At 42.8% G+C, this 72089-nt stretch overlaps 1 protein-coding gene across 1 annotated transcript; it reads left to right on the top strand.

The window, feature by feature from the left end:
- The first annotated feature begins 21537 nt into the window (after positions 1–21537).
- On the top strand, positions 21538–24786 carry LOC123094662 (probable protein S-acyltransferase 6). Its single transcript, XM_044516618.1, has 4 exons — positions 21538–21769; positions 21856–22038; positions 22134–22436; positions 23741–24786. Exons 1-4 carry the CDS (start codon positions 21653–21655, stop codon positions 24461–24463), a joined length of 1326 nt encoding a protein of 441 aa, XP_044372553.1. The 5' UTR covers positions 21538–21652; the 3' UTR covers positions 24464–24786.
- Positions 24787–72089: the final 47303 nt, after the last annotated feature.

The following is a 72089-nucleotide window of genomic DNA, read 5'->3' as shown; positions in this document are numbered from 1 at the left end:
TATAAGTTTTATGTGTACCAAGTTTTGAATTAAGAGGACTGAGTTCTTTGGGCATAATTTAGTTATTGTGGTGAACAGAAGGCCATGTAAAAAGTAAATGGGAAATGGAACAGGTAGGACATATACACGAGATCGTATGCTGCAGAGTTTAGACATGCTTCTTTGTTTCGGAATATGGAATAGAAGAACATATACATCACATAGAACACATATAAAGCTTTAGCATGTAATTTTTCTGTTCGATGTACTGTCATTTTGTCAATGGCATTTTGAAGTCCATATTGACTGTTCAATCAAATATGTAGCTAGGACTTCTGAGTTTTTATTAACCTGGTGGAGTTGAAGTTTAGAGTATTTATTGATAGGACTTTAGATGGAGTTGAAGCAACAAAAGCACTCTAGTGCATGACAGTAGTTATTAACAAAGCATGCTTCCATGTATCATCTCTCACCCGACTCATGGTCTAGGGTTCCATGTGGTCAATCATGGTCCGGCTCTGTTAGTGTCACGCAGTCGACCTCTAAAACTCCCCTTAATCCATTTTTCTTTGTTTTCTTTATTTCCATCTTTGGAGGGAGACTTCCTTCTTGACCTTGTTGACTTGATTTCTGATTGGTATTCTGATCTTTGAGCTTGATTTGAAGAGACCACGACAAAAGATTGACTGTAGTTAGTTCTATGTTCTGACAAATAAGTGTAGTTAGTCTTCAGGTTGCCTCATCCAAAAATCCAAATACATCACCGATCAACTTGATTTTGGTACTACAATTTACATGTGTATTTTGTTGTTGGGGGATTATGTTCATGGTTTCATTTTTATCCCGGCACTGGATTGAATTGGCATTTTAATAGTAATTTTAGTGGTGTACAACTGTACCAGCTATTATTATTTGTTGTAATAGGGATTAGTGTAGATTGGTACAAATGCATATCATGTTAGTCTATTTAATTCAAAGGTAGGACTTCCTTAGTTATATTTGCTGATAGCCTTGCATTTGCTACCAAGGTTCAGTTTGTTGTAGATCAAATGTGATATGGTTAATGTTTCTCCTGTGATTATTCTGGTGTGGATCTGTGAGCCCTTCAGAAGTTGACCCCTAACTTGCTTTATAACATATAGATTATATTAGTTGCAGCTCGTTGTGAATATGTTTCCCCCTCACTCTTGCTCTAGAGGCCCTTCTGAAGCTAATTGAGATATTGTTAGTTTACAGTCCTTCCAAGGAGACTTTGTGATATGCATAAGAGTGGTAATGATATTTTCAAATCCTAAAGAATTCATTGCACTTACATGCGTTCTACATATTACTTGTAGAGTGGAAGACTTTTCTTTTTGATGGAATCTAAATCGAAAGAAGCATAAGCATGTAGAGGAACAAGTCGTCCACCTTGCTGGTACAAATGGACTACAACATTTTATACATGCGATGGATTAGATGATATTTGATGATTTGAGCCTTGTACTGATGGGATTTCCGCAACACTACATATGATCTACACATTGACTGAAAATATTTATCAGAGTATTTTTTTTCAAACAAATAATTTTGCATAATATTACACTTGTCATCCCAGATGATGGTTATTAAATACAAAACTGTTTTTCATTTTTATTTTTGAGAATAGCACATATGACATTTCCATTTTTTCCTTTACCTACTTGAAAAAAAGGTGTAGACGAACAAACAACCACAGAAATAAAACTAATTAAGCAAAGGTGAAATTCAAAAATGAATTGCATTGTCTAACATGCGTTGCACGTGCACGCTTACTAGTTTATTAAGGGATAATTCTTTATTTGGCCCTTTCTAAATTTGCTTCCCTATTTGGCCCTAGAAAAGTTACTAGATCATGACGGCGCGTGTTGTTGCGCTCGTCCACTTTATCAATAGATTGGTAGGAATTCATGCAAATATTTAGAGGCACAAAATATTGAAGTCGATGTAACCGATTACCTTTCCAGTGAGAAAAATACATTCTGTTCTACCTGTTTCTTACTCAGTGATGGTTGCAGCCAACAAATGCATAGCAGATGTTAAATGGTCCCAGAAATCACAATACCTTTACAACTGGTCCCAGAAGTCACAGGGATGCTGGAACACGTTAACGAGAAAGAAGAAGAAAACTGTAATGGGAGTAATGGTATAGTGTGCATAGTGATGACTCAGGAGGATACTGATGCACACCAGGTTTTGTAAAGAAATGACCTTTGTATGAGTAGAGGTGGCAAGTTGACAAGAAATGATAAGAAGGACATGACTTTAAATTTTCATGCAGATATTCAAATTATTGAAAGAATATGGAGGATAAAAATGAAACAAATAGCCCTTGGTTTGGACGTGGATATGTCTACAAAAACAAGAGGATGATGTGGCAGAAAAATTATCGATAGTTATCTCTCCCTCATCCCCACATTTCCCTTAAACAGAAGGTCAACTGTGTGGTCACTTGATAGGGCATTGGGTGTCAGCCCTACAACACTCTACAAAGAAATACAGACTTGGCGATATAAGAAGGCATTCTAATTGCTTGATGCCCGCACTAAAAGAAAAACATAAGAGAGAGACATTGCAATTTTGCATCTCCATGCTGAACGAGACACCAGTAGGAGATGCAAGACATAGCTTCAGCCATATGCACAATATTGTGCATATTGACAAAAATGGTATAATATGACAAAAACATGAACTACTACTTGCTAGGTGAGGAAGAGGATCATCTGAGAACTGTTCAAAACAATAACTCTATTGGAAAAGTTACGTTCCTCACAGCAGTTGCTAGACCCAGGTATCATGCTGAAGAGGATGTGGCATTTTCACGGAAAATGGTGTGTGGCCTTTTGTGAAAGAAATTGCAGTAGTTAGAATAAGCGAGAATAGAGAAAGTGTGACCTTGGAAACGAAGTCCATCATAGTGAATAAGGAAGCGATGAGGGTGTATGTTATAGAAAAAGTTATTCCAACAATACAAGTAGTAACAGTAGATGGTGTTGGGCAACCAATTTTTATCCAGCAAGACAATGCCAGGACACATATTCTACCTAATGATTCCATATTCAATGAAGTTGTGGTGGATACTGGCCTAGACATTAGACTAATGCAACAACCAGCAAACTCTCCAGATATGAAGGCTTTTGATGTTGGGTTTTTCAGCTCTGTACATTCTCTAAGTAACTGCAGAGTTCCTAAAACTTTTAACATCTCAAAATTCTAAATTTTGGAGTGATTTGTTATGTGAAATTGAGTGAAGTTTGAAACTTTTTGAAAGTTAAATGAGAGGGAATAAAAGGACTTTCCCAAACTTTCACCTTGCATTTATGATCTCCATGAATTCATATTCATTTCATCACAAAACCCTAGAGTGAAGATGATATGACTTCTTCCATTTAAATAAATGAAAAAGGGTTTTCAAAATGGTTTGAATTCAATTTGAAATATTTTCAAACCAGGTACATCAAGCCACTCAAGGATTTTCATGAGGGAAGATACCATGACTTCAAAATTGAAATAGAGGGGGAAGTAGGAGGCCATATTCAAAATGGCATTTGAGCTACTTTTGGAAATACTCCATATGGGTTTCAAAATGTTTTCCAATTTATATTTTCAAATTAAATAAAGAGAGAAGATAATATGAATCCTTCATTTATTGAATGTAGATATGGGAAATGAATATTTTGAACCAATTCAAAATGGTTTGAAAAATATTTGAATCCAATTGGAATAACCACTTTGGACTCTATTGAATTTTCTTTATTTGATTTTTTCTTTTAAATTATTTTTCACCTAAAACTAAATAATTTGAAAATAGGGTAAAATGATTCCCTACAGTAGCAAAGTGGAGAAAAATAAATTTGAAATCATTTTGGTATTTTAGGAATGATTTTATTGGGTTTTATTGCAACCCTAGCACTATTCAGTTTATTTGATTTTTTCTAGAATTTATTTACCGCTAAAAATATGTTCATGTTGTAGAAAATCTTTTTCTGAAAATTTTGATATATAATATGCCTATGTACAATTTTATTTTTATTTTCGTTATTCACTTTTTCCTTTTCGGGTTTTATTTTAAAAAAGAAACTCTATGTGTGGCCCATAACTATCCGACGCCCACGTGCGCAACATAGTCAGCAGACAGGCCCGTAACTGTTTTTATTTATTTATTCGGTTATGCTTGGAGAAAAAAAATTATTTTCAGAAATATTTCTTTTTCTTAAAAAAATTAAAAAAATGCAGCGCATGCGTCGACCAGCCAAACCCGTGCGTTTTTCTCTTTTCTATCTTCTCATCTACGTTTAGTCCCACATTGCCTAGCCTTTGACCTATAAACTTCTTTTCCACCTATAAATATAGACCCATAGAGCCTCCAAAAATCATCCACTGCGGGTTAAATCAATATTTTGGATTGACTAGCTGAAAAATATATTTCTTCTCTTCGGCGGGACTTCTAGAAGTTGTTTTCTCTCTCTGAAGTCGTCTTTTCTCTATCTTATAAAGATATTTTTCTTTGTATTTTTCATATACTCTCGTAGCTTATTATGTAGATATTTTTCTTCTATAAAACAGCTTGCCTCTGATTTTTTAAATAGCCATAACTTTTTACTCGTTCATCCAAATTAGACGAAATCAACACCAATATTTTCGTCTTGATTCCACCTATCTAGTGAATCTATCAAATAAACTTTTTGCAACTTTTAAATTTCAAAATTTGTTCAGATTCATACTCAAATTTCTTCTTCTTTTTGACTATGAACGACAGTGGGAGAGGCTCCCACTCACTTTTGTATTACTCACAAAGAACCAATTACATTCATGTTACAATGGGTTTTTATGCCCCCCCCCCCGCCATGGGTTCAAAAGATTTTACCCTGTGAAAGTCACAAGCCTAGTATGTAATTAGATAAGAAAGGACGAAGCTTCTCTCTCCAATTATGGACTAGAAGGTCCAAAAGACTTTTGAACCTAATCAACCACGAGTCAAAAGAGTGCGGGATCCCTCTGAAATATTCGTTGTTTCTTTTCATCCACAGACTCCGGGCTGCCATCATAAAAATGTCCATGAATAGGGGTTGCTGCCAATTTTCCTTGCCACCATGCAACAAGGCGATCCTGTTGTCCAACGTCTGCCGAAGCATGCCAACCTTGCTCCAGCAACGTTGGCTAAAGGGGCATGTAAAGAACAAGTGTTTGACAGTTTCCTCAGGTTTTTTTGGCACAACATGCAGGCATAATTGTTGCCCGCGACGGCGTAATGTCTGCGTTTGAGCATGTTTCTCGTGTTTAAGCGGTCGACCAGCAGCAACCACCCAAACATCTTGAACTTGATCGGGCTTCTGGCCTTCCAAAGCCAAACGAAAGCATCATCAGCAACAATCTCTTTAAAACAGTGGTTATAGAACTTTTTGGAGGAGAAGTGCCCACTAAGGGTGCACTCCCAAGTGTCATAGCAGTCACTTTGTAACTGCACATGCATTGAACCACGTTGGATCTCTTTGACTTCTTCTCTAGCCTGAGCCGACAAAGGTAGATGGAAAAGCATGCTCGGGTCCATAGCGGTGAGAACCTTAGCAACCGAGTCATCCTCATTTAGATAGAAAGAGAAAGCCCTAGGGTATATATCCATGAGGGGGGCATCTCGATCGCTGGCAAACAAGACATCTTTCCAGAACAAGGAGGAAGAACCATCCCCTGGGGTGACCCTGGTGATCCCATGAAAGACATCGCTAAGTTTCATTACATCACGCCACTAGAAGGAGCCCACCGGGTTTGTTGCATGTGGGATTTTGTTCATGTAATCCGCCTCCCAGATCAAGGTCACCCAAGGGACCTCTTCATGGTTGTAGAACTTGAACAGATGCTTTAGGAGGAGGGCCACGTTCTGGGTCTTGATGTCAATAACTCCAAGACCACCTTTCCGTTTTGGTCGACAGACCAGGTCCCAGGCCACCAGAGAATTATTATTGATCCCATCATTAGAGTTCTTAGCCCAAAGACAATATCTGCGCAGTTTGTCAAGGTGCTCAACCACCTTAGGGTGTAATTTGATCGTGCACATTGCATAGATCAGCATCGATGTCACAACTGAATTGACCAAGGTGAGCTTAGCCCCAGACGACATCAGAGACAGTGCCATGGACATTTTCCTTTCAACTCCATGCACTAGTGGCATGAGCTCAAGCAGGGTTGGCCTCGTCGTCCCCATGGGGAGGCCAAGGTAAGTGAAAGGTAATGAACCAACAGAGCAACCGGACACACTCGCCAACTCAGCAGCATGCTGGTGATCAATATTGATGGGAATGAGAGTGGATTTGTGAAATTGATCTTCAAGCCAACCGAGGCAGCATAGTCCTCAAGGATGGACTTCATATGAGCAGCTTGATCGGGGCAAGCTTGCATCACCAATATGGTGTCATCCGCGTACTGCACCACCGGAAAGTCACCACTGCGATTGCGAGGAAAAGGCAGATCAATGAGGCGCCTAGCAAAAGCATCATTGATCACGGCTTGCAGGAGGTCCGCGGCGAGGAGAAAAATTAATGGTGACAGGGGATCGCCCTGCCGCACCCCACACTTGCACTGAAATTTTCTGCCAGGAACTCCATTAAGGAGAACAGAGGAAACACCAGAGCCAAATATCATTTCCATCCATCCCAACCACTTGTCATCAAAACCATGTGCCTCATGATCTCCAACATTAGAGCGTGCTCTATCGTGTCAAACGCTTTAGCAAAATCAAGCTTGAGAAGCACAATCTCCCGCGACGATGTCTGACATTGATGAATGTATTCAAAAGTCCACGCCAGGCAATCTTGGATGGTTCTCCTTTGATGAATCCGTACTGATTCCTATGAATGATTTTCAGATTGACTTTCTACAGACGGTTAGCCAAAAAAGTTGTGACAATTTTCAGACAACAATTTAGAAGAGTGATTGGTCTGTAGTCGTTAGCAGTTTTTGGAGACGAGATCTTGGGTATCAAAGTAATGTATCCCTCATTAATACTGGTTATATCAAGCTTCCCTCCATGGAAATCCTGACACATCCTCTAAAAATCCTCTTTGACAATCTGCCAACAGCTTTTAAGAAAGCAACCATTAAAACCATCAGGGCCAAGAGCCCTATCAATGGGCGTTTCCTTAACCACGACATTGATCTCCTCAGTGGAGAAGGGGGCCGATAATTGGTCCAGGCCATCAATTCGACTGATAATTCTAGAGAGGTCAAAGCGCATGCTAGTGGGTTTGGAGGAACCCAAGCGCTCCTTGTAGGTTTTATATAACACCCCCTCTTTGCCTACGTGATCAGTAATCTCCACGTCACCATCACGCAGGTTGGCTATAGAGTTGTGTCGAAACCACTCAGTCGCAAGTGATTAGAAGAGTTTGGTGTTCTCATCAGCAAACCTGAAATATCTGATCGTACATCGCTTCCTCCAGTACTCATTCTGGTATTTGAGTAGCGTGTTCAGGTGAAGTTTTAAGATTCACCTGAAATTCGACTCTTGGACAAAAAGAGTTCTCTTGTCCTCAAGATTATCTAGCATGGAAAGAGCCTCATTATTGTTCTGAATCATTATTTTCAGCTTTGAGATACCCCGGCTCTAGCGTTTGAGATCGTATCTCAACGTTTTGAGTCTTTTGCAGATAAGAGCAGCAGAATTCGGAGCCTGGCATGACTTGGACTAGGAGGCAACAACCACATCCATGAGACCCTCATGATTGACCCAGAAGTTCTCAAAGCGAAACAGTTTGGACTTTGGAATTTTGGATTTGATGGCCACTACACATGGATATGATCAGATACAGGTTTGCCCAATGGCAAGACCATCATGCTCGGGAAGGAGGTGGTCCAATTAGACGATGAAAAGAACCAATCAAGTTGTTCGAGCAAAGGATCATCCTGCATATTGCTCCAAGTGTACGACCTGCCTTTGACTGGGAGTTCCATCAAGGATTGTGCTCGAATGATTTCATTAAGCAACAACATATCTGCAGCATTTCCACCTGGTTTGTTTCTATTAGTCGTGGAATGAATGAAATTAAAGTCACCCAGAATCAACCAGTTTTCATCATTGGGTATATTAAGATCAAATAACCAAGCAGTGAAATCCACCCTTCGCTGTCCAGCGCAGGGGACATAGACATTGACAAGATTCCAAGTTTCACTGGATTGAGTGGCAACAAAAGGAACACCCACTGCAAACGAATCGACATGCCATGGCATACCCACAAACATAGAGCTATTCCAGATGGTGATAGTACCACCCGAGGCACCCACTAAAGGTCAAAACACAAATTTATCAAAATGCTTGGGGTAGAAGGTTTTAATAAAGGCTAAATCAAAAGATTCGTGTTTAGTTTCCTGGATACATAACACTGAACAACCGCTAGTATCAATAGCATTCCTAAGAGCCAAAAGTTTACTTTCAGAGTTTATGCCTATGATATTCCACGACAGCACATTCCAAGATTTATTCATGTCGAGGGAGAGCTCAGTTTCCAGCGTCAAAAGTCAACTACTGGCCATCCAACAACTTCTCAGGAGATAAATCTTCCGGTGCAATCCCGCAGCAGCCGCCCACCTGTTGAATTTCCTCAATTGAAGTAGGAGGTGGACATGGACCAGCAGCAACATGCATAGGAGCAGCAGCCATGGAAACAACATTGACAAACGGCACCACACAAGCTTTCACCCTTGACCTGGTTTGCTTGGCATCAGAGACATGGTTGACCTTGAACCCATCGTATTTGTTCGATCTTGTGCTCCTTCTGACTACAGTGGTGTCAAGTGACACCAAGGCATTGCGAGAGTGGGATGCATTGAACAGAGATGAAGAAGCAATCACCTGAAGAGTAGTACCTTGGTCTGGCAGAGTGACTAACTGAAGACCTGCAGCTTCAGACGCAAGATGAGAAACAGCCTTGAGCCCAGGGGATCGATCAGCCAGATCCCAATCCACACTTATCACCTCAGACCAGACAGCAGAAACCTCCTGCAACAGATTCTTGGGAATAATGTCCGCTCCCAACTGAAACATAGAGCTGAATGCTACTGACAGAAAGTCGGGTTCTGGTGCAGCACAAGACATCCACGCAGCAAAGACAGAGTTCAGTTGATTCTGAATAACCCTGAAGGGATTAAGAGGAAACACAACATTTCTGGACTGCATATAAGTGAGGACCGGTGTGTATATGTGCTTGAGCATCCCTCCCATCCAAAGCAACAGCTCACGATCAACAGCCACAAAGAAATTAACTGAATCTCCACCTGCTCTAACAAAGGCCAAACATGCAGCAGGGTTGCCAAGAACAAAACCATCAACAAGAGCTTCAACAGCCTGAATCTCCTCATCAGAAGACCAAATATCAGACAAGTTGTCCTGAATGTTATGCTCAGGGTCCACACCATCCATCAGAGACGACCCATCATATTGAAAAAAGGTTCTGAAACTGAAACCTGAGTATGGAGGGGAGGTCACAGGCCACATGCGCCATCCGTTCTCCTGAATCTGTTCTTGAGCAGGCGCAGGTGCATTCCAGGCAGCTTCATTCAGAGCAGCCTGCGCGGCCATCTCATCTATTCTGGCATGCTACATGACAGTATAAAATGGGAGCTCATACGGATGAGGTGAGGCATTCAGAAGAGGAGGAACATCTTCATTGCCAGCTAAACCTGGGATGGTGTTTCTGCCGTTGAGCACATACACTAGAACTGACCATGAACGACCAAGACCTGGCAGCAATCCAACTCTAGTGACCAAGAGACTGTGGGGGACTTTCGCAACATCCGTAATGTGACATTTAACCAAAACATGGGCTTTGTTATGACCCGGACGCGGCCAGTACCAAAATTGGAGACAACCTTATGGATATAATGTTTAGTCTGGTAATCCATAGGGAATGCAAGAAACATAATCCAGACCTCATACTCAAAAGCAGGCATACGCATATTGATACTCTCATCATGAGGAACTAGGGAAAAAGTAGAATCATCAGTCAAGGCGTGAGGCCCTTCCCTAATCGCAGCATCTCTACTTCCCATATCCACAAACACCACACAACCAATGCCCAATGCGTAAATGAAATCATCCACTAAATCATACTCTAGATCAGCTGTGATAATGCGGCAGACCTCAGCAAGCCAGAACTCCTTTTGATGGTCAGGGACGGGAGGATCGACAGAAACAATGGCGTACCTATCATGGTTGAGCGGAGGATCATCCACCATCATGACATGGCGCTGAACTCGATGAGCAGGGCCACGATCGAACGTCGATCTGTCTGAAGCGAAGGCAAAAGGGCGCGCCGCGAAGTTCACCATGACTCTAGAGGCCGGAGCACGAGAAGGCAAAGAGAAAGTAGCCGCCGGCGAGGAGCAGAGGGTTTGCTTGGTCGATGTCGATGAAGGCAGGGGTGGTGAGCTCGAGGAAGACATTGGCTCACCCGATTGGGGTTTTTGGTAGGCATGATTGACTACACCCTGACCAGGGAGGCGTAGCGTCAAGCAATGGGAGGTGTCCACGTCCGAGGAGCGTGGGATTTTCTGTTTCAGAACCCAAACCCAGTGTGACCGCGTATCCCGAACAACACGGGCCATACCAACAAACATAGAGTTGCCAACCACAACCGTATCCGAATTACCCCGAGGTAAGATCTCCTCAGATTGTGTTACGTGAGGTCTTTTCTGTGCCCAAACCAAATGAGGGGAACGAATGCAGTAGCTAGGCCTACGGGCCTCATGGCCCAAGCGATGACAGAGAGTGCATCGATGAAGCCCAGGACAGAAAGTAGCCTTGTGGTCGGTCGCGGAGCAGGAATTACAGGAATATAAAATAGTCTTAGGGCCCACCCTGCATGGCACATGCTGAGAGGATTGCGGACATAGAGGAAACCTCATTTTTGGCAAAGATGTCAAGCAAACGCAAGTCCCAGAGACATCCCCACAACTTTGACAGAAAGAACCAGTACAATTGGTTGCCACATGGCCAACCCGATCACAAAGGGAGCAATGTTTTAGCCGATTATAAATATAATCCTTGGTTGGTACTGACGAAATTTCCACCATGAGTTTAACACTCTCATTATCATATCCAACCTCCCAACCATCCAAAATAGATAGCAACTTATCATCCGGAATAGAATCCCATAAACCCTTCTTGAACAAATCTCCACGAAAAGATGGCAATTTAGCTGGGATATCGGATGAGATAGGTAAAGATATGGCCCCAATACGAAAAAGATCATGATTATCCCGAGAATCCGGGGCAGAAAAACTGCCAAAAGAAATCCCCAATGGAGGCTCACCGGAATGTCTCTCCGTCGGCGGCGAGATCAAACCCAATTTTTCAAAAACATGGAGAGAGGCCGGATCAATAACGTCATTGCGCTATGAAGAAAGCCACTTAGACTTGATAGCCGGACCAGGTGACGAAGCCAATCCATTAAGCTCAGTATCTGCATGCCAAGATCCTTCCTGGGGGTGAGAGACCACACCTCGATGAAGATGAAAGTGACAGATGAAGTCCGGCCAGATACGATCTCGTAGGCCAAAAATAAAATGACACACACGATTTGATGCCACCGAGAACCGAAAACGACAATCACCCAAACGAGTGACATTGAACCCTTCACTGATCCCTCCAATACATGATTGGAGAGCCAAGCCAACAGAATCCTCCGAGAGGGGGAAAGAAGCCAGGAGAAAAAAACCTCAAGGAAGAACTCCTTGGAGTTAGGGTTGGATACAAAATGAACCGTAGATCCAAAGCGTGCACGCACCTGTGTCTCGACCTTAAGGCCGGGGGAAAAGTCCCAATGGAGGAGGCCATCCATTAGGGTCGCGGGGAGGAGATCCTAGGGTTAAACCCTAGAATCGTCATTGGAGTCTCCATAGGTGGGTGGGTGGGTGGGAGTCGCCATCACCAGACTACTCAAATTTCTTTCGATCATATCTTTTTATCCGTACCTCCGTTTTCGATGAAACCAATGCCTAGATCTTCGTAACGATCCCCTCTATCCAGTAAAACAACTTGAACCTGTTTTGACAAATTAAAATTTGAGTTTACTTCAGATTTGAATTTGATCTTGTTTTGTTCGTAACTTGAGTTTTAAAACTCCATTTTAGTTGATTCTTTTTACAAATCATTGTTAATCATATGTACCTACTGTTAAGATCTAATCCACATAAATATAATGTTGTTAGTAATTTTTTTCTGTTAGGATAGATAATTGTGTGTTTTTGAGTTTTCTGGATCTTTTCTTCATTTTCTCTTTGCATCTTTTGCTTGAGTGCTTATGTATGCTATCGCTTGCTTACGATAGATCGATCGGAGTGTGACGAATAGAACTACCAGATTTATGAGTGTGAAGAACCTTCATCAACAGTGCAAGGCAAGTTCACACTTTGATCATACCCTTCCTACAACCAGTTTTTACTATGCATTAGTTTTATCCCTCAAATATTTGCATGAGTAGGATTGGGAACACGTGGATTGGTTGTAGTTCATGAGGTAGGAACCTATAACCTTTGATCACCCCGAGAATATACGTTATACTTATAGATTGCTTAGCCATGCTTGTAGACGGGGATTGGTATGTGAGATTCATGCAAGTTATGAGAGACAAAAACTAAGGGAAACTTAAGGTGGCTACTTTAATGCACATCTGGGTGGATTGGTTGCGGGCACCTGGGGAATCCAGTGTTGTCCTAGGAGATCCCGGAGTACCCGTGTGATCATCCTATGGAATGCCACCCAGTCTCAAACGGATCATAAGATTATTCATGCTAGAAACTTTCGTGTGCAGCCACAAGCCATTATGGGCTCTGGCATAGTTGAGTAAGTTGTGTGAGCTCTTGAAGAGGTGGATTAGCAGATGTAGGGGGATTGTAGGTGTACCGGTCCACTCGGAGTAGAGAGTTAATGTTTTAGAAAGACTATGTCTCGATCATCCGTTTCTCAAACAACAAGCAGTGCGAGGAATCCAACGGAGGAGATCGAGTCTTGTGGGGAAAAGTGCGCAAACCTCTGTAGAGTGTACAAACTAATCATGATTAGCCGTGTCCCAGGTTATGGACAATTTTGAGTATCTGGTATTTGAATTATTGGTTGATCTCATCACTTTACTTAATGAATTTGTTGGGTTAATGATGATACTTAATTGGGATTTGAGTTGGCGGAACCTTCTCAAATATGGTAAACTTGGGAGTAGTAAATAAATTTATTCCTTTGTTGTAGGAAAAAATTAGCTTTATACAAAATTAAACCTAGAGCCTCCACTAGCCAAATATGCATGTAGATATAGTCTTTTCTTCATTCATTTGCTCTACAGTGTGAATTTGCCAGTACATTCAATGTACTAACCTACATGGCTGCAACGTTGCAGGAATCTTACGAAGAGTAAGTGTTACGTTAGGGTTACGATGTCTACACTCAACTTTGCCATTGGTGTTGTTGGGACTCCACAACTTTGTTGTTACTTCCGCTATATGGATTGAGGTAATAGTATTTACGTTACTTTATACATGTGATTTACCTGTGTTATAAATCATCGAGTATTGTGTGTGTAAGCATACCGATCCAGGGATGACACTTAAGCATAGAGACTTCGATCCATTCGGGTCGGGTCGCTACAAAACTATTAAAGAACTAACTGAAGGTGTGCATGAAGAGTTTGATGGATATGAAAATTTAAAATTGAACATAACATTCCTAACACTACATACTTGTATGGTCAAAGTAATGAACAATGGAGGAGGAAATGGATATAAAATTCCTCATTTGAACAAATAAATATTGGAAAGGGAAGGACCGCTACCTCCTATGATTTTATTTGATCATGCAGTTTATGAAAATGCCCTACAGATTCTAGGACAAGATTTCCATTGATTATACTCCTAGGATTATTTGGTGCAAAGGTTAGGACTGAAGTACTTTTTGTGTTTATTGCTATAGATTATATATTATGTATTTGTTGCTACAGATGATATATATTGTGTGTTTATTTTCTATTTTGTTGAGTACTCACATGATATATTGTGTGTACAACAATGCACAACAATGCAGACTCAATTTAAATGCACACACTGGTTAAATGGACAATTTGTTGGGAAACTAGTAGTAGAATCAGTTTTGGACATCAATTTTCACACTACAAGCAGTACAATCTGGCAGTTCAATTTGAAGGAATGGCAGTACATATCTGGACTCACCATGTTCTAGGTGGGGAGGCTAGATCATCGTCATTGTCGGGGAAGTTGTAGATGACGGTGGCGACGTCCTGGTCCTTCCGCTGCTCCTTGTCGTCACTATAGATCCACCACCACCGCTACAGATCTAGCCGTCGGAGAATAAAATTTCATTTTGAACTCGACCTCCCTAGCATAAATAGTGGTAGCTACGAAAACGAGGGAGAGGTGACAACGTAAGAGGAAGAGGGCAGCGACAAAGCGGGCAAGGAATAGGCGGCGACACACGAGCTAGGAGAGGCAACCACACAAGCGTTGGGCTGGGGATTTGGATGAGGGAGGGGAATGAGTGAGCGACCGAGAGAACATGAGCAAGTGAGTTACCAACAAAGCAAGAGGTATATTTGGAAACCAAGGAAATTTCGTAAACGTGACAGAAAGTGAATGTCGATATCTAAAACATCTTGTAATAGTGAGCGGAGGGAGTAGTTGTTTGCTTCAGCTTTTAATATTTTTTTTCGTAATTTGCTCCCTAGAGTCATAAAAGAAATAGGGTCATAGGATCCTCTCGCCAAACTCTAGCAATAAAGAACTCCCTAGCGATTTCCTTCGCCCCTAGAGCATCTCCAATAGCTTTTGTAAAAAACTCCCGAAATGCTTTTTACGAGTGTCCGTAAATTTAGGGGAAGTTAGCAGGTGAGGTGTTTCCTCAGTTCCTATAAAAACTTCCCTCAAAAGTGGTTTTGGGCGGTGGTGCGACGACAACGGCGGACAGATGGTGCGGCGGCGGTGGTCGGTGGAGGCGGCATGGCAGTCGGTGGCGGTGGCAGTGCAGGGTGGTTAGATGACAAGGCTCTTTTACAGGAAGTAGAGGGAGGGAAAGTTTTAGAGAATTTACAGAATCCACTACAAAATTTGCGTCCTTATAGGACCGTTGGAGAGTTTTTTTTTCAACTTCCTTGAACAACGATTACCGAAACTATTGAATATACTCCTTTTTTAGAAAAGGAGAATGACCCCCGGCCTCTGCATCTGGGCGATGCATACGGCTAATTTATTAATTATTCTCACAAGACCTTACAAAGCCATACAACAGCAAGACTAAAGCCACCGTCTAAGCAACAGCTGTCGCTACACATATCCAATTGATGAAGGGGAACAGATAGTCTGAGCCTAATACCAAATAGACATCGCAGCCAAACCTAAACATCTAAGACCTGAGGTCCCAACCAGGACGCCTGCCGGGTATGGGGCACCTATCAGTCCGGCGCACTCCTCAACCAGGACGTCTGCCGGGTATGAGGCCGTCGCAGTCACCTGCCACCAATCCATCTTCAGAGTTGTACTGTTGCATGTACCGTGTCACGTCTCTTTGCCATCGACGCCAGCATGACGCCGGACAGCGTCGTCCTCCTGCGCGAGTCCATCCTCCCACAGCGAATTCTGAATCTGCACTGCGCCACGCCGCCAAGATCCGTCGCCATTAGTGTGTAGGATGAAGCATCGTGTAATGCCCCGCTTTCGATGCGCCAGGTGTCCGCCAGTTATTCGCCGTCGTTGCCATGTCAGCTGCTTGCGTGTTGCATTTTGCCATGTCATCATCTGCATTTCATCTGCATGTTTTTTCAAAAACTTGCATCCGTTCGGGTTCCGCCGGTTCTCTCCGTTGTCCGTTCTGAGCCAGACACACTCGCACGCGCCCGCGGCACCTCCGAAATATTATTTTATAAGTGGCATAAAAATGTTCTCGAAATGGGTTGCAACTTGTCGTGCGGTCTTATTATGGTGTAGGCAGACCGCCTGCCAAGTTTCGTCGCATTCGGAATCCATTTGATAGCCCAACCGTTAAACCTACAACCGCAATATAGCCGGACTATACGTCGGACGTTTTCGGTATCCGGAAACTGCTGCCGGGCCTCTCTCTCTCTTCTCTCCTGCAGCCCATGGTCTCTCCACATCCCACTAATTCCTCCTAGACCCAACCTAACACCCCTCGCGTCCGGAACCGTCCGATCGAGATCGGAGGGCTCCAAAAACCCCCTAACCTAGCCTACCTGCTATAAATGGACACCCCCTCTCCATTTTTGGAGAAAACCCTACCCCCTAGCCTTCCCCTACCTCTGCCCGCCGCCACCCTCCTCGGGATCCGTGCCAGGCCGCTCCCTCTCCGCCACTTGGCCTCCTCCCGCGCCACCACCTCGCCGCCCAGACGCGCCCGCGACCAACACGGACGTGCCACGTCGCCCCCAACCAGCAGCCTCTGCCGCGGCCCGCGAAGCCCACGGGGAGCCCGCCTCGGGCCGCGACCGGGCCCAACCCCATTGCGCCCGACCCTGCCGCCCGATGCCCCGAGCGCTCGTCCCCGAGCTCCTCACCGTAGCCCCTTCACCGATTCGCGCCGCCGCTGTCTCGCCGTGTTCCGCCGCGCCCCAGGTCGCCGCACCACCTCGCCGTCCTCTCCTTTTCCTCCTCATCTCCCCCTCTCTCTAATCCTCTCGATCTCTCTCTCCCCTTGCAGGGAACCGCCGCCGCCGCCATGGTTTCTCGCCTCCGCGCCCGGAGTCGGTCCCTCTGGCTAGATCCGGCCTCTGCAGGCCCCGCCCTTGCCGGATCCGACCGATCCGTGCCCATTCCGGGCCCCGCCGACCTCCGCCGCCCGCCACCTCGTCTCCGGCGAGTCCTGCCGCACCCAGCCTCGCCGGAAGCCGCGTCCCTACCGTCACGCCCCGCGTTGACCGCCGTGTTCCTCCGCGTGGGCCCCACGTCGACCAGCCCAGCTCCGGCCCAGCCGGCCTGCCAGGCCTCTTCCTCGCTGTCCTGGGCCGAGCCCAATGTGAGCACCGACCCTATCCCGCGCCTTGTGCGTCATATAGCTTTCTGGCGCCCGACTGTTTTTTTCCGGAAAAACGGCCAAGTCCATGTCATTTTGATGCTATGTTAGACATGCCATAACTCCCTGTGTGCTGCTCCGTTTTGCATGCATAATATATCAAAATGTTCACCCAGGAGACGCTCTACATTTCATTCCATTGCATCATGTTTATTTGAGTTCATCTTGATGCCTGAATTATCGTTGCAAGAGTGCTAGGTGATGTTGTCTGCTGTCTGTTAACAGAACTTGCTCATTTGTCATTTTTGCCATGATTGATGTGTGCATCCTATGAGGTTGATGTCTACATGTGTTTTGAACTATGCCATGCCATCTTTACAGTGGTGCCATCCATGTATTTTTGTGAGTTTTGTAGTGAGTGCATCAAGCTTGTTTAGTAGGATACTTGCTGTTGCTGTTTTGCTAGGCTGAATCTGTTATTTCGTGATGCTATGTAAACCTGCTGCTACAAGTCATTCTATGCATAATCTGGAGATATTCACTAAGGGTGTTTTGTTATACATGTCATGCTCTATCCATCCATGCCCCTGTTTGCATTTATGGCTTGCTGTAGCTTGTTCATATCTTGCTCCAAAGTTGCTAAATAATGTTGCTGTCAGCCTGTTAACATTAAGTTCAGTTGTTGCCATGATTGTTGTTAGTGTTACATGTACCCTATGAACTTGCTCTTGCCATGCTTAGCTTCATAAACATGTATTCTTACTGTTGGTTGCCTTGTCATGCCATTTATTGCTCTGTGGTGAGTGGTTCAAGCTCACCAACATGCCTACTTATTGTTGTTCCTGCCATGTATGAATGTGTCATATAACTTGCCATGTTTACATGGGTGCCATCATATCTTATGATCCTTTTTGGCTTATGGTCAGTAAATGACTTTTGTTCTATGCATTTAGTAGTATCATGCCATGCCTTTGTTTGGCATGATAAGTTCCTGTAACATGTTGTTTGATAGCTCTAAACATTGCAACCTGATGTTATTTTCTGCAAAGTCTGAACTGTTATTATTTGCAATCTTGCCATGTGTGTTTGAGCATGTTCTAGTGATTTCTGGAGATAGCTCAGTGTTTATGTTTTGTTATGCTTTACCTGTAAATTATGCCCATGTCTTTTGTTTTCATGTTGAGATGCTGTAGCATATTATTTTGATGCTTGCAAGATGCCTAGTTGCTGTTTTGGGCAGATTGTTGCTATAACTTGTATAGTGTGTGTGTGTTGAACCGTTGCTCCATTTTGAGTGTGCTCTATATGAAACTTGCTTGATTTTGCATGTAGTTTCATATTATCATGTTGCATCCATGTTTTGAGGTGTTTGCTTGATGTTTGGGTGCATTTTGCATCAATGCCATGTTTAACTTGTTTTGCTCATATCTTCTAGGCCGTAGCTCCGAATTAAATGAACTTTATATGTAAGTTTACTAGAATCTCGTGTAGATCATCTTGGTGTATCTTAACTTGCTGTTTAACAAGTTGAACATAAGGTTTATTCAGATCTGGACCAACTTCGAGATATGCATATGAGGACTTACCGGAATTGTTATATGTTGCTTCCGGCCTTATTTAAGCTTGCCTTGATGTGTTGCTCTTGTTTGCATCATCTCTTGCCATGAGTAGCTTCATGTAGTCTTGTCTTGCATCATACTTGTATTGTGCATCATGCCTTGTTCATGTGTGGTGTGTTTACCATGTTATGTGCTTCTTCTTGATAGTTCCCGTTTCGTTGCGATCGTGAGGATTCGTTCGTCTACGCTTGGTTCGGCTTCATCCGTTCGTCTTCTTCATGGACTCGTTCTTCTTCCTTGCGGGATTTCAGGCAAGATGACCGCTACCCTGGATCTCACTACTATCATTGCTATGCTAGTTGCTTCATTCTATCGCTATGCTGCGTTACCTATCTTTTGCTCCTCAAGCCTCCCAAATTGCCATGAACCTCTAACCTTTGACACCCTTCCTAGCAAACCATTGCTTGGCTATGTTACCGCTTGCTCAGCCCCTCTTATAGCGTTGTTAGTTGCAGGTGAAGTTGAAGATTGCTCCATGGTGGACAGGATTATGTTTGGGATATCACAATATCTCTTATTTAATTAATGCATCTATATACTTGGTAAAGGGTGGAAGACTCGGCCTTATGCCTGGTGTTTTGTTCCACTCTTGCCGCCCTAGTTTCTGTCATACCGGTGTTATGTTCCCGGATTTTGCGTTCCTTACGCGGTTGGGTGATTTATGGGACCCCCTTGACAGTTTGCTTTGAATAAAACTCCTCCAGCAAGGCCCAACATTGGTTTTACCATTTGCCTCACCACCACCTACTTTTCCCTTGGGAGTCGCTCTCTCGAGGGTCATCTTTATTTTAGCCCCCCCGGGCCAGTGCTTGTCTAAGTGTTGGTCCGAACCGAGCAGCCTGCGGGGCCACCTCGGGGCAACTCGAGGACTGGTTTTACTCGTAGCTTGACTTATCCGGTGTTGCCCTGAGAACGAGATATGTGCAGCTCCTATCGGGATTGTCGGCGCATCGGGCGGCTTTGCTGGTCTTGTTTTACCATTATTGAAATGTCTTGTAAACCGGGATTCCGAGTCTGATCGGGTCTTCCTGGGAGAAGGTATATCCTTCGTTGATTGCGAGAGCTTATCATGGGCTAAGTTGGGACACCCCTGCAGGGTATAATCTTTCGAAAGTCGTGCCCACGGTTATGCGGCAGATGGGAATTTGTTAATGTCCGGTTGTAGATAACTTGACACCAGATCCGATTTAAAACGCATCAACCGTGTCTGTAGCCGTGATGGTCTCTTCTCGGCGGAGTCCGGGAAGTGAACACGGTTTTGGGGTTATGTTTGACGTAAGTAGGAGTTCAGGATCACCTCTTGATCATTGCTAGCTTCACGACCGTTCCTTTTGCTTCTCTTCTCGCTCTCATTTGCGTATGTTAGCCACCATATATGCTTAGTCGCTGCTGCAACCTCACCACTTTACTCCTTCCATTCTCTTTAAGCTTTGCTAGTCTTGATACCCATGGTAATGGGATTGCTGAGTCCTCGTGGCTCATAGATTACTACAACAACAGTTGCAGGTACAGGTTATGCGATGATCTTGACGCGAGAGCGATGTTTGCTTGTCTTGGAGTTCTTCTTCTGCTTCTTCTTCATTCAGGGGATAGGTTTCAGGTCGGCAGCCTGGGCTAGCAGGGTGGATGTCGTTTGAGTTTCTGTTTGTGTTTCATCCGTAGTCGGATGGTGCTCTTATGTAAGATGATGTTGTATTCGTGTGGCATTGCATGCCTCTTGTATGTATCCCCATCTATTATGTAATGTTGATGTAATGATATCCACCTTGCAAAAGCGTTTCAATATGCGGTTCTATCCTTGGTGGGACCTTCGAGTCTCTTTAGGATAGTATCGCATATTGGGCGTGACACACCGCTCCACCAAAGAATTCGTCCTCTGGTCCCTCGATCACGTGTGTACCTCCAAGAATGACGCCCGCAAGGGAGGAACGACACCAGAGTGCCGTCGTCATCTGATCATCCGATCTAGGGTTTCCCCCAGAGGTAGCAGAGAGTGGCCTTGAACTTCTCCATGGCGATGCCTTCAAGAAGGGAACGACGAAGATAGCGCTGCCACCGCCGGCCTTAGCAGACGCCGAAGGCAAGTTTTCACCCAGATCAGTTCGAAGGGATCCAACTCCCGTTCACGGGCCGCCATCACCACCAGCACCACCAGGCAGAACCCTGGAGCACCAGAAGATCAGCGAGCCGCCGACACCACCGCATCCAGATCGCCGGCCACGCCGGGTCGCCGCCATCCCCCGCGCCGTCCGGGTCAGAGACGGAGCCGCCGACCGCGCACAGGGACCACCGCCGCCTGCACACGCCGGAGCGCCGCCGAGAGCCCAGCACCCGTCACCGCTTGCCGAGGGCCGCCGCCGCGTGCCCCGAGCACACTCCCACGCACACCAGGGGAAACTGCCGTCGCCCCAAGCCCGCGCCGGCGCGCATCGCCTCCAGCGCGCCGCCAACCACCGCCGCGATCCGCCCGCGCCAGATCCAACGAGCCGTGGGAGAAGAGATCCCGCCGCCGCGTGCCCCGGCGGCGGCGAGGAGGAGAGGTCGGGGGAGGGACGAGGACGCGGCGGCGCTAGGGTTCCCCCGGTCGCCGCACAGGGGCGACACGGGAGGAATCGGGAGGAGGAGATCCCTTTTTATGCTACCCCGCGTACGTGTTCCTATTGAAGATACTCTGACATCAACAGATCTCTTGTTCAGATCTTATGTGATGAATCAAATAATTAAGCAAGAAATTTTGAGTGGGACGAACTGGAAGACACAGTCGACTCAAGATGCTTTGGAACAGAAAGTCTCGGTTTTGTTCTATTTTTAGGCATGCTCAGCTATCCTTTTCCTACAACCTCAATGTGCCATAGGTCTTCCCTCTTCTATGTATAGCACACAATGTCTCAAGAGAAAAGAAAAGAAAAGCTTTGTATTGTTGACCTTCCTCCATCTCTCACCTCACCCCAATTCTGGCCCTTTGGCAAGAGGCCATGCGGCCGAGGTGAGTTCGCGCGCGGAGATCACATGCGCACCGGAGATGAAGGGGAGGACGCTTTTCAAGAGCCCTCTCCCCAGCAACCACGTCTCCGACGCCTCCAGCTCGGCCGGCGCCGGCGCCACCCACCGCCTCTACCAAGTTTGGAGGGGAAGGAATGTATGTCAATGATCATTGATTAGTTCATGTGTTCCAAAGGGAGGGTGGCCTCCATTAGTTCATTCGATCAATCTTGTACCTGGCAGAAATTTCTTTGTGGCGGGCGGTGCATCTTCGGCCCTGACGCCAACTCCATCTTTCTATCTGTGTCTCTCATCATGACGCCGCTCGCGCTCTTCGTGGCCTTCGTCTCGTTCCGCCTCGCCGAGCTCATGGGGAAGCCGCTCGGCCCCTTCGTTCCAAGGACAGCCATGGCCGTCGGCGCATTCGTGAGTCAAATTAACAACGATGTCCATTGATTCCTTGAGTAAACTTATTAAGCAACGCAACATTGACCGATCGTTAAGTATAATGTGATGTGCAGGATCTTATAGTGTTGGTGCTCACGTCAGGGCGAGATCCCGGGATCATCCCGCGGAACACGAAGCCGCCGGATCCCGAAGACCTCCAGTTGGACGGCTTGGCGTCCCCAATGGCCGGAGCGCCATCGTCGGGGACACTTCCGCCGACGCGTGACGTGTACGTGAACGGCATGGTGGTGAAGGTGAAGTACTGCCACACGTGCATGCTGTACAGGCCGCCGCGCTGCTCTCACTGCTCTGTCTGCAACAATTGCGTGGAGCGCTTCGACCACCACTGCCCCTGGGTCGGCCAGTGCATCGGCAAGGTACACCTCCACCTCGTAGCAGCTAGTATTATATATATAGTTCTAAGGCACACATGCACTATTCGTAAGTTGCCTGAATTTTGTTTTTTGGCAAGTCAAATTTTCGGATTGCTGGATTAAGATCCAACAGTCGTCCTTGTTTCTTTTTCCTCTAGCTTTCTTCCTTTAGTACTCGTCTTCTTCTCGCGTCCTTACCTTTCCTTGAGCGGCGCCGATGCTGCTCACTGCACCCTCCTTGCCCGGGCGCTGTCTAATTAGAGCAGGAATATGAGGTTTGACTTCTCAAAAACTTGGTCCAAGGATGTAAAAATATTCCTTCACAAACTTGGTCAAAGTTTATGAGGTTTGACTTTTCAAAATAGAACTAGATGCAGTGCATTATGGAACATAGGGAGTATTTTAATATAGCAAGCTGGTTTAAAAAGTTTTTTCTTTGCGAGGGGGGCGACCTAATCCGGTTAGGCGATAAATTGCCTTCAATTACGACGGTTGTCTTCCCATGCAACCCGTGGTAATCCCTTTGTTGGCTGCATCTTTGTGCACAAAACTCTTAATGTTCTGGTGGTATGCATGTCCCTTCTCCAACCCTTTGATCGTCGGTCCAAGTCTCATGTAACTTGTGGCATATTAATTTGTTTTTATCGGATCCAAGATTATCTCTAGAAATTCGGGGGCCTAGTGCGAAATACCCAATGGGCCCCTAAACGGTTGTGCCGCACTTCCGTCGGTTCGTCTCCATGAGTGTCTTTTTGCCTTGGGGAATCCTTTCGCGAGCAGACCTTGAGGGGCTAGATCGAATCAACAGGTTGTGTCGATCGGGACTAGAAAAAACCTTAGTTCGACAGATTGAGGAGCATGCCCAACTAAGGAGAGCCAAGGACCAGCTAACCGGGCATAGTTTTGTGCTAGGCCTGAAAAAAGAGTCCAAAACAAAAAATTATATACATCACATCAAAATCAGGGGCCCTGGAATTTTTGGGCTCTGTGCGGTTACACAGCCTGCACAGGCCCATGGACGGCCCTGATCTGATTAGGTTGGTGATGTCGCAAAAAGACTACTATAATGTTTTATACATCATATCCAGGTTGGCGTTATTGCGGAAAGACCCCTTTTAAGAATTAGTTGATTTATTAGCGGTCAAAGGTAGGCTGAAGTGGTAGCCATGTGGCCGTTCCCCCCTCCGAATCGATTTTAGCCTTATTTGATCAAATTAGCGAGTTTTCGGCCGTGTTCATGGACCAATGACGCATTTCACTCTTTACTTGATTTTGCGTATGTGTGTATTGATGCAACAAGCGTGCAGAGAAATTACAGGTTCTTCTTCATGTTCATCTCGTCGACGACGTTCCTTTGCCTCTACGTGTTCGTGTTCTGCTGGGTGAACCTGGTCCTCATCACGCGGAAGTACGGGTGCAGCCTGGGCGGCGCCATCGTGGAGTCGCCGGTTTCGGGATTCCTCATCTTCTACACCTTCATCACGTCCTGGTTCGTGGGCGGGCTCACGGCGTTCCACACCTACCTCGCCAGCACCAACCAGACCACCTACGAGAACTTCCGGTACCGGTACGAGGGAAAGTCCAACCCGTACGACCGCGGCGCGGCGCGGAACCTCGTCGAGATCTTCCTGTCGCCGATCCCGGCGAGCAAGAATGACTTCCGGCAGATGGTCGTCGTCGACCCCGAAACGCTCTTGTACGGCCCGCCCTCGATGGCCTACTCCTACTCCTTCGGCATGCTGTCGTCGTCCAAGAAGAGCTTCAACACCCAAGCCAGCCTCAGCTTCGACATGGGCAAGCCGAGCTTTGACCTCGGAGCTGGATACAGCGTCAAGCGCACCAGCATCGGCTCCTCCAACTTCGGCGACATATACAATCCTACCGGTGATGGCGTGGATGCCGCGGCGCACCAGCAGCCGCGGCACAACATCTTCGCTGGCGGGAGGTTTCAGGGAAGCAAGAAGGTGGCGGAAGACTCGGAGTCGGTCGTGACCGACGTCCCCACGGCGGGCTACACCACTGCCGGCTGACCACATGGGAGGGAGTTCGAGGCCGTGTGACGGATGATCGACCCGAGCGCATGCAGGTGATGCCCGTTCGATCTTGGTTTGGGTAGGGTCGTAGGGAGGGAGCGCGATGCGGCGCGAGTTTGAAATTCTGGTCGCTCTCGCTCGCGGGTATTGTGTTGGACCGGCCGGCGTGCGGCGGTAGCTTGATCTCAGCTTCCCCTCCCCATGTCTGCGCTCAGATGTGATCGATGGACGTTTTTAGAATAGTATCCTGCTACATTGACTGTAGTGAAGGTGATGTGTGTGTATATATATATCTTCCCTCTTCCCTCCCTACTAATAAAGCAGCGACTGCTTCCGGTCGTACGTCGCCGGCCGTTTTGCAGAAAAGTCCCCCCATTTTTGAGAAATTAACCCGCACTCCCTTTTCAAGTTGTTATCTAAGAAAACGCTTCAGTTTTACAAAACGGACCCTATATTGTTTGGTATTCAACCCGCTGTCACCTCAACAGAATTTCAGCCCAGCCATCACGCACGCAAACTCTATCTGGTCGTGCGTTTACGTTCGATTTTTTGTCCCACATCGCTCCTCTGAACTGATTCTCATTAGTTTATATACAATTGCAGATTATCCGTAATATCAATCAGACTTCTCAAAAAACAACGAACATACTGCAAATACATGGGAGAGAACAATGAGGAGTGAATAAAGATCCGCGGGCGAGTCCCTCAGATTCTCACGAGAATCAGAGGCAAAAAAAGAAACAACCCATCTGATGGGAAGGCAACGAAGAGAACCGGAGTCCTCGAGAAGGAGAGGGTGTTCCGACGGCCGCCATTCACACGGGCGTGACGCGGACAGGATCCAGCGGCGGCACTCCGGATCTGGTGGTCTGCAACGGCGTGTCAGCGACTGGCTTCACATCGGCCTACAAGCATAGAACGAGATGAGTATCCGTGGAAGCACGGGATGAGAAAAGAGGGATGCAGATGCAGACCGGCGGTGGATGCTAGGCTGGATGTGTGGCGTAGTAGCCCGGAGGTGTGCCGCCGCTGGCCGAGACGCTGGCGCGCGAGGATGAGTGGCGCGGGATCGGCCTGATCCGGAGCACGGGCAGCGAGTTCGCGGGGGCGGGGCGTGCTGGAGATAGGAAGAGGAGATGGGTGGTGATGTGAGGTGGATGGAGAGCAGAGGAGGAGGGACCAGCGGCCTCGGTTCTTGAGGATAAGAAGAAGTGGGGCTTGCTGTTGCTAATGGGTGGTGCGTGGGTCCCATGAAGCACGTGGCAAGTTAAGTTGACACGTGTGCTGCGAGTCGAGCCAGCGGGGCGAGTCACGGTGTGCGCTTAATGTCAAAGAAAAATCAGTAATGCTCAAAAAAGAGAAAAATCAGTTGGTTCGGACCAACACTATGAAAAGAAATTGCACTGAGTTCTGTTGGATGGTTATACGTGCTAGCACTGATTAAAAGAAATCGGATGAACACCTATTATTATTACTTGTTGTTTGTTACTTGATGTTGTTTTCACATTATCAAATGTAATAATTAAGAGTGAATTAAATATTGGAAAGAAATATTTCTTAAGGAATAAGATATTTGAGGCTCACCAGTACTTGCTGACCAGAACTTTGAATGTCATCGATGTCGTTGGTGAGATAGGGAGGGATGAAGAGTAAGGAGAGTGCAACAACGATGCATCTTGCTCGCGTTCTGTTTCGCCCCTCACAATAGCTGGGATTGCGAGATATAGGACTTAATATATCATCTATTTCAAGCTGCTAAAGGTATGCGGATGATGTACAATTACCGTCGCACTGAAGGAATAAACGTTTAGATTTCTATAATATTTTGACACAGGATATTGAATATCAACATTTTGTTACACATAATTCAACTTCTTTAGAGCGAGTTGAATTAGTGGGCTTTATTAGCAGAGAAGAAGATTACGAGCTTTTGGAATACAATGGGACCTTCATAAAGTGGATCCTTATGCGAATACCATACGAACTCTCAAATTTCTTTCTTATCCGTTGCAACGCACGGGCATTTTTGCTAGTATATATATATATATATATATATATATATATATATATATATATATATATATATAAATGCACATACACGTATTCACGCGCGCGACTTGAGTTTTGGTTTCTGGGCTCTGGAAATGAAATCCGTGCACCGGCGGCAGCATGTATTCAGGGGTTCTATTTCTTGACGGGTAATTTTTTTTTTGAACACAATACAGACGCAAGCGCTCATACATACGTGTATACATTTACCCCTATAAACGCATACACGCACATTCTACCTCTATGAGCACCTCTGAAAAACTGAGCCGGCATATCATCTTTAGATTTACGAAGTCACCGAAGACGCCTCGTCGTCGACGGAAACGTCTCCTCACTGAAAGCGCATTGCTGAAAATCCATAAATTCAAAATAATGCGAGCATTAAGACTTGAATCCTGGGGAGCTGTGGATAGCATTGTCGACGGGTTGTATTTAGGGGTTCTATACGTGATACGTTTTCCTTTTTGGGCGACCCGTCGACCGGATGATAATCCGATCATAGACCGTCTCAACAGCCGTTGGATGGCCCGTGGAACAGCCGTTTGATCTTTCCCAGCGACAGTTGTGCGCCCCGCTCGTTCGTAACATGGCATGTGTTGCGTTCAAGGCTTTGTAACACGAGCCGTGTTTTGCTCCATCAAAAAAAAGGTTTCCATTGCAACGTGGTTTATGCGCCGACTATGATGTCGCCACCTGTGCTTTGCTACATGGGGTGCGATGCAAATCATTCAATTGAGCACTAGCATTTTCCTTTTTCTATGTACATGAGGGGGGAAACAACAGAGTCAGTCACATTGTTTATTTTTAGAACTTAGTGGGTCACATGTAAAAGTCCATCTTTACACGTGGTTTAAGGCATGAAACTCATTAGACTTTTGCCGGTGCTCCAAAGTGTACGGGTGTTAAGGGTGCCATATAGGTAAAAAATGATGTGGCAAAATAATTAAAGAGGAAAGAGAGCATTATGGTAACCCCAGAAAGAAATGATGCTAACCGCGTGGACCTATATAAAATGCCTATCAACCAATGCATGAAGTACTTTAATTGCTAAACAATTCAACGAGAGAAGCTTAGCTACAAAAGCTAAGCATCAATTCATTGTGGAGATTAGTTGCTAAGGTTTTTAATGCACTTAACACCTCACCTAAGCACCAATGCATTGAAATTGACCTTATGTGTAAGGGCATCTTCAATGCACATCACCAAACGAACGTCACCAACTGTTCGCGGACACGTCTAGATGTGTCTGTTGATAGTTAGCAGGGCGGAGGCCACCCGACCATGATCAACAAATGCTAAGCCCATTTAAAACAGATCGAGAAAACCAGACGGAATTTAAGCAAAATAGACAAAATTAACAAAGTTCGATATATTTACAACCAAACGAACGGAATTTAAGAAGTCCGACTAAACTTAAACCAAAAACTAACTAAACTACGTCAGTCTTGGAAATATGCCCTAGAGACAATAATAAAGTGATTATTGTTATATTTCCTTAATCATGGTAAAGCTTTATTATTCATGCTATAATTGTATTGATTGGAAACTTAAATACATGTGTGAATACGTGAGCAAATACCAAGTCCTTAGTAAGCCTCTACTAGACTAGCTCATTGATCAAAAGATGGTTGATGTTTCCTGGCCATAGACATGAGTTGTCATTTGATAATAGGATCACATCATTAGAAGAATGATGTGATGGACAAGACCCATCCGTTAGCTTAGCGTATGATCGCTCAGTTTATTGCTACTGCTTTCTTAATGTCAAATACATTTCCTTAGACCATGAGATTATGCAACTTCCGGATACTGGAGAAATACCTTGTGCGCTATTAAACATCACTTCTTAACTGGATGGTCAAAAAGATGCTCTACAAGTATCCCCGAAAGTGTCTGTTGAGTTGGCATGAATCGAGATTGGGATTTGTCAGTCTGTATGACGGAGAGGTATCTCTGGGCCCTCTTGGTAATACAGCATCACAATAAGCTTGCAAGCAAAGTGACTAAGGAGTTAGTTACAAAATGATGTATTACAAAACGAGTAAAGAGACTTGCCAATAACGAGATTGAACTAGGTATGGAGATACCGACGATTGAATCTCGGGCAAGTAACATACCGATAGACAAAGGGAAATACATATGTTGTCATAAAGGTTTGACCAAGAAAGATCTACGTAGAATATGTAGGAACCAATATGGGTATCCAGGTCCCGCTATTGGATATTGATCAGAGAAGTGTCTCGGTCATGTCTACATCATTCTCGAAACCATAGGGTCCACATGCTTAACGTTCATTGATGATATAATATAATATGAGTTATGTATGTTGGTGACCGAATGTTATTCGGAGTCCCGGATGAGATCACGGACACGATGAGGAGCTCTAGAATTATCCCAAGGTAAAGATTGATATATAGGATGATAGTATTTGGTCTCCGGAAGGGTTTCGAAATGCACCGAATAGTTATCGAATCACCGGAAAGGGTTCCGGGAGGCCACAGGAGCATATTGGGCCAAACGGGCCAACGAGGGAGAGCCACCAGCGCACATGGGTTGGCGCGCCCCCACCTCATGGCAGACAGCCCTAGGGAAGGAAGGAAGAGGGTCAACCCCCTCTTTCCTTCTCTTCCACATGCTGGGAAAGAAAAGGGGGGCGCCTCCCCTCCTGCCTTAACCCCCCCCCCACCACCAACGCGCCAAGAAGGAAACGGGGCGTGTGGCCAGGGCAGGTGCCAAGGGTGGCCGCTGCCCCCCTTGGGGCACACCCTAGGCAGCCCCCTCCCCCTCCACCTATATTTATGAGTGGAGGGGAGGGGAAACACACACCACGATCCCAAGACGTGTGTGGCGCCCCCTCTCCCTCTAGTTCCTCCTCCGTCGAAATCCGTTGTGCTTGGCGAAGCCCTGCGGAAAAGTTTCACCACCACCGTACCACATTGTCGTGCTGCCGAAACTCATCTACTACTTCATCCCTCTTGTTGGATCGAGAATGCGAGGACGTCAGCTAGCTGAACGTGTGCCAAAAGTGGAGCTGTCGTGCATTCGGTGCTTGATCGGTACGGATCGTGAAGATGTACGACTACATCAACCGCGTTGATAAACGCTTCCGCTTAGCAATCTACAAGGGAATGTAGATGCTCTCCCCCTCTCATAGCTATGCATCTCCATGGATAGATCTTGCGTGTGCGTAGAATTTTTTTTTGTTTTCCATGCAGCGCTCCCCAACAGTGGTATCAGAGCCAGGTCTATGCATAAATGATATGCACGAGTAGAATACAAAGGAGTTGTGGGCGGTGATGTTCATATTACTTCCCACCAATATCTTATTTTGATTCGGCGGCATTGTGGGATGAAGCGGCTCGAACCAATCTTACATATCTACGTACATGAGACCGGTTCCACCGACTGACATGCAACTTGTTTTGCATAAAGGTAGCTGGCGAGTGTCTGTTTCTCCCACTTTAGTTGAATCTGATTTGACTACGACGGTTATTGCAGAAGGTTACATATCAACTTGATAATCACCATTGTGGTTTTGCGTAGGTAAGAACGGTTCTTACTAGTTTCCCCTAGTAGCCACGTAAAACTTGCAACAACAAAGTAGAGGACGTCTAACTTGTTTTTGCAAGGCATGTTGTAATGTGATATGGTCAAGATGTGATGTGATATATGTTGATGTATGAGATGATCATGTGTTGTAATAAGTTCATGACTTGCATGTCGATGAGTACGACAACCGGCAGGACCTGATGTAACGGCGGCCCGATCTTTCGATAAGAGTGGGGATAACTATCGATTTGGTGGATTTTGACCTTGACGATCCGGCTATACCATACCCCGACAATACGCCTCGACAATCACTAAAACAATCTTCGATGGTTATTGACCATGCCGTAGGCACGATCAACCTGAACAATGAGGTTCGAGTTCCTGCAAGCAACCGAAGAACCAGCAAGAACAAAGGTGAATTGCAATGTGAAATTGCAGATGAAAAATTGAGCATATGAACTAGATCAAAAGTTGGGGTTCCACTGTGGATCTAACAAGGCGGTAGTCCTATACGTCTCGTAGATGCGAACTATAGCGATGGCTAGACAATACAATAAAAACCCAAATCTAAAATCTAGAGAGAGCAACATATATATAGGTATAGATACAAACCGACCTTAGATGGTTTGGCCACGGGATAGACACGCAGGTCAGCTTCCTATTTAAAAAACTAGTCGGTTGACACCACATAGAAGCCAAGTCGTGACTCTCATGGACATTGTGGTGCACGTCTCCTGGCTTGGGACCTGACCGCACCAAACTTTTGCTCCATCTTGTAATTAGTATCACATCCTTGGAAATCATGCATGTGGTGCATGCATGATCCTTGAGCATACATAGGTAACTTGTACATGCATACACAAGATACACACATGTATTTATTTGATTTTCGGTCGCATCTTAACTCGTGGCTTGAACAAGTCCTTGGTAATTCTGCATATAATAAAAAGAGGTGTTGTATCTTTGTTTTCAATTATAAAATAATTCATGAAATTATTGTTCACAGAAATCACCTTAAAAATATGTATTTTCACATTACTTTTGGTCATATCTGAGGCATCCATGTCCACATCAGGAGCCTTAGGGTTGTCTTAAATTATTGCATGATATGTGTGTCAATCACTTAGCACCATGTAATTGCTTTACTTTATCGCTATGCATTAGCAATAGTTGTAGAAGCAATAGTTGGTGAGACAACCCTGATACAACTACGGAGATCAAGGTGTCGTGCCGGTGACAATGGAGATCATGCCGTTGCTTTGGAGATAGAGATAAAAAGCACAAGATGATGATAGCCATATCATGTCATATATTTTGATGACATGTGATGTTTATCCTTTATGCATCTTATACTGCTTAGAACGACGGTAGCATTATAAGTTGATCTCTTCACTTAATTTCAAGATAAAAGTGTTCTCCCTGAGTATGCACCATTACCAAAGTTCATCGTTTCGAAGCACCTCGCGTTGATCGGGTGTGATAGACTCCACGTTCACATACAACGGGTGTAAGATAGTTTTGCACATGCATAATACTTGGGTTAATCTTAAAGAGCCTAGCATGTACAGACATTGTCTCGGAACACTGGAGACCGAAAGGTCTAAACGTGAGTCATATAGTAGATATGATCAACATGGAGATGTTCACCATTGAAGACTACCCCATCTCACGTGATGATCAGACATGGGTTAGTTGATTTGGATCATGTATCACCTAGGCAACTTGAGGGATGTTGATTTAAGTGGGAGTTCTTTAGTAATTTGATTATTTGAACTAAAATTTAACATGAAATTAGTTCTAACAAATTTTACAAATCTATGTTGTAGATCAATGGCTTGTGCTACATTCCCTTGAATTTTAATGCGTTCCTAAGAAAGCTAAGTTGAAAGATGATGATAGCAACTACACGGACTGGGTCCGTAACTTGAGAATTATCCTCAGTGCTGCACAGAAGAATTATGTCCTTGATGCATCGCTAGGTGACAGACCTGCTACAGGAGCTGATGTAGATGTTATGAACGTCTGGCATGCTCGATTCGATGACTACTCGATAGCTCAGTGTGCCACATGCTTTATGGCTTAGAACCAGGACTTCAAAAGCGTTTTGAACACCATGGAGCATATGAGATGTTCCAAGAGTTCAAGTTGATATTTCAAGCAAATGCCCGAGTTGACAGATATGAAGTCGCCAACAAGTTTTTTAGTTGTAAGATGGAGGAGAACAGTTCTGTCAGTGAACACATACTCAAAATGTCTGGGTATCATAACCACTTGACTCAGTTGAGAGTGTTATTGATAGAGTTCTTCAGTCACTGCCACCAAGCTAAAAAGGCTTCATGATGAACTATAATATGCAAGGGATGGTGAAAACGATTCTCGAGCTCTTCGCGATGCTGAAATCGGCGGAGGTAGAAATCAAGAAGGAGCATTAAGTGTTGATGGTTAACAAGACCACTAGTTTTAGGAAAAAGGGCAAGGGAAAGAAAGGGAACTTTAAGAATAATGGGAAGTAAGTTACCGCTCCCTTGAAGAAGCCCAAATCTGGACCCAAGCCTGAAACTGAGTGCTTCTACTGCAAGGGAAATGGTCACTGGAAGCGGAACTACCCCAAATATTTGGCAGATAAGAAGGAATGCGAAGAGAACAAAGGTATATTTGATATACATGTTATTGATGTGTTCCTTACTAATGCTTAGAGTAGCTCATGGGTATTTGATACTGATTCCGTTGCTCATATGTAACTCAAAACAGGAGTTGCGGAATAATCAAAGATTGGCTAAGGACGAGGTGACGATGGGCATAGGGAATGGTTCCAAGACTGATCGCCGTCGGCACGCTACCTTCAGGATTAGTTTTAGAACTGAATAATTGTTATTTGGTGCTAGCGTTGAGCATCTGAACATTATATCTGAATCTTGTTTGTTTCGAGACGGTTACTCATTTAAGTCAGAGAATAATGGTTGTTCTATTTATATGAGTAATATCTTTTATGGTCATGCACCTTTGATGAATGGTATATTCTTGTTGAATCTCGATCGTAGTGAGACACATATTCATAATATTGTTGCCAATAGATGCAAAGTTGATTGCAACATACATGTGGCACTACCGTTTAGGTCATATTGGTGTAAAACGCATGAAGAAACTCCATGCAGATGGACTTTTGGAATCACTTGATTATGAATCATTTGATACTTGCGAACCATGCCTCATGCGTAAGATGACTAAAACTCCGTTCTCCAGAGCAATGGAGCGAGATAATGACTTATTGGAAATAATACATACCGGTGTATGCGGTCTGATGAGTGTTAAAGCACGCGGCTGATATCGTTATTTTCTAACCTTCACAGGTGATTTAAGTAGGCATAGGTATATCTGCTTGATGAAACACAAGTATGAAACATTTGAAAAGTTCAAAGAATTTCAGAGTGAAGTGGAGAATCATCGTAACTAGAAAATAAAGTTTATATGATCTGATCGCAGAGGCAAATATTTGAGTTACGAGTTTGGCCTTTATTTTAGATAACTCATGCCACCTGGAACACCACAGCGTAATAGTGTGTCCGAACATTCTAACCACAGTTTATTACATTTAGATATGGTGCGTTCTATGATGTCTCTTACTGATTTGCCTTTACCGTTTTGGGGTTATGCATCAGAGACAGTCGCATTCATGTTAAATAGGGCACCATCTAAATCTGTTGAGATGACACCGTACGAACTATGGTTTGGCAAGAAACCTAAGTTGTCATTTCTTAAAGTTTGTGGATGCGACACTTATGTCAAAAGGCTTCAGCCTGATAAGCTCAAACCCAAAGCGGAGAAGTGCGTCTTCGTATGGTACCCTAAAGAAACTATTGGGTATACCTTCTACCACATATCCGAAGGCAAGATCTTTGTTGCTAAGAATGGGTCATTTCTAGAGAAGGAGTTTCTCTAGAAAGAAGTGAGTAGGAGGAAAGTAGACCTTGACAAGGTAATTGTACCTTATCTCGAATTGGAAAATAGCACATCAGAGAAAACTGTTCCCGTGATGCATACACCAACTAGAGAAGAAGTAATGATGATGATCATGAAACTTTAGATCAAGTTACAACTGAACCTCGTAGGTCGACCCGAACATGTACCGCACTAGAGTGGTACGGTAATCTTGTACTAGAAGGCATGTTGTTAGACAAGAGCGAACCTGTGAACTATGAAGAAGCTATGACGAGCCCAAATTCCGACAAATGCCTTGAGGCCATGAAATCTGAGATAGGACCCATATATAAGAACAAAGTGTGGACTTTGGTGGACTTGCCCAATGATCGGCAAGCCATTGAGAATAAATGGATCTTCAAGAGGAAGACAGACGCTGATGGTAATATCACTTTCTACAAAGCTCGACTTGTCGCAAAAGGTTTTCAACAAGTTCAAGGGGTTGACTATGATGAGACTTTCTCACCCGTAGTGATGCTTAAGTATATTCGAATCATGTTAGCAATTGCCGCATTTTATGATTATGAAGTCTGGCAAATGGACATCAAAACTACATTTCTTAACAGGTTTCTTAAAGAAGAGTTGTATATGATGCAACCAAAAGGTTTTGTCGATCCTAAAGGTGCTAACAAAGTGTGCAAGCTCCAGCGATCCATCTATGGACGTGTGCAAGCATCTCAGAGTTGGAATATATGCTTTGATGTTGTGATCAAAGCATTTGGTTTTATACAGACTTACAGTGAAGCCTGTATTTACAAGAAAGTGAGTGGGAGCTCTGTAGCATTTCTAATATTATATATGGATGACATATTATTGATTGGAAATGATATAAATTTTTTGGATATCATAAAAGGATATTTGAATAAGTATCTTTCAATGAAATACCTCGGTGAAGTTGCTTACATATTAGGCATCAAGATCTATAGGGATAGACCGAGACGCTTAATAGGACTTTCACAAAGCACATACCTTGAGAAAGTCCTGAAGAAGTTCAAAATGGACCAGTCAAAGAAAGGGTTCTTATCTGTGTTGCAAGGTGTGAAATTGAGTCAGACTCAAACTCCAACCACGACAGAAGATAAAGAGAGAATGAAAGTCATTCCCTATGCCTCAGCCATAGGTTCTATAATGTATGACATGCTGTGTACCAGACCTGGTGTGTGCCTTGCCATAAGTTTGGCAGGGAGGTACCAAAGTAATCCAACAGTGGATCACTGGACAGCGGTCAAGAATATCCTGAAGTACCTGAAAAGGACCAAGGATATGTTTCTCGTTTATGGAGGTAACTAAGAGCTCATTGTAAAGGGTTACGACGATGCTAGCTTTGACATAGATCCGGATGACTCTAAGTCACAACTCATTGTAAAGGGTTACGTTGAATGGTGGAGCTATTAGTTGGTGCAGATCAAAGCAGAGCGTCGTGGCGGGATCTACATGTGAAGAAGAGTATATAGCTACTTTGGAAGCAGCGCATGAAGGAGCTGGATGAAGGATTTCATATCCGATCTGGGTGTAATACATAGTGCATCAGGTCCAATGATCATCTTTTGTGACAAAACTAGAGCAATTCCTTTAGCAAGGAGTTCAGGTTTCACAAGAGAACCAAACACATCAAGCGATGTTTCAACTCCATTCGTGAAAAGGTCAAGGATGGAGACATAGAATTTGTAAAATACATACGGATCTGAATGTGGCAAACCCGTTGACTAAACCTCTTCCGCGAGCAAAACATGATCAGCATAAGACTCCTTGGGTGTTAGATTTATTATTATGTAGTCTAGATTATTGACACTAGTGCAAATGGGAGACTATCGTAAATATGCCCTAGAGGCAATAATAAAGTGGTTATTATTATATTTCCCTTAATCATGATAAAGGTTTATTATTCATGCTATAATTGTATTGATTGGAAACTTAAATACATCTTTAGATACATAAGCAAATGAAGGAAATATGCCCTAGAGGCAATAAAAAGTTGTTTTTATATATTTCTTTATTCATGATAAATGTTTATTATTCATGCTAGAATTGTATTGATCGGAAACCTAAATACATGTGTGAATACATAGACAAACACCGTGTCCCTAGTGAGCCTCTACTTGACTAGCTCGTTGATCAAAGATAGTTAAGGTTTCCTAACCATGGACATGAGTTGTTATTTGATAATGATATCACATCATTAGGAGAATGATGTGATGGACAAGACCCATCCGTTAGCTTAGCTTATTGATCGTTCAGTTTTATTGCTATTGCTTTGTTCATGTCAAATACATATTCCTTTGACTATGAGATTATGCAACTCCCGAATACCGGAGGAATGCCTTGTGTGCTATCAAACGTCACAACATAACTAGGTGATTATAAAGATTCTCTATAGGTATCTCCGAAGGTGTTTGTTGAGTTGGCATAGATCAAGATTAGGATTTGTCACTCCCACTATCAGAGAGGCATCTCTGGCCCTCTCGGTAATACACATCATAAGAAGCCTTGCAAAAAAGTGACTAATGAGTTAGTTGCAGGATGAGTTATTATGGAACGAGTAAATGGACTTGCCAGTAACGAGATTGAACTAGGTATGAAGATACTGACGATCGAATCTCGGGCAAGTAACATACCGATGGACAAAGGGAATAACATATATTGTCATAACGGTTTGACCGATAAAGACCTTCATAGAATATGTAGGAGCCAATATGAGCATCCAGGTTCCGCTATTGGTTATTGACCAGAGAGGTGTCTCGGTCATGTCTACATAGTTCTCGAACCCGTAGGGTCCGCACGCTTAACGTTCGATGACGATTTAGTATTATATGAGTTAGGTGATTTGGTGACTGAATGTTGTTCGGAATACCGGATGAGATCACGCACATGATGAGGAGTCTCAAAATGGTCGAGAGGTAAAGATTGATTATATAGGACGATAGTATTCGGACACCAAAAGTGTTCCGGAGTGTATCGGGTAATTTTCGGAGTACCGGGGGGGGATGGGGGTTACCGGAACCCCCGGGGGAATATATGGGCCATATGGGCCATGAGAGGGGAGCACACCAGCCCAAAAGGGGTGGCGTGCTCCCCCTATGGAAGGAGGCTGAGTGGGAGAAGGGAAAGAGGGGATTCGCCCCCCTTCCTTCTTTCTTTCCCCTCCCCCTTTCCCCCCTCCGGAAATTATGGAAGGGGGGCCGAATTGGGGAAGACCCCAAGTAGGATTCGACCTACCTGGGGTGTCCCATGGCTGCCTCTCATCCCCTCCCACCTATATATATATGTGGGGAGGGGGCGCCTAGAACACACAACATCAATTGTTAGCCGTGTGCGGCGCCCCCCTCCATAGTTTACACCCCCGGTCATATTCTCGCGGTGCTTAGGCGAAGCCCTGCGTGGATCACTTCACCATCACCGTCACCACACCGTCATGCTGACGGAACTCATCTACTTCCTCGACATCTTGCTGTATCAAGAGGACGAGGGATGTCATCGAGCTAAACGTGTGCATAACTTGGACGTGTCGTACGTTTGGTACTTGATCGGTCAGAGCTAGAACAAGTTTGACCACATCAACCGCATTGTCAAACGCTTCCGCTTACGGTCTACGAGGGTACGTAGACACACTCTCCCCCTCATTGACATGATGTGATATATGTTATTGTATGAGATGATCATGTTTTGTAAAAGTTATCGGCAAACGGCAGGAGCCTTATGGTTGTCTCTTTATTGTATGAAATGCAAACGCCATGTAATTGCTTTACTTTATCACTATGCGTTAGCGATAGTTGTAGAAGCAATAGTTGGTGAGACAACCACGACGCAATGATGGAGATCAAGGTGTCGAGCCGGTGACGATGGAGATCATGACGATGCTTTGGAGATGGATATCAAAAGCACAAGATGATGATGGCCATATCATGTCACATATTTTGATTGCATGTGATGTTTATCTTGTATGCATCTTATTTTGCTTAGTACGGCAGTAGCATTATAAGATGATCCCTTAACTAAATTTCAAGGTATAAGTGTTCTCTCTGAGTATGCACCGTTGCGACAGTTTGTCATGTTGAGACACCACATGATGATCGGGTGTGATAGGCTCTACGTTCACATAAAACGGGTGCAAGGCAGTTCTGCACATGTGGAATACTCAGGTTAAACTTGACGAGCCTAGCATGTACAGACATGCCCTTGGAACACTGAAGACCAAAACGTCGAACGTGAATCATATAGTAGATATGATCAACATAGAGATTTTCACCATTGATGACTACTCCATCTCACGTGATGATCGGACATGGTTTAGTTGATTTGGATCACGTATCATTTAGATGACTTGAGGGATGTCTATCTAAGTGGGAGTTCTTAAGTAATTTGATTAGCTGAACTTAATTTATCACGAACTTAGTCCTGATAGTATTTGCATACCTATGTTGTAGATCAATGGCCCGTGCCACTGTTCCCTTGAATTTTAATGCGTTCCTCGAGAAAGCTAAGTTGAAAGATGATGGTAGCAACTACAGGGACTAGGTCCATAACTTGAGGATTATCCTCATTGCTGCACAGAAGAATTATGTCCTTGATGTACTGCTAGGTGAAAGGCCTGCTGTAGGAGCAGATGCTGATGTTTTGAACGTCTGGCAACCTCGATCTGATGACTACTCGATAGTTCAGTGTGCCATTCTTTATGGCTAAGAATCAGGACTTCGAAGACGTTTTGAACATCATGGAGCATATGAGATGTTCCAAGGGTTGAAGTTAATATTTCAAGCAAATGCCCGATTTGAGAGATATGAAGTCTCCAACAAGTTCTATAGCTGCAAGATGGAGGAGAACAGTTCTATCAGTGAACACATACTCAGAATGTCTGGATATCATAATCACTTGACTCAACTGGGAGTTAATATTCCAGATGATAGTGTTATTGACAGAGTTCCCCAATCACTGCCACCAAGCTATAAAGGCTTCGTGATGAACTATAATATGCAAGGGATGGAGAAGACAATTCCCGAGCTCTTCGTAATGCTCAAAGTTGCAGAGGTAGAAATCAAGAAGGAGCATCAAGTGTTGATGGTTAACAAGACCACTAGTTTCAAGAAAAAGGGCAAGGGAAAGAAGGGGAACTTCAAGAAGAATGGCAAGCAAGTTGCCACTCCTGGGAAGAAGCCCAAAGTTGGACCCAAGCCTTAAACTGAGTGCTTCTACTGCAAAGGTATTGGTCACTAGAAGCAGAACTGCCCCAAGTATTTGGCGGATAAGAAGGATGGCAAAGTGAACAAAGGTATATTTGATATACATGTTATTGGTGTGTACCTTACTAAAGCTCGTAGTAGCGCCTGGGTATTTGATACTGGTTCGGTTGCTCATATTTGTAACTCAAAATAGGAGCTACGGATTAAATGAAGATTGGCTAAGGACGAGGTGACCATGCGCATCGGGAATGGTTCCAAGGTCGATGTGATCGCCGTCGGCACGCTACCTCTACACCTACCTTCGGGATTAGTTTTAGACCTGAGTAATTGTTATTTGGTGCCAGCGTTGAGCATGAACATTATATCTGGATCTTGTTTAGTGCGAGACGGTTATTCATTTGAATCAAAGAATAATAGTTGTTCTATTTATATGAGTAATATGTTTTATGGTCATGCACCCTTGAAGAGTGGTCTATTTTTGTTGAATCTCGATTGCGGTGATACACATATTCATAATATTTATGCCAAAAGATGAAAAGTTGATAATGATAGTGCAACATATTTTTGGCACTGTCGTTTAGGTCATATTTGTGTAAACACATGAAGAAACTCCATGCAGATGGACTTTTGGAATCACTTGATTATGAATCATTTGATACTTGCGAACCATGCCTCATGGGCAAGATGACTGAAACTCCGTTCTCTGGAACAATGGAGTGAGCCAATGACTTATTGGAAATAATGCATACTGATGTATGCGGTCCGATGAGTGTTGAGGCTCGCGGCAGGTATTGTTATTTTCTGACCTTCATAGATGATTTGAGCAGATATGGGTATATCTACTTAATGAAACATAAGTCTGAAACATTTGAAAAGTTCAAAGAATTTTAGAGTGAAGTGGAGAATCATCGTAACAAGAAAATAAAGTTTCTACAATCTGATCGCGGAGGCGAATATTTGAGTTACGAGTTTGTCCTTCATTTAAAACTATGTGGAATAGTTTCACAACTCACGCCACCTGGAACACCACAACGTAATGGTGTGTCCGAACATCGTAACCGCACTTTATTAGATATGGTGCGATCTATGATGTCCCTTACTGATTTACCACTATCATTTTGGGGTTATGCATTAGAGACAACCGCATTCACGTTCAATAGGGCACTGTCTAAATCCGTTGAGACGACGCTGTATGAACTGTGGTTTGGCAAGAAACCTAAGCCGTCGTTTCTTAAAGTTTGGGGTTGTGACACTTATGTCAAAAGGCTTCAGCCTGATAAGCTTGAACCCAAATCGGACAAGTGCGTCTTCATAGGATACCCTAAGGAAACAATTGGGTCCATCTTCTACCACATATCCGAAGGCAACATCTTTGTTGCCAAGAACAGAACATTTCTAGAGAAGGAGTTTCTCTCGAAAGAAGTGAGTGGGAGGAAAGTAGAACTTGATGAGGTAACTGTACCTTCTCTCGGATTGGAAATTGGCTCATCATAGAAAACCGTTCCAGTGATGCCTACACCAACTAGAGAGGAAGCTAATGATGATGATCATGAAACTTCAGATCAAGTTACTACCGAGCCTCGTAGGTCAACCAGAGCACGATCCGCACCAGAGTGGTACGGAAATCTTGTTCTGGAAGTCATGTTACTAGACCATGGTGAACCTACGAACTATGAAGAAGCTATGATGACCCCAGATTCTGATAAATGGCTTGAGGCCGTGAAATCTGAGAATAGGATCCATGTATGATAACAAAGTGTGGACTTCGGTGGACTTGCCCAATGATCGGCGAGCCATAGAGAATAAGTGGATCTTCAAGAAGAGGACTGATGCTAATGGTGATGTTACTGTCTGGCAAATGGACATCAAAACTGCATTCCTTAATGGATTTCTCAAAGAATAGTTGTATATGATGCAACCAGAAGGTTTTGTTGATCCTAAAGGTGCTAACAAAGTGTGCAAGATCCAGCTATCCATCTATGGACTAGTGCAAGCATCTCGGAGTTGGAATATATGCTTTCATGAGGTGATCAAAGCATATGGTTTTATACAGACTTTCGGAGAAGCCTATATTTACAAGAAAGTGAGTGGGAGCTCTGTAGCATTTCTAATATTATATGTGGATGACATATTGTTGATTGGAAATGATGTAGAATTTCTGGATACCATAAAAGGGTACTTGAATAAAAGTTTTTCAATGAAAGACCTTGGTGAAGCTGCTTATATATTGGGCATCAAGATCTATAGAGATAGATCAAGACGCTTAATAGGACTTTCACAAAGCACATACCTTGACAAAGTTTTGAAGAAGTTCAAAATGGATCAGTCAAAGAAAGGGTTCTTTCCCGTATTGCAAGGTGTGAAATTGAGTCAGACTCGGTGCCCGACCAGTGCAGAAGATAGAGATAAAATGAAGAGGTGACAAAGAGCTCGTCGTAAATGGTTACATTGATGCAAGCTTTGAAAATGATCCGGATGACTCTAAGCCACAAACCGGATACATATTTATTTTGAATGGCAGAGCTGTTAGTTGGTGCAATTCCAAACAGAGCGTCATGGCGGGATCTACGTGTGAAGCAGAGTACATAGCTGCTTTGGAAGTAGCAAATGAAGGAGTTCATATCCGATCTAGGTGTGATACCTAGTGTATCGGGTCCAATGAAAATCTTTTGTGACAATACTGGAGCAATTGCCTCGGTGAAGGAATCCAAATTTCACAAAAGAACCAAACACTTCAAGAGACGCTTCAACTCCATCCGTGATCAAGTCAAGGAGGGAGACATAGAGATTTGCAAAATACATACAGATCTGAATGTAGCAGACCCATTAACTAAGCCTCTTCCACGAGGAAAATATGATCAGCACCAAGACTCCATGGGTGTTAGAATCATTACAATGTAATCTAGATTATTGACTCTAGTGCTAGTGGGAGACTGAAGGAAATATGCCCTAGAGGAAATAATAAAGTTGTTATTTTATATTTCCTTATTCATTATAATGTTTATTATTCATGCTAGAATTGTATCGATCGAAAACCTAAATACATGTGTGTATACATAGAAAAACTTTGTGTCCCTAGTGACCCTCTACTTGACTAGCTCGTTGATCAAAGATAGTTAAGGTTTCCTAACCATGGACAAGACCCATCTGTTAGCTTAGCATATTGATCGTTCAGTCTTATTGCTATTGCTTTCTTCATGTCAAATACATATTCCTTCGACTATGAGATTATGCAACTCCCGGATACCAGAGGAATGCCTTGTGTGCTATCAAATGTCACAACGTAACTGGGTGATTATAAAAATGCTCTACAGGTATCTCCAAAGGTGTTTGTTGAGTTGGCATAGATCAAGACTAGGATTTGTCACTCCGACTATCGGAGAGGTATCTCTGGGCCCTCTCGGTAATACACATCATAAGAAGCCTTGCAAGCAAAGTGACTAATGAGTTAGTTGCAGGATGATGTATTACGGAACGAGTAAAGAGACTTGTCGGTAACGAGATTGAACTAGGTATGAAGATACCGACGATCGAATCTCGGGCAAGTAACATACAGATGGACAAAGGGAATAACGTATATTGTCATAATGGTTCGACCGATAAAGATCTTCGTAGAATATGTAGGAGCCAATATGAGCATCAGGTTCCTCTATTGGTTATTGACTAGAGAGGTGTCTCGGTCATGTCTACATAGTTCTCGAACTCGTAGGGTCCGCACACTTAACGTTCGATGACGATTTTATTATATGAGTTTTGTGATTTGGTGACCGAATTTTGTTCGGAGTCCCAGATGAGATCACGGACATGATGAGGAGTATCGAAATGGTTGAGAGGTAAAGATTGATATATAGGACGACAGTATTCGGACACCGGAAGTGTTCCGGAGTGTATCGGGTAATTGTCGGAGTACCGGAACCCTTGGGGGAATATATGGGCTATATGGGCCATGAGAGGGGAGCACACCAGCCCACAAGGGGTGACGTGCCCTCCCTATGGAAGGAGGCCGAGTGGGAGAAGGGAAAGAGGGGATTCACCCTGCCTTTCCTTCTCTCTTTCCCCTTCCCTTTTCCCCCTCCCACAATTATGGAAGGGGGAGGCCGAATTGGGGAAGACCCCAAGTAGGATTCGGCCTACTTGGGGCGTCCGTTGGCTGCCTCTCCTCCCCTCCCACCTATATATATGTGGGGAGGGGGCACCTTGAACACATAACATCAATTGTTAGCCGTGTGCGGCGCCCCCCTCCACAGTTTACACCCCCGGTCATATTCTCGCGGTGCTTACGCGAAGCCCTGCATGGATCACTTCACCATCAACGTGCTGATGGAACTCATCTACTTCCTCGACATCTTGCTGGATCAAGAGGGCGAGGGACGTCACCGAGTTGAACGTGTGCAGAACTGGGAGGTGTCGTACGTTCGGTACTTGATCAGTCGGAGCTAGAAGAAGTTTGACTACATCAACCGCGTTGTCAAACGCTTCCGCTTACGGTCTACAAGGGTACGTAGACACACTCTCCCCTTGTTGCTATGCATCTCCTAGATAGATCTTGCATGAGCGTAGGATTTTTTTGAAATTGCATGCTACATTTCCCAACAACAAATACCAAGTCCCTAGTAAGCCTCTACTAGACTAGCTCATTGATCAAAAGATGGTTAAGGTTTCCTGGCCATAGACATGAGTTGTCATTTGATAATGGGATCACATCATTAGGAGAATGATGTGATGGAAAAGACCCATCCGTTAGCTTAGCATATGATCATTTAGTTTACTTCTACTGCTTTCTTAATGTGAATTACATTTTCCTTAGACCATGAGATTATGCAACTCCCAGATACTAGAGGAATACCTTGTGTGCTATCAAACATAACTTCATAACTGGGTGATCCTAAAGGCGCTCTACAGGTATCTCTGAAGGCGTCTATTGAGTTCACATGAATCGAGATTGGGATTTGTCACTCCTTATGACGGAGAGGTATCTTTGGGCCCTCTCGGCAATACAACATCACAATAAGCTTGCAAGCAAAGTGACTAAGGATTAGTTACAAGATGATGTATTACGGAACGAGTAAAGAGACTTGCCCATAACAAGATTGAACTAGGTATGGAGATACCGACGATCGAATCTTGGGCAAGTAACATACCGAAAGACAAAGGGAAATATGTATGTTGCCATAACGGTTCGACCGATAAAGATCTTCGTAGAATATGTTGGAACCAATACAGGTATCCAGGTCCCGCTATTGGTTATTGACCGGAGAATCATCTTGGTCAGGTCTACATCATTCTCGAACCCATAGGATCCGCATGCTTAACGTTCATTGATGATATAATATAATATGAGTTATGTATGTTGGTGACCGAATGTTGTTCGGAGTCCCGGATGAGATCACGGACATGATGAGGAGCTCTGGAATGGTCAGTAGGTAAAGATTGATATATAGGATGATAGTATTTGGTCTCCAGAAGGGTTTCAGAATGCACCAGATAATTATTGGATCACCGGAAGGGGTTCCGGGAGGCCACGGGAGCATATTGGGCCAAACGGGCCAACGAAGGAGAGCACACCAGCCCACATGGGGCTGGTACGCCCCCACCTCATGGCAGCTGGCCCTAGGGAAGGAAGCAAGAGGGCCAGGCCCCTCTTTCCTTCTCTTCCACATGCTAGGAAAGGAAAAGGGGGGTGCCTCACCTCCTGCCTTCCCTCCACGCGCCAAGAAGGAAAGGGGGGCGCGGCCAGGGCATGCACCTAGGGCGGCCGCCGTCCCCCTTGGGGCGTGCCCTAGGCAGCCTGCCCTCCCCCCTCCACCTATATATATGAGAGGAGGGGAGGGGGCCTGATACGTCTCCATCGTATCTACTTTTCGAAACTCGTTTGCCCTTTTTTGGACTCTAATTTGCATGATTTGAATGGAACTAACCCGGACTGACGTTGTTTCAGTAGAATTGCCATGGTGTTATTTTTGTGCAAAAATAAAAGTTCTCAAATTGACCTAAAATTTTACTAAGAATATGTTTGGAATATATAAAAAATATTGGCGAAAGAATCAACCAGAGGGGGGGGGCACTGAGAGGCCACAAGCCCTGGGGGCGTGCCCTATAGGCTTGTAGGCCCCCTGGAGCTCTTCCCACCCTAATTCCAACTCTATAAGTAACTATTCACGGAGAAAAAATCAGAGAGAAGGATTCATCACATTTTACAATATGGAGCCACCGCCACCTCCTATTCTTCATCAGGAGGGCTGATATGGAGTCCGTTCGGGGCTCCGCAGAGGAGGATTTGTCGCCATCATCATCACCAACCTTCGTCCATCACCAATTTCATGATACTCACTGTCGTGCATGAGTAATTCCATCGTAGGCTTGCTGGACGGTGATGGGTTGGATGAGATTTATCATGTAATCGAGTTTGTTTCGTTAGGGTTTGATCCCTAGTATCCATTATGTTCTGAGATTGATGTTGCTATGACTTTTCTATGCTTAATGCTTGTCACTAGGGCCTGAGTGCCATGTTTTCAGATCTGAACCTATTATGTTTTGGGCTTATTCCATCTGTGCCCCCAATTCCTTAGTTGTGCTCAGTTTTCCCCACGCTTCAAACTTTTGCTCACTTTTCCCCATTCCCTTAGCTGAAACTCTCACAAATGTTCATAACAGACGTTTGCCGTCTTGGCCGTTAACTGACTTGTGGGGCCACGTTGGACTCTGTTGACTGTGGCTGTGGCTTCGCTGTTTGGGCCGTGTTTGTGTTCATAGGACGGGCCCGTTAGTTTGTTGGTAATAAATTAAAAAGGGAGCCCAATTAAAAAAGCTTGCTATGGATGGATGCAGCCTGCTATGCATGCCCGGCTTTGGCATCGATGTAGCCTGCTATGCATGCGAACACCGCCACGCATGCATCTAGTGACCTAGACCTAATCGCATGCATGCACGCCAACACGCACGCATCGATCCGTGCCGCACGGTTGCCGGTGGATTCAGTCGCTCTGCAGCGTCATTTCACGCGTCGTAGGCATACGTGCTGGTGGCAGAAGGGGCAAGCTGCACGCACGGTCGCGTCCATATGTCGAGGCATCGGTTCACGCCGCAGGCTGCACGCACGCTCGTGAATGGGAGGCAGGCAGCCGCCAACGCAGAGCACGCAGAAGGGGGAGGTAGGCAGCCGCCAACGCAGAGCACGCAAAGCACGGTCGCATCGATTCACGTTCACAAATTGATGATCGCATCGGTTCACGCACGCACTGAGTCATGATCTACGCCAGTTGCGCGTGTACCCACTGCGTCTCCCCCGGCTATTTAAACTGCCCTTCATTGCCTCTTCTTCTACAGATCCATCTGCGCCTCCAACTTCTCTTCTTCCCCCAAAAGCCAAAGCCGTTCCACTCAGCGAAGCGAGCAAGATGCAGTACAACGGGCCGACGTTCCAAGCGCCGCCCACCGTGCCAGAACGGCGGTACCCCGCCAACGTCGTCGTCGAGGAATCTCTCCGCGTGTGGGTGTTCTCCCGCTGGAGGGGAAGCACTGAGCTTGCATGGGGGTTCCTCCGTGCGGGCTTCCACCACCTCCCGGCGGGCTCACCGCCCATGTTCAACCTCGTGGAGCAGCGTCCCCACGCCAACGCTCCAGTGGTAGGGCTCGTCGTCCACTTCACCAACAGGTTCGATGCCTACTACCTGCTCGGCAAGGTGTATTGGTGTGGGTGCGAGTTCATCGCATTCACGACCTATAACATCTTCACCGACTTCGAGAGCATCTTCCCCGCTCGCAACCGCATGCACAGCCTCCCGTACTACGTCGGCGACAACGGCCTTGAGGAGGAGTACTGAAGCCGGCGGCGAAGAAGACGGTGAAGCCGACGGTTAAGGTGAAGACGACGGTGAAGACATGGCGGTGTTGCCCTAGCTACCCTATCTATCTACTATGTAGTGTGAGTTTGGTGTGTGTGTTGCCCGAGCTAGCTACCCTATCTATGTAAGGTTAATTATTAGGGATTATCTATCGGTTTCTATGTAAGAACTTATGTTGCCCTAGCAACCCTATCTAAGTTAAGTTATGTGTGTTATATTAATGATTTGTTATGTTTGTATTTTGTTTGTCCCAAGTTTAGACACGGCTAATTGGCGTGGGAAAAATTAACCAAACAAACTAAATGATGTGTTTATAGATGCCTTCTAAAAATAAGAACATATTGTACATTTGTACACGGCTTTGGTTTGAGAGCTCTGTATTTTTAGGTATTCAAAGAAGGGCTCCCTTCAAAGAATACTTTGGTTTTCAGAAATATTGACGTATCAAATACTTTGAGATATTTGGCTTTAGTCAAAAGTGTAGTTTTAACTACACTATGTTTGAAGTATATAAAAAAGAGGGTTAGACCTCTTTTTCTAATCATGAAGTATTGGTTCGCTAGGCATAATAATACTGCGGTTTGCAAATACTTTGATTCTAAAAAATGAAGGGACCCATAAAGGAAAGCCAAAAAAATTCCTCAATGAGATAGAAGAGATTGGGCAATGAAATTAATGAAAAAAGCAATTAGAAACAAAAAAGAACAAAGCAATCCTTCCTAAACAAAAAAAGAAACATCGCTTGTTTCTGGGCTTTCTCTTTGGGCCCGCGAACTAGGTTTTTTTAGTAGAACTGACGAACTCGAGGACAAAAGTTTGGCAAGTGCGAGAGAGACTGGTAGTTGGGCCCGCTTGTTTCTGGGCTTTCTCTTTGGGCCCGCGAACTAGGTTTTTTTAGGTTATTAGCTAACAAAATAATCCAATCACTGAACTGGTAGTTGTTTTCTGCCGAAACTGAAAGTGTCGAAACTTAACAGTAAACTGCATACATTCAGAGATCGATAGTTGCACTAAACAGAGTTGCATTTGAGATAAACAGACTTGGATTGCTAAACAGTGGCAACAACAATAGAAAAACATCTCTAACGAGAGATGGCCATCAAGTAAAAAATTCCTAGAGCAAGTATTCCTAAAGCTATCAGATTGGATTGCTTCTTCAACTCAATAAGCTCCTTGAAGTTCTTGTTCATCTTCTTCAATTCCGTCTTTAGCTCGACATCTACCGGACGCGCTGCTGCTGCCGGAGCGGCACTTTCATGGGGCAGATTGGACTCACGGATTGCATTCCCCCTCGAATCCAGCAAGCCCGACCCTTGAAGCCTCTGGATGTAATCATCCATCCACTCGAAATGGTGGCATTTCTTCACGATCTGAAAACAAAATCAGAGATTTTTTGAGAAATTAGAGATAAAGGATGCGAGGAAAACTCAGATCTAACCTGCCCCTCCGGCTTGCTCTCGCATTTGACGAACTCGCGCCCAAAGTTCCCATTCTTCTCCTCCTTCGAAGTCAACTGCTTCAGTGGCGCAGTCCGTGGGCAGTTAGGGCATCGATTCATCGGCACTGGACCATACACCGGCCACGTGGAACAAGGGGCTGATGAGGAGGTCGACATATCGCCCGAGAGGAAGAAACAGAGGAATTGCTCGAGAGGAAGAAGAACGAGAAGATGGGGAAAGAAACAGAGGAATTGCTCGATCTGCTCGATGCCTTTGTCTGTCAGATGGAGAAGAGGAGAAGGGGAAGCTATATTGACGATTTGCCGCATTGTATTTTGCAGTTTGAATATTTGAACCAACTCTTAACACTGACATGTGGTGGTCATGTGCGAAAAATACAATATCATATGTAAAGTGGGGCAGATCGTAAAAAACCCGAGAAGGACAGTGCAGTAGCCAATGAGGATGCATCACGCGGATCACGCATGCCTGCTCCACATCTGACGGGTGGTGTTTGGCGCTTGGTAGGATCCGACGGCGCACGTTCGACGCTAGGGTTTGGAGCATTTCTGCGGGGTTATGAGCGAGTCAACGGGGTTATTAGGGTTTGACCAGATTTCAAATGGCCATAAATAAATTAGAAAAAATCGCAAAAATATAAAACAAATGTAGTTCGTCCGTTTATGAGACCTAGTTACCATAAAAAAATATAAACTTGGTATAGGGGCGTTTTTTTTGAAAAATCATTTTTTGAAGTGATTTGTCGAAATCAAGTTCAAATGTTTTTAAAAAATTCAAAAAAAATCAAAATGTTGTAATTCTTGCGCACATAGCCGTCATATGTGACAAGGTTATGAGAAAAAAATATAAACTTGGTGTAGGTCATTTTCATGAAAAAAGTCTTCACACAAATGAGCTATCACCTATGAACATTTTCAGAGTTCGTAGAATAGGGAGAGAGGGTTTAGGGTTTGAAAAAAAATCAAAATAATTAAAAAAAATCAGAAAAATCTCCATAGCTTCATTTTGGAGTGAGTAAGAAGGATCTGAACTTACTTTTTCATTTTCATATCTAAAATGTGTTATTTGACGGTTTTGAAATAAAAGCATATTTTTTCAAAAAAATGTAGTAATATGAATATTAATCAATAAATATTGAGACTTCGTTTTCACCCTATATATATGGAACAAGTGTTAATAAAAATATATATGCCTCATTTAGGCAAGGTAAAAAAAACTTGATTTCAAATAGGGTTGTTTACCCTAGCTTTCGAGCTCGTTTCTAGCACATTTCTCATTCGGACTGTTCACCTACGAATATTGGACTTCAAATGCTCGATCAAATACACCGCACAGAGCAATGAACCTCCAATGTTCAACTTCAACTTTGACTCGAATCCAAATTTTGGCCCAAATTCAAATATTGATTTAAATTCAAATTTTGATGGAAATTTGAATTCCGACTCAAATAAGAAACCAAAGTAGAAGCAACATTATTACAACTGATAAGTTTTCACAGTAGCTCAAATGTACCAAGTTTTAAGATCTTAATACAAATCTACCAAGTTTTAAGCGATCCACTCGCCCTCAAATTGACAACACAAACATTTCCCAACAACTTAATTCAAATTTTCGACTTGCTCCTTGTGTTTGCAGCTGGCTTCACCGTCTTGCTCCTGGTTTCCCTAGTTGAGATGCTCTTTTCTTTCAGACTCTTGTTCCTTTTGATCTTGGGCTTTACTTGGGGTTTTCCTCGTGGAGGTGCTGATGGAGTAGTTGCACTCGCCGAGCACTTGACGACCATTTGACGGTCATCTATGGGTTCAATAATCTTTAAAGGCACAATTGGAAAAATTACGCCCTCCTCTTCCTCTCTTATAGATTCAAAACCATCAAAGGCCATGGTTTCAAAATCTTCTGCTTCTTCATCTCTTGGCCTTTTCTCCCTAGAGCTGGTAAATAAAATTATAAGCCATAGGCAAAAAAGAGAACAAATGCAAACAAAAGGGTAGCTGCATTCTACAAAGGGTGCAAACACATACCAAGATGCTTCATTTGCTGCTGCATTCTCCACTGCTTCATTTGCTGCTGCATTCTCCACTGCATCTTCAGTCTCCATTGCTGCTGCATTCTCCTCAGCATTGGCTGCTGTCCATCTTTCCTCCTCTCCAAATGATGCATCCACTGCATTGGTACAAAGCCTAGCAATATGCCCCAGAACTCCACATTTTTTGCAAGCACGCTTCTTTGGTAGACGACCCTCCTCACCTGCTCTAATCCTCTGGTTCCTTGGTCTTCCTGGTGGTCTAGTAATGACAGGAGCGTGGAGTTTGAACCCTGGATCTACTATGTTCCATTGATCTTTCCCCAATAGTGCAGGCACATTGTCAGCATAAGCAGCCATAAATTTGGCAACAGAGAAATACTCAGAGCAATATTGATCAACTTCACCATCTGCACCCCCGATAACGGTCATCAGATGTAGGGCATGTATGCATGGCTTCCCACGGATCTGCCATTGCCTACAAGTACATTCTCTAGTACTTAGGTTCACAGGATACCTCCATACCCTATTTTTAGTGTCAGTATAGGTAACCTCTCCCTCATATGTACCAGATCGAATACATTTCATCTTCAGTCCTCTTGCCTTCAAGTGCAATGCCTTAATCAGTGATGGGAGCATTTGATGACCAACATATTGTGTTTCTGCAATTCTTTTGCGAAGAGCCATCTTTATCATGATCATTTGCCTCATCTTGTCAAATGCTTGCCACAACAAGAGCCCTTTCACTGACTTGAACTTTGAATTGAAGCATTCTGCAAGGTTACTGGTCACATAATCTACTTTGCAGATTTCGTTGAATTTGCTTCTTGACCACACCTTGCCATGATGTGCATCCATGTACTCCTTCACAAGAGGATTTTGAGCATACAACACTCTCAAATGGTGTTCATGCTTCCTTTTGCTGCATGTGTATGATGCTGGCCATAAGTTCTCATCATAAACTTTACCTTTGAACTTCTTTTTGAAATTATGCGCTAGGTGTCGCATACATTCCCTATGCTCCACTCCAGGGAATACAATTTCCACTGCACTCTCTAAACCCTTGCAAGCATCTGTGTGTATAGCTAAACCTGGGGGTGTGCCTATAATGTTGCGCAACTGCTGCAGAAACCAGACCCAACTTTCCTCAGACTCTGCCTCCACCACACCAAATGCAACTGGGAATAGCCAGTTGTGTCCATCAACTGCAGAAGCTGCTACTAGCTGTCCTCTCCATCTTCCAGTCAAATGTGTAGCATCTACAGCCAAATAGGGCCTGCAACCATCTAGAAACCCCTGCCAGCAAGCCTTGAAACAAACAAAAGCCCTTCTGAAGCACTCCTTCTGAAATGACTTCCCTTTAATTTTGAATGGAACTGTATGCTTGTCAATCTCTACAACACTCCCTGGACTTGCCATCTCCACTTCAGCTTTGAAAGTGTAAAGCAGCTGAAAACTGTCATTCCATTGACCATTAATTCTGTCAAGAGCCTTTTCCCTAGCATTGAAAATTCTCATGTAAGGAATTTCTATCTTGTACTTCTCAAAAAGCTTCCCATGGAGTGCTGTTGGACCAAGTCCAGGTTCTTCTCTCAGCCAATCCAATATAGCATCTGCCACCCACCTAGTTTTTGCTAGCTTGGTTTTGGCCTTCCCCCCTCCCCCTCCAGGTGGACAGGTGTGCTTGTGTGGGTTTTTCTTTATCTGAAACAAAATAAAAGGGTAAAGAACAGTTAAGAAACCTTACTCAACGATAAGAAACTAAATTACTAACTGAACTTGGATTACCTGAATATATTTGCTCTTTCTCATACGAGATGTATGCAACTTCCACCTACACCTAGGATATGGACAAAAAACTGTGAACCTTGCTGGCTCACTCCTTTTAATCTTATAGTTGTTTTCAGATATAATGCACCATGTTGTCACTGCATTCCGACAGTCCACCATTGATTGGAAAATGGTACCTACACTAAGCTCAGGTTTTTCCCTGTTCCACTCAATTGTTGGCATGTCATCACCATCGTATTCATCCTCGATTAAGCTGTCCATGTTCTCCACCTTCTCTTCATCGTCAGTGTCATCAAACCTAGCTTGGCTGATGGGATCCTCCATATATTCGTCATCCACTGCTTGCTGACTGGCTACATCGACCAGTTCAGGAAACATCATCTCGTCTTCATCATCATTTGTAGGCACTGCCTCGTCAGGTTCTGCATCTTCTTCTACACCAACTGCAGAAGGTACACGAGAAGCAGCAGCTGAATCGGAACCAGAATTGGCAGCAGGCATGTTGTGGCTCCATGAACCACTTGCTTTACTTGGTGTCGACCTACAAGGAGTGCCGGGGTGCTGGCTATTAGCACAGACAGATGATGTCTGAACTCCCTTCCCCTTCGCCCATTCTGCGCGTGGCTGAAGCACATCGATTTGGAGTTTACCGAATCGGCAGCCAGCAATCCCAGCAAAAAGCAACGGCATATGATCGTCGCAAGTTAGTGGGAGAAATCTTTGCTCGTCACTGCTGAAGTAATTCAGTTCAACAGCATCAGCATCACTCCAGGGATAGGTGTTTCGGAGCTCAGCTCGCAAATCTTTGAAAGATATGCTGGTTTCTACCACTTTGGGATAGAAAAATGATGAAATCAAATGCGGTTTAGTACCGCGCAGCACACTAGTTTCCATTCTAATCGCCAGCCGGAAAGCCAGCACAGGATCAATCCTATTTTGTTGGGGGAAGGAAACAAAGGCTTCAGTTAGCCGGGTAAAATCGAGCACAAATTCGAACGATTCAAGCAAACAGAAGTCAAATACGGCCTACAATACGACTTAGAACGTCAATTCGAGAGGAAACAATGCTTACCCAGGTTTAATCCATGAATTATCTGCCGCGGATTCGACCCAATCCTCTCCATGGTCGACTGCATTCCGGGTGTCCTCACTCAACATCGCTATGTAATCCCAGATGGGGAGGTGGGCTATATCTGGCGGAGACGCGGCGTCACCGACAAACGGAATATGGCATAGGGTGGAGGAAACAACTGCGGTGGACGCGGCACGACACCGGCGGAGGGGGCGGGGCGGCGCGGTGCAGTGCGGCCTGTCTAGATCTATTTCAGATTCAGACAAGCTGCCCAATACGTGTCTCCTTGCGGTCCCACCCGTCAGCAAGCAACAGTCAGACGAAGACTCGGCCCCACTCGTCAGCAATTAACGGTCAATGGACGGTCAAGACGGCAAACGCCCGCTATGAGCATTTGTGAGAGTTTCAGCTAAGGAAGAGGGGAAAAGTGAGCAAACGTTTGGAGCGTGGGGAAAAGTGAGCACAACTAAGGAACCAGGGGCACTAATTTAAATATCCCTTATGTTTTCATAAATATATTTTTGTTCTTGATCCTATCTTGCAAGTTGTAGACACCTATTACGAGTTATGATCCACATACCCAAAGGTGACAATAATTGGGATTTATTCTGGTGATTACCGTATTATGAGCAGTTCATGTATTCACTAAGTGCTAATGCTTTGGTCCGGTTCTCTACTAAAAGGATGCCTTAATATCCCATTGTTTCCATTGGGACCCCGTTGCCACGGGAGTTAGGACAAAAGATGTCACGCGAGTTCTTTTCCATAAGCACGTATGACTATATTCGGAATACATGCCTACATTATATTAATGAATTGGAGCCAGTTCTGTGTCACCCTAGGTTATAACTGTTGCATGATGAATGCCATCTGACATAATTATGCATCACTTATACATTGCCTACGAGTTTTCACATATTGATGTTTGCTAAGTTACTTTGCCGTTGCTACTATTACAATCCCTACAAAATTTCTATTCTTACTTCTGTTACCGTTACCGTTACTTCCATACTACTTTGCTACTAAATATTTTGCTGCAGATAGTAAGTCTTTAAGGTGTGGTTGAATTGACAACTCAGTTGCTAATACTCGAGAATATTCTTTGGCTCCCCTTGTGCCGAATCAATAAATTTGGGTTGAATACTCTACCCTCGAAAACTGTTGCGATCCCCTAAACTTGTGAGTTATCAAGACCTTTTTCTGGCACCGTTGCCGGGGAGCATAGCTCTATTCTCTGAGTCACTTGTGATTTATATATGTTGATCACTATGGTGAATTTGAAAGATACTAGAACCAAGATTTTTCCCTCTACTCTGAGGGGAGGTAAGGAACTGCCATCTAGCTCTGCACTTGATTCACCTTCTGTTTTGAGTAAACTTGCGACACCTACACATGTTATTGATTCTGATATGTCACATGTTATTGATGATGCTACTTAGGCTATGCATGATGCTTATGATGATACTGCTCCTTTGCTTGATAATACTATGCCACTTGGTGAATTTCTTGATGAACAAATTGCTAGAGTTAATGATATTGAGAATGATGAAACTGATGATATTTTTGAAATGATGAAATTATTGAAACTAAAAACTTTGAAACACCTGATAGAACTAGCTCTCCTGGATATGAACTTCCTATTATACCTGAGGGTTATGTTATGGATGGAGAGGTAGCTAGGACTTTCTTGCTTGTAAAGATAGAGAGGATCTTAAGAAACTGCTTGTCAAGTTAAAGAAAAATCTTTGAATGCTAGAATGCAATATGATCCTAAGTTTGCTACTTCACCTATCTTTGTTACTAATAAGGATTATGAATTCGCTGTCGATCCTGAGTTAATTACTTTGGTTGAATCTGATCCTTTTCATGGTTATGAATCTGAAACTATTGTGGCACATCTTACTAAACTGAATGATATAGCCACCTTATTTGCTCATGAGGAAAAAATTCGCTACTATTATATTAAGTTGTTTCCTTTCTCATTAAAGGGTGATGCTTAAATACGATTTAATTCTCTTGCTCCTGGTTGTGTGCATAGTCCCCTGGATATGATTACTTCTCTAAATATTTTCCTTCTCATAAGAAACAAGCTGCTTTACAGTAAATATTTAACTTTTTGCAATTTGAAGAAGAGAGTCTCCCACAAGCTTGGGGGAGGCTTCTCCAGTTACTTAATGCCTTGCCTGGTCATCCTCTCAAGAAAAATGAAATACTCCCTCTGATCAGGTGAAAATGGACATTTATACCCTTAGTTTAATTTTGAATCAGGTCGCTGGATCGTCTTCCACCTCCACCTCCGCCCCGCCCTCCACCTCCGTCCCCGCCTCCACCTCTACCCATGCCGTCCTGGGGCTCCTCCTGGCCCACACACGCCCAGGTGGTGCTCTGCTGCTGCCCACTAGTGGAGGCAGGCTGGTGCTCTACTGTTGTCCGGTGTTGGAGTCGAGTTGCTGCTCTGCTGCCGGCTGCTGGTGAAGGCGAGCTGGTGCCCCCGTGCGCCGAGGGGAGCTGCTGCCGCTGAAGTACTCACCGCATATAGGAGCTGCTGTCGCTAAAGTACTCCTACTCCAGATTAACAGAAAAAGGAAATAGAAAGGAAAATAGAAAAACTCCTTGTGGTCCTTCAAACTTCTGCTAATTAACAGAAACTAGTCCCTCCTCGTCTACAGCTAAACCATGTGCACTTGTAGGACATTAGTCGCCGCTCGAGCAAGGGCCGCTTTTGCCCCTCTTTGTCTGAGGAGACTGGCTCCATCTTCACAATGAACAAAGTCATGGAAGAGGACGGACCCATCAACCGTGGACACCGACGTGAACTTGATTCAGAGCTCCCCCTGACCCGTCGTCCTAAGGCGACGGCTAGTCCGAACAGCTATCGTCGAGCAGCCATTGCGTCCTGTGTTCTCGACATCCATCTTCTTCCCCATCACCTAGCTAAGGTTTATGCCGCATCCGTTGGAGGTGTGGGAGAGGAGGTGAGGTTTTGGATAGGCTTTGTATGGAGGAGGTCGGTTGGCTTTAAATCCGGATCTCTGTCGCCACGACAACACGAATGCGAGCAGGCAGGCGTGCAGTAAGCCGGTGTGAATGGGCGAAGGTTCTAGAGCATAATGGTGGGAGAGGGACTTTGGAGTGTGGGTCTGGGGTGTTGGAGTATGACGTGGCAGATGTCCGGACTTCCCCAAACCCCCCCCCCCCTTGATTTGGGGCCATGCTGAGGGATTTCAAACATCTAAACTAGTATAACTCAATTTGATGAGCCACATTAAAGGCCTAAAAGCGTCCAGACCATCCGACCAAAACTTTTGTAGGCGTTCCAAGACTCATCTTGCCTTGAGATTTACGATTGTGCCGTTTAAACTGGATTAGTAATAATTTTTTTTAAATCTCTCATGTTGAATTAAGCAGTGTCACATCAAGCCATTGCCGCATGTAAACACTAGAAGTGAAAATCAAAGTGCAAAGAAGACTAAACAATAAAAATGAGTCAACAACGTTAGCACACCCAAGCAAAATAAATGGACTTTTTCATGACAACTTTTTTCTTACCATAAAAGTATCTAAAAACATATAAAAAGCTGCCATCTAGAAACCGTAAACTTGCCATGGTTATGATACATAGATACCATCCATGGCCTAATAGCAATGTTGTGCAATCACAAAGAAATATAAAACAATATCTGAAGAAAAAGTTTGCAATACGAAAAAATACGGTCCATGAAATTTTACAATTGCCATGCATTAGGACTAAAAGAAAACAAGAAAACTTAAAAATTATTCTTTGAACCTAAGTTGTCGTTCTTTCGTAAAAAATCTAAAATAGTTTTATGAAAGAAATTCTGATGGTATGTTCGAAATGATTGTGCCCCATGGTGTCCAATAATAAATTTACCATGGTTTGTGCAACGAAAAATATGTACAAAAATGGAATTTACAATGGTTTGTTCTACAAAAATTGCCAAGTTAAAAAATGGATTAAATGGTACAACAAATAAAATTTCCATGGTACAAAAATAACTTTGACATGGTTTTAAAATTAAATTTTGAATTGGTCCAAATATAAATTGCCATAGTTCCAAAAATAATAACATGGTCCATAAACTGTACTCCCTCCGTTCCTTGATATAAGGTGTATAGATTTTTGAGAAAAAGTCCAAAATATAAGGTGTATTGCGTTGCACCACTCGTTTGCATAATTTTTTTAGGGATTTGATTACATTTCCTTATATCAGGCAAGCTCCTCCTTTTTCACATGTCAATTAGTCACATGAAATCTCATCCAAAACTTGTGAAAATTTTCCTCCATGTGCGTTCTTTAATTTCCGTGCCAAAAACTATACACCCTATATTTAGGAACGGAGGGAGTATTTGCCATGGTCCATAAAATAAAGTTGGCATGACCCATAAATTAAATTTTCCATGATACATAGACTAACTTTGTCGTGGTCCCATATTAATGTAATTTTGCAAGGTTGTGAAAAGAAAGGAAATTTCCATCGTCAATAAAGTAAAATCCATGATCCACAAAAAAAATTTGCCATGGTCCCATAAAAAGTAACTTTTTCCGTCTTGTAAAGAAAGAAATTTTCCATGATGTACAATAAAAAGATAATTATCCATGCTATGTACAATGAATATGCCACGTTGTGTATGAACTACTTGCCTTTGGTATAGAAGAACACATTAATGACAAAAATATGTGTAAGTTTGCAATGATGGCGAAAAATAGTGTAAATTTGCCATGATGGTTAGAAAAAGGATGTTAATGAAAAAATGTGTAAGTTCGCCATGGTTGCAAATTTAGTGTAAATTATCCATGATGCAAAATTAATGTAAAATTACCATGATACACACAAAAACCAGTTCCCATGATGCTCGAATAAAAAGCATAAACTAAATTGCCATGGTCCAAATGTAAAAGTTATCATGGTAGGAATAAAACTGCAACGCTCGCCAAAAAAATTCCATCAACCATTAACTAAATATGACATGGTCCATAAACTAAATTTTCTCGTCATTCATAACTGAAATTGCCACAGTTCATAAAGCAAAATTATCATGGTACCATAAAAGTACTTTTGCATTGCGTCTATTTCTTCGTAAAAAATAGAAATAGTAAATAAATTTGACATGATCTGCAATATAATGGAAATTGTGCATATATGAGTTTGCCATGTTGATTTGAAGAAAAAAGTTTGCCATGGGATGTTACACAAATTTTCCATGGTATATGAAATTGAACATCAGATTGCATGAAACTACGTTTGTCATGGCAAAAATTGGATACATGACAAATGATTTGAATCATTGATGGAAAAATCAAAAATAAGTGTGATGTTCACATGGCAATTCAAAAAATAAGACAAAATATTGTTCTAGATCATATGACAAATGGGTGGGCAAATCATGATGGCAAAAGAACCAAAATAGTAAACAATGGCTAATCTTATAAAATTCGCACACAAAAACAACCTAAGAAAATTTTCCATATATATAGTTAACAACATGACAAAATAAGTGGGCAACTCCGCAACTGTAGCTCGTGCATCTGGCCATGGCCATGAGGTCGGTGCCCATGAAAAAATTGGTGGTTGCGCGATGAAAACTGAAGGGGAAAAGGAAGGGGGTGTAGGATTGTAAGTAGGTCTAGAGGGGGTGATTAGACTACATGACCAAATAAAAACTTAGCATTTTCCTAATTTTAGTTCTTGGCAAGTTCTAGCATGTCAAGAAACACCCTACACATGCAAGTCTAAAGGGTCTGTAGAAGAAAGTAAAGACTTAGCATATGAACGTAAAGGAGGGGATCGTAGATATCAAATGCAATGAAGACAAAATGATTTTTGGCGTGGTTACGATAGGTGGTGCTATCGTACATACACACTGATGGAACTTCAACCATGAAGGGTAACGACTGTGCGAGTCCACGGAGGGCTCCACCATGAAGGGTCCATGAAGATCCAACTTGTCTCCATCATGGCTTATGCCCACGAAGGACTAGCCTCACTTAGGGCAGATCTTCACGAAGTAGGCTATCTCCTTGCCCTTAAAAACTCCTTGGTTCAACTCCACATGGTTTGGTGGCTCCCAAGTGACACGTAACACATCTAGGAGACAACGGTCTCCAAAAGGTAATAGATGTTGTTCTTGATGATGAACTCCTTGCTCTTGTGCTTCAAAAGATATTTTCCTCGACACTCAGTCACTCTCTCACAGATTTGTCTTGGTAGTAGGAGAAGGATTGGAGTGGAAAGCAACTTTAGGGGGCTATAAGTCAAGGATCAAATGGTAGGAGTGGAATCTCTTGATCTCAATATAAGTGTAGGTGGTTCTCTCTAAGAAAATGGATATGGGAAGTGGTGGCTTCATCCTGGTTGCTTTCTCTCAGAGTAGGTGGTGTGGGTGGGGTATATATAGCCTTCACCAAAAATCTAACTATTACACACCTTTATGCACAACTCGGTGGGACCAAATGAAAAACTCTATGAGACCGACCAGTGAAAAGGTTGGAACTTCAGACATTTTGGTGAGACCGGATGGATCCACTCGGTGGGTCCGATTAGTGATGACCTAAGCACTTTCCTCACCTTGGTAATTCTGATCGGTTTCACTCGGTGATTCTGAGATGAAATCGATGGGTTACAAAGAGTTAGCACGTGTACTTTGGTGGGACCTAATGTCATCTTAGTGAGACCGAGTTACTAGGGTTTAGGAAGTTGCTCTGTCTCATGTATTGATATGTCTCCAACGTATCTATAATTTTTGATTGTTCCATGTTGTTATATTATCATTCTTGGATATTTTACAATCATTTTATAGCAACTTTATATCATTTTTTTGGGACTAACCTATTGCCATAGTGCCTAGTGCCAGTTGCTATTTTTGCTTGTTTTTTACTTTGCAGAATATCAGTATCAAATGGAGTCCAAATGCAATGAAACTTTTTGGACATTTTTTTGTACTAGAAGACACCCAATGGGCAAAAGAAGTACCAGAGGGGAGGCTACTACGTCTTGAGCTTGCGTTGGTTTTCCTTGAAGAGGAAAGGGTGATGCAGCAATAGTAGCTTAAGTATTTCCCTCAGTTTTTGAGAACCAAGGTATCAATTCTGTAGGAGGCTCCTCAAAGTCCCACACACCTACACAAACAAACAAAGAACTCGCAACCAACACAATAAAGGGGTTGTCAATCCCTTCACAGCCACTTGCGAAAGTGAGATCAGATAGAGATAGTAAGATAAGATAAATATATTTTTGGTATTTTATAATATAGATTGGAAAAGTAAAGATGCAAATAAAAGTAGATTGTAAGCTTATATGATAAAAGATAGACCCGGGGGCCATAGGTTTCACTAGTGGCTTCTCTCAAGATAACATAAGTATTATGGTGGGTGAACAAATTACTGTCGAGCAATTGATAGAAAAGCGAATAATTATGAGATTATCTAAGCATGATCATGTATATAGGCATCACGTCCGTGACAAGTAGACCGACTCCTGCCTGCATCTACTACTATTACTCCACACATCGACCGCTATCCAGCAAACATCTAGAGTATTAAGTTCATAAGAATAGAGTAACGGATTAAGAAAGATGACATGATGTAGAGGGATAAACTCATGCAATATGATATAACCCCCACCTTTTTATCCTTGATGGCAACAATACAATACGTGCCTTGCAACCCCTATTGTCACTGGGTAAGGACACCGCAAGATTGAACCCAAAGCTAAGCACTTCTCCCGTTGCAAGAAAGATCAATCTAGTAGGCCAAACCAAACTCATAATTCGAAGAGACTTGCAAAGATAACTCAATCATACATAAAAGAATTCAGAGGAGATTCAAATATTTCTCTTAGATAAACTTGATCATAAATCCACAATTCATCGGATCTCGACAAACACACCACAAAAAGAGTTACATCGAATAGATCTACACAAGAAAGGGGGAGAACATGGTATTGAGATCCAAAAAGAGAGAAGAAGCCATCTAGCTAATAACTATGGACCCGAAGGTCTAAGGTAAACTACTCACAACTCATCGCAGGGGCTATGGTGTTGATGTAGAATCCCTCCGTGGTCGATTCCCCCCTCCGGTCGAGCATCGACGAAGGCTCCAAGATGGGATCTCGCGGATACAGAAGGTTACGGCGGCGGAAATTGTTTTTCGTTGGATCCCTGGATGTTTTCAGGCTACGTGGGTATATATAGGAGGAAGAAGTAGGTCGGTGGCCGCTTGAGGGGCCCACGAGATAGGGGGCGCACCCTGTAGGGGTGGGCGCGCCCTCCACCCTCGTGTCCGCCTCGGCTGCTTCTTGGCTTGTACTCCAAGTCCTCTGGATCACGTTCGTTCCAAAAATCATGCTCCCGAAGGTTTCATTCCATTTGGACTCCGTTTGATATTCCTTTTCTTCGAAATACTGAAATAGGCAAAAAAAACAGCAATATGGGCTGGGCCTCCGGTTAGTAGGTTAGTCCCAAAAATGATATAAATGTGTAAAATAAAGCCCATAAACATCCAAAAGGGGTAATATAATACCATGGAAAAATCAAAAATTATAGATACATTGGAGACGTATCAAGCATCCCCAAGCTTAATTCCTGCTCGTCCTCAAGTAGGTAAATGATAAAAACAGAATTTTTGATGTGGAATGCTACCTAGCATAATTCTCAATGTAATTTTCTTTATTGTGGCATGAATGTTCAGATCCAAATGATTCAAAATAAAAGTTCATATTGACAAAAGAAATAGTAATACTTCAAGCATACTAATAAAAGCAATCATGTCTTCTCAAAATAACATGGCTAAAGAAAGTTCATCCATACAAAAATGTTCCCAAATTCTACACCCCCGATGACAAGCCAAGCAATTGTTTCGTACTCAAATAATCTCAAACTTTTTCAACTTTCACGCAATACATGAGCATGAGCCATGGATATAGCACTATGGGTGGAATAGAATATGATGATGGGGATTGTGTGGAGAAGACAAAAAAGGAGAAAGTCTCACATTGACGAGGATAATCAACGGGCTATGGAGATGCCCATCAATTGATGTCAATGTGAGGAGTAGGGATTGCCATGCAACGGATGCAGTAGAGCTATAAATGAGTGAAAGCTCAACAAAACAAAACTAGTGGGTGTGCATCCAACTTGCTTGCTCACGAAAACCTAGGGCATTTTGAGGAAGCCCATCGTAGGAATATACAAGCCAAGTTCTATAATGAAAAATTCCCACTAGTATATGAAAGTGACAACATATGAGACTCGCTATATGAAGAACATGGTGCTACTTTGAAGCACAATATATGAGACTCGCTATATGAAGGACATGGTGCTACTTTGAAGCACAAGTGTGGAAAAAGAGATAGTAACATTGCCCCTTTTTCTTTTTTTTTCTTTTTTTCTTTCTTCTTCTTTTTGTTGGGCATTTCTTTTTTTTCTTTTGGCCTTTTTTTTGGCCTTTCTTTTTTTCTTTTGGCCTTTCTTTTTCTTTTTCTTTTTGGGGACAATGCTCTAATAATGATGATCATCACACTTTTATTGATTTACAACACATGAATTACAACTCAAAAACTAGAACAAGATATGACTCTATATGAATGCCTCCGGCGGTGTACCGGGATGGTGCAATGAATCAAGAGTGACATGTATGAAAAATTATGCATGGTGGCTTAGCCACAAATACGATGTCAACTACATGATCATGCAATGGCAATATGACAAAAGTAATGCGTGTCATGATGATAAATGGAACGGTGGAAAGTTGCATGGCAATATATCTCGGAATGGCTATGGAAATGACATAATAGGTAGGTATGGTGGCTGTTTTGAGGAAGATATAAGGAGGTTTATGTGTGATAGAGCGTATCATATCACGGGGTTTGGATGCACCGGTGAAGTTTGCACCAACTCTCAAGGTGAGAAAGGGCAATGCACGGTACAGAAGAGGCTAGCAATGATGGAAAGGTAAAAGTGCGTATAATCCATGGACTCAACATTAGTCAAAAGAACTCATATACTTATTGCAAAAATTTAGAAGTCGTCAAAAAGCAAGCACTACGCGCATGCTCCTAGAGGGATAGATTGGTAGGAAAAGACCATCGCTCGTCCCCGACCGCCACTCATAAGGATGCACAATCCAAGGACACCTCATGTTTCAAATTTGTTACACAACTTTAACCATACGTGCATGTTACGAGACTTGATAACTTCAACACAAGCATTCTTTAAATTCATAATCACCCAACTAGCATGACTTTAATATCACTACCTCCATATCTCAAAACAATTATCAAGTATCAAATTGATCATAGCATCCAATTCACTTCCTATGATAGTTTTTATTATACCCAACTTGGATGCCTACCATTCTAGGACCAATTTTATAACCATAGAAAATACCATGCTGTTCTAAGAGACTCTCAAAACAATATAAGTGGAGCATGAGAGACTAGCAATTTCTACAAAATTAAGCCACCATCATGCTCTAAAAGATATAAGTGAAGCACTAGAGCAAAAACTATCTAGCTCAAAAGATATAAGTGAAGCACATAGAGTATTCTAATAAATTTCAATCAAGTAGGCTTCTCCCAAAAGGTGTGTACAGAAAGGATGATTGTGGTAAACTAAAAAGCAAATACTAATATCATACACGATGCTCCAAGCAAAACACATATCATGTGGCAAATAAAAATATAGCTCCAAGTAAAGTTACCAATGAACAAAGACGAAAGAGGGGATGCCTTCCCGGGGCATCCCCAAGCTTAGGCTTTTGGCTACTATTGAATATATTGGGGTGCCATGGGCATCCCCTAGCTTAGGCTTTTGCCACTCCTTATTCCATAGTCCATCAAATCTTTACCAAAAACTTGAAAACTTCACAACACAAAACTCAACAGGAAATCTCATAAGCTCCGTTAGTGAAAGAAAAAAAAACCCAGCACATAAGGTACTGTAATGAACTCATTCTTTATTTATATTGGTATTAAACCTACTGTATTTCATGTTCTGAATGGTTCATACCACTTAATACTAGACATAGATGCATCAAAATAAGCAAACAACACACGAAAAACAGAATAGTCTGTAGCAATCTGTAACTAACGCAAACTTCTAGAACTCTAAAAATCCTACCAAAATAGGAAGTCCTGGACAATTTGTCTATTGATCTACAGCAAAACGAATCAATGCAAAAGCACGTTTGTGTGATTTAACAAAGCTAATTTCGTGCGCGCAAAGTTTCTGTTTTTCAGCAGAATCAAATTAACTATCACCATAGGTTATCCTATAGGTTCTACTTGGCACGAACACTAATTAAAACATAAAAACACATCTGAACAGAAGGTAAATGCAAAATTTATTACTGAACATAAACAGAAACAAAAAACACAAATAAAATTGGGTTGCCTCCCAACTAGCGCTATCGTTTAAGGCCCCTAGCTAGGCATAAAAGCGAAGATAGATCTAAGTAGTGCCATCTTTGGCACTCAATTCATAAGTAGCTCGCATGATAGATTCATAAGGTAATTTTATTTTATTTCTTGAAAAGTGCTCCATGCCTTTCCTTAATGGAAATTGGAATCTAATATTCCCTTCCTTCATATCAATAATCGCGCCAATCGTTCTAAGGAAAGGTCTACCAAGAATAATAGGGCAAGAAAGATTGCAACCTATATCAAGAACGATAAAATCTACGCACACCAAATTTTTATTTGCAAAAATGAGAACATCATTGATCCTTCCCATTGGCTTTTTAATGGTGGAATCCGCAAAGGTGCAAATTTAAAGAGCAATCATCAAGATCATGGAAACCTAGAATATCACATAAAGTTTTCGGTATCGCGGAAACACTAGCACCCAAATCACACAAAGCAAAACACTCATGATCTTTAATTTTAATCTTTATAGTAGGTTCCCACTCATCATTAAGTTTTCTAGGTATAGAAACTTCCAAATTAAGTTTTTCATATAAGATTGCATCAAGGCATCAACGATATGTTTGGTAAAAGCTTTATTTTGACTATAAGCATGACGAGAATTAACAACGGATTGCAACAAGGAAATACAACCTTCTAAAGAACAATTATCATAATCAAATTCCTTGAAATCTGAGATAGTGGGTTCAATACTATTTAAAGTCATGACCTCTCCAATCCCATTTTTACCAAATTTAGCATCAAGATCTAAAAACTCCGAATTATTGGGACGCCTTCTAACTAAAGTTGACTCATCTCTAGTCCCATTATTATTAAGATTAATATTGCAAAACAAAGATCTAATAGGGGACACATCAATAGCTTTAAGATCTTCATCATTATTTTCACGGAAACTAGAAGAATACACCTTTACAAAGCAATCTTTCTTAGCACGCAATCTAGCGGTTCTTTCCTTGCACTCATCAATGGAAATTCTCATGGCTTTGAGAGACTCATTGATATCATGATTAGGAGGAGTAGATCTAATTTTAAGAGAATCAACATCAAGCGAAAGTCTATCAACGTTCCTAGCCAAATCATCAACTTTGAGCAATTTTTCTTCAAGCAAAGCATTAAAATTCTTTTGATAAATCATAAATTCTTTCACACTATTCTCAAAATCAGAGGGCATCTTATTAAAATTACCATAAGAATTATTGTAGGAATTTCCATAATTATTAGAGGAATTACTAGGGAACGGTTTAGGATTAAAGTTTCCTCTATTAGCATTGTTTCCAAAACTATTCCTACCAACAAAATTCACATCCATAGATTCATTATTATTCTCAATCAAAGTAGACAAAGGCATATCATTGGGATCAAGAGGAGCATTCTTAGTAGCAAACAATTTCATAAGTTCATCCATCTTTCCACTCAAAACATTAATTTCTTCTATAGCATGCACTTTTTTAATAGTAGATCTTTCGGTGTGCCATTGAGAATAATTAGCCATAATATTATCAAGAAGTTTTGTAGCATATCCTAAAGTGATTTCCATAAACGTGCCTCCCGCGGCCGAATCTAAAAGATTTCTAGAAGCAAAGTTCAAACTGGCATAAATTTTTTGTATGATCATCCATAAATTCAAACCATGAGTAGGGCAATTGCGAATCATCAATTTCATTCTTTCCCAAGATTGGGTAACATGCTCATGATCAAGTTGTTTAAAATTCATAATATCATTCCTAAGAGTGATGATCTTAACAGGAGGAAAATACTTAGAGATAAAAGCATCTTTGCACTTGTTCCAAGAGTCAATACTATTCTTAGGTAAAGATGAAAACCAAACTTTAGCACAATCTCTGAGTGAAAACGGAAATAACTTCAATTTAACAATATCATTATGCGTATCTTTCTTCTTTTTCATATCACACAAATCAACAAAGTTTTTTAGATGGGTAGCGGCATCTTCTCTAGGAAGGCCTGATAAATTGATCTTTCATAACAAGATTCAACAAAGCAGTACTGATTTCACAAGACTCAACATCATTAAGAGGAGCAATCAGAGTACTAAGGAAATAATTATTATTGGTATTGGAGAAATCACACAATTTGGTATTATCTTGCACCATGGCGACAAGTAATCCAACACATAAGCAAACAGAAAAAGGCAAGCGAAAAAGAGAGGAGAAGATTGGGAAAGGGAGGGCAAATAAAACGGCAAGGGTGAAGTGGGGGAGAGGAAAACAAGAGGCAAATGGTAAATGAAGTAAATGCGAGGGAGATGAGTTTGTGATGGGTACTTGGTAGGTCTTGAAGAGGAAAGGGTGATGCAGAAATAGTAGCATAAGTATTTCCCTCAGTTTTTGAGAACCAAGGTATCAATCCAGTAGGAGGGTCCTCAAAAGTCCCACGCACCTGCACAAACAAACAAAGAACTCGCAACCAACACAATAAAGGGGTTGTCAATCCCTTCACGGCCACTTGCGAAAGTGAGATCTGATAGAGATAGTACGATAAGATAAATATATTTTTGGTATTTTATAATATAGATTGGAAAAGTAAAGATGCAAATTAAAGTAGATTGAAAGCTTATATGATAAAAGATAGACCCGGGGGCCATTGGTTTCACTAGTGGCTTCTCTCAAGATAGCATAAGTATTACGGTGGGTGAACAAATTACTGTCGAGCAATTGATAGAAAAGCAAATAATTATGAGATTATCTAGGCATGATCATGTATATAGGCATCACGTCCGTGACAAGTAGAACAACTCCTGCCTACATCTACTACTATTACTCCACACATCGACCGCTATCCAGCATGCATCTAGAGTATTAAGTTTAGAAGAACAGAGTAATGCATTAAGAAAGATGACATGATGTAGAGGGATAAACTCATGCAATATGATATAAACCCCACCTTTTTATCCTCGATGGCAACAATACAATACGTGCCTTGCAACCCCTATTGTCACTGGGTAAGGACACCGCAAGATTGAACCCAAAGCTAAGCACTTCTCCCATTGCAAGAAAGATCAATCTAGTAGGCCAAACCAAACTCATAATTCAAAGAGACTTGCAAAGATAACTCAATCATACATAAAAGAATTCAGAGGAGATTCAAATATTTCTCATAGATAAACTTGATCATAAACCCACAATTCATCGGATCTCGACAAACACACCACAAAAAAAGAGTTACATCGAATAGATCTCCACAAGAGAGAGGGAGAACATGGTATTGCTATCCAAAAAGAGAGAAGAAGCCATCTAGCTAATAACTATGGACCCGAAGGTCTGAGGTAAACTACTCACAACTCATCGGAGGGGCTATGATGTTTATGTAGAAACTCTGCATGGTCGATTCCCCCTGCGGCGGAGCGCCGGTGAAGGCTCCAAGATGGCATCTCGCGGATACAGAAGGTTACGTCGGTGGAAATTGTTCTTCGTTGGCTCCCTGGATGTTTTCGGGGTACGTGGGTATATATAGGAGGAAGAAGTAGGTCGGTGGCTGCCCGAGGGGCCCACGAGATAGGGGGCGCGCCCTATAGGGGTGGGCGCGCCCTCCACCCTCGTGGCCGCCTCGGCTGCTTCTTGGCTTGCACTCCAATTCCTCTGGATCACGTTCGTTCCAAAAATCACGCTCCCAAAGGTTTCATTCCGTTTGGACTCTGTTTGATATTCCTTTTCTTCGAAATACTGAAATAGGCAAAAAAACAGCAATACGGGCTGGGCCTCCGGTTAGTAGGTTAGTCCCAGAAATGATATAAATGTGTAAAATAAAGCCCATAAACATCCAAAAGGGGTAATATAATAGCATGGAACAATAAAAAATTATAGATACGTTGGAGACGTATCAGAGGCCCGAGGTGGGCACAACCCACCAGGGCGCGCTAGGAGGCCCAGGCGCGCCCAGGAGGGTTGTGCCCCCCTCGGGGACCTCCCGCACCGCCTCTTTTACCTATAAATTCCCAAATATTTTAGAAACCCTTGGGGAGTCGATGAAAACACAATTCAAGCCGCTGCAAGTTCCAGAACCATGAGATCCATTCTAGACAGCATCACAGAGGGGCTCATCATCCTCATTCGTGCCTCTCCGGTGATGAGTGAGTAGGTCACCATAGACCTATGGGTCAGGCAGTAGCTAGATGGCTTCCTCTCTCTCTCTTTTTATTCTCAATACAATAGTCTCTTGGAGATCTATTTGATGTAACCCTTTATGCGGTGTGTTTGTTGGGATCTGATGAAATTTGAGTTTATGATCAGATCTATATCCATGAGTATTATTTGAGTATTCTTTGATCTCTTATATGCATGATTATTTATAGCCTCATATTTCTTCTTTGAATCTTTGGTTTAGTTAGGCCAACTAGATCGACTTTTCTTGCCATGGGAAGAGGTGCTTTGTGATGGATTCGATCTTGCGGTGTTCTTTCCCAGTGACAAAAGGGGCAGCAAGACACACATGTATCGTTCCTATTAAGGATAACAAGATGCGGGCTATTCCTACATGAATAGATCTCATCTACATCATGTCATCGTTCTTATTGCATTACTCCATTTTTCCATGAACTTAATACACTAGATGCATGCTGGATAGCGGTCGATGTGTGGAGTAATAGTAGTAGATGCAGGCAGGATTCGGTCTACTAATCTTGGATGTGATGCTTATATATTGATCATTGCCTTGGATATCGTCATAATTATTCAATCTTCTATTAATTGCCCGACGGTAATTTGTTTACCCACCGTGTGCTATTTCTCAAGAGAAGACACTAACTACGGCCCCCAGGTTTATTCTTTATCATATTTGCTTTGAGATATATTTTTATTCGCATTTCTTTTCAGATGATTATTCTGAAAACCCAAAAATACCTTGCTGCATTTTTTATTACTTATTTTATTTTGTATTTTATCGAGATCTATTTATTCAATCTACACAAATTTTATCCTGTCAACTTGACAATTTCAAGCGCCGTTACCTAAAGAGGGATCGACAACCCCTCATACGCGTCGGGTTGCAAGTATTTGTTCTTTATGTGCATGTAGCATTTACATAGTGTTGCTTGGTTCTCCTACCGGATTGATACCTTGATTTCATAACTGAGGGAAATACCTACCGTAGCTGTACTGCATCATCCCTTCCTCTTTGGGGAAATACCGATGCAATTTCAAGCGACATCAAGAGGAATGTTTGGCACCATTGCTGGGAGGACATCATCAACATCTACCAGGTTCCTAATCATAAATCTCATCTCCTTGCAATTTACATTATTTGCATTTGCCTCTCGTTTTCATCTCCCCCACTTCACAAAATTTTTCCGTTTTACTCACCCTCTTTTTCGTTCGCCGTTTTCTCGTCAGATCTGTTTTTGTTTGCAATCTTGCTTGCATAGTCACGATGTCTTAAAGGAAGTACTATGATGTCCCTTACCCCAATATTTTGCTTGAGATTGAAAAGAGTACCAAGGAATATATGACTACACAATTTGAGCACAATAAGTATTTTACCGAGGAACTTAAAGAACACTCTACTGTGTTAGATGCTATAACAAAACAACTTGATGATATTAGTAGAGAAGTTTGTAATCTCCAATCTAAGTATGCTTTTGCTCAAAATTTGCTAAGCAAGATATCCGATGCACAAGCTACCCTAGTAAATCAAATGGCCGCTAAACCAATTTCTTTGGAGGATAATAATGATGAAGATCTTAAAGTGATTGGTGTTTCTTCTATTGATTCCTTGTTTAGTAAATTAAAATTGATGAAAAAAGGGACTAAATAAGATTCAACTTTAGTTAGAGCGCGTCCCGATAATTTGGAGGGAGAAAAACTTGTTGAGAAAATTGATAAAAGTGGATTTGGAGAGGTCAAAACTCTAACTAGTGATGTGCCCACTATTTTGGATTACAAACACTTTATTTGATAATTGTTCTATGATTGTTTGTATTTCTTTGTTGCAATCCATGATAAATTCACTCCATGCTTATGAAGAAAATAAATCTTTTACTAAACATATCGTAGACACCATGATGGAAGCTTTGGAAGAAAAAATGGAGTTAGAGATTTCAATTCCTAGAAAATTACATGAAGAATGGGAACCTACTATCAAAGTCAAGATTTAAAACTATGAGTGTTTTTCTTTATGTGATTTGGGTGCTAGTGTTTCACAATTTCGAAATCTTTATGTGATGTCCTTGGTCTTACCGATATTGAAGAATATTCTCTTAATTTGCACCTGCCAGATTCTACTATTAAAAAGCCTTTGGGAATAATTAATGATGTTCTTATTCTTGCAAATAGGAATTATGTGCACATAGATCTTATTGTTCTTGATATTGATTGCAATCCGTCTTGTCCTATTATACTTGGTAGACCGTTTTTGCGCACTATAGGTGTCATGATTGATATGAAAGAAGGGAATATTAAATTTCAATATCCACTAAGAAACAGTATGGGGCACTTCCCTAGAACAAGAATTAAGCCACCATATTAATCAATCATGAGGGCATCCTATGGATCAAAACCAAAGATGACAATACTTGAATCTATGCATTATGCCTAGCTAGGGGCATAAAATGATAGCGCTTGTTGGGAGGAAACCCAATGAATAGATTTTATTTTTTCATTTTTCTTTCTATTCTTGAGTGTTTACACAATTATGATAATGTTATGATTGTGTTTTTTGTGTTCTAATTAGTGTTTGTGCCAAGTAAATCCTTTAGGATCATGTTGGGTGATAGTTGATTTGCTCTTGTTAAAAAACAGAAACTTTTGCGCCTAGTAGAAGAATTGTTTAAAATCACATAAGAACGATAAAATTCTGATTTTTTACACAAAATTGATATACAAATTTCCGATGTTGTCCTAATTTTTCAGAATCTTCCAAGGTACAGAAGTATACGAAGTTTCCAGATTAATACAGAGTGTTCTGTTTTTGACAGATTCTGTTTTCGTTGCATTTTGTGCTTATTTTGATGAATCTATGGACTGTATCAGAGGGTATAAGACATGGTAATGTCAGAATACAGTAGATATAATGCAATTATAAAATATGAATGGGTTCGCAACAATACTTAGAGTAGTGATTTTCTTTGTTATACTAACGAATCTCACGAAGGTTTTGTTAAGTTTTGTGTGATTAAAGTTTTCAAGTTTTCGGTGAGATCACGATGGATGAAGGAATAAGGAGTGAAAAGAGCCTAAGCTTGGGGATGCCCCATGGTACCCCAAGTTATTATTCAAGGAGAACCAAGCAACT

This window comes from Triticum aestivum, chromosome 4B, assembly GCF_018294505.1.
Source record: "Triticum aestivum cultivar Chinese Spring chromosome 4B, IWGSC CS RefSeq v2.1, whole genome shotgun sequence".
Taxonomy (NCBI): Eukaryota; Viridiplantae; Streptophyta; class Magnoliopsida; order Poales; family Poaceae; genus Triticum; species Triticum aestivum.
Note: the sequence above shows the minus strand (reverse complement) of the source record. Positions and strands in the feature narration are given on the sequence as shown.

Excerpts from the sequence above, each read along its gene's own strand:
- LOC123094662 (XM_044516618.1), top strand. The coding sequence starts at position 21,653 with ATGAAGGGGAGGACGCTTTTCAAGAGCCCTCTCCCCAGCAACCACGTC. Across the intron at positions 22,039-22,133 it reads CCATGGCCGTCGGCGCATTC|GATCTTATAGTGTTGGTGCT; the intron begins GTGAGTCAAATT and ends TGTGATGTGCAG. Across the intron at positions 22,437-23,740 it reads TCGGCCAGTGCATCGGCAAG|AGAAATTACAGGTTCTTCTT; the intron begins GTACACCTCCAC and ends ACAAGCGTGCAG.